This window comes from Lupinus angustifolius, chromosome LG10 (genome assembly GCF_001865875.1).
Source record: "Lupinus angustifolius cultivar Tanjil chromosome LG10, LupAngTanjil_v1.0, whole genome shotgun sequence".
NCBI classification, from domain to species: Eukaryota; Viridiplantae; Streptophyta; class Magnoliopsida; order Fabales; family Fabaceae; genus Lupinus; species Lupinus angustifolius.
The window spans coordinates 8910396-8967248 of record NC_032018.1 but is presented as its reverse complement, the minus strand read 5'-3'; the positions used below and the strand labels follow the sequence as shown (position 1 = coordinate 8967248).

The window sequence follows — 56853 nt, the reverse complement described above, 5'->3', positions numbered from 1 at the left end:
AAAATGATTTAATGTTTTATGCATATGAGACATGTATTGAGTTTACCTAAGCCTTAGACTCAACCTAAACTAATTACTAGTCTAAGTCTAATACCAATCTTGAGACTTAAGCACGTTGATTTGTTGATGATCTTCAAGCTCTTATGAAACACAAGTTGTCATCATCAAAACCAAAACACATAGTGAGAAAGCTTTCCAAAGTGCTCCTCTTGACATGCGCACTTTCACTAAATATAATATCAGGGCGGCTTGCCGTCAAATATAATAAAGAGCCAATTATCCCTCGATAATTTGTTACCTCAATCGCATTTCCCTTTTTCGTCGTTGTCTAGATAGCAAGCGGACGCCATAGGTGTAGAAGCTTCTTCACATTTTTCCATGTCGAACTTTTTGATTAACTCCTTGCAATACTTTGATTGATGAATGAAGATGCCACTTTCCATTTGTTTAATTTGTAGCCTAAGAAGAAAGTCAGCTCACCCATCGTCGACATCTCAAATTCTCCCTACATCATCTCAGAAAATTCTTTACAAAGAATGTTATTAGTAGATCCGAAAATTATATCATCAACATATATTTTAACTAATAATACATGATCATCTAATTTATGGATAAAGAGGATAGTATCAACCATACCCCTCACGAACCCTTTTTCCAAGAGGAAAGAGCTCAATCTGTCATACCAAGCTCTTGGAGCTTGTTTCAGGCCATAGAGAGACTTCTTGAGCTTATATACATGGTTCAGATATTTAAAATTTTCAAAGCCGAGAGGTTGATCAACACATACCTCCTCTTGAATGTACTCATTCAGAAAGGCGCTCTTGATATCCATTTGAAAGAGCTTAAAGTTCATGATCGATGAAAAGGATAAAAACATCCTAATGGTCTCTAATCTGGCTACAAGAGTTTAGGTCTCATCATAATCGATGTCTTCCTCCTGGTTGTAGCCTTTGGCCACTAAGTGTGCCTTATTTCTAATGATCAAGCCAGATTCATCTAGTTTATTTCGGAACACCCATCTAGTACCAATCACTAGATGTTCTTTTGGCTTAGGGACCAAGTCCCATACATTATTGCGCTCGAACTGGTTGAGCTCTTCTTGCATAACTATACTCCAGTGCACATCCTCAATGGCCTCATCGATGGTCTTAGGCTCGATTTGAGATACGAAAGCAACGAAGTTAAAAAAATTACGTAAAGAACTATAGATTACCCCCTATAGAGATATCACCTATAACTTTGTCAAGTAAATGATCTTTCTTAGTCATCCACTTGATTGGCATGTCCTGATGCTCATCTTGATCAATTTGCTCTGCTTATTCTTCTTTGTCCTGGTCCATGTCCTTAGAGTATGTTTCTTCTAAAGCACTTGCAACATCATCAGAAAATACCTTTGTCTTCTCTTTTGGAGAAGATTCATCAAAATGAACATGTAAAAACTCTTCTACTTGCATGGAATATTTATTAAACACTCGATAAGCTTTACTATGCAATGAACACCCTAGAAATTTACTCTCATCAACTTTTGAATCAAATTTTCGTAGCACTCTTTTTACATTATTTAAAATAAAGCATTTACATCCAAAAGCATGAAAATGAGAAATATTAGGTTTTCAGCCTTTCAAAAGTTCATAAGGAGTTTTGAAACAAGTAGGCCTTAAGAGTATATGATTTATCACATAGCAAGCAGTATGCACTGCATCAGCCCAAAAATACTTAGGAACCTTGCTCTCGTTTAGCATGGTTCTAGCAAGATCCTGTAGAACTCGATTCTTCCTCTCAACAACTCAATTTTGCTGAGGGGTACGAGGAGCCGAGAACTGATGCATGATACCATGTTTATTACAAAATTCATCAAATTGATGGTTTTCAAAATCGCCACCATGATCAGATCGAATGAACACAATTTTAAGATTAAACTAATTTTGAATTTGTTTAGCAAGGTTTTTGAATGATTTAAATGAATTACTCTTAGAAGATAAAAATAATGTCCATGTGAATCTAGAGAAATCATCAACAATTACCAAAGCATAGAAACTACCATCGAAACTCATTATTTGAGAAGGTCCAAACAAGTCCATATGGAGAAGCTCCAGAGGTCTTGTTCTGGATATTACATTCTTTATACTAAAAGAGTTTTCAACTTGTTTACATTTCTGACAAGTTTCATGAGTTTTGAAATCAAGTTTTCATAGACCCCTCAACCAAATTATTTTTAGATAGTTTATCTAGATGTTTTACATGAATATGAGCAACGCGCCTATGCCAAAGCCAAATATCATTTTCTTTAGACGCAAAACATTTTGAAAATAACGTCATGACATCTTCTAGGTTAACCATATACATGTTGTTAATACGATGTTCAACATATTTGACCTTATTAGATAAATTGTCACGGATTATGCAACAATCAGAGTCAAAAGATACACGATTACCTTTGTCGCAGAGTTGGCCGATATTCAATAGGTTATGCTCCAGGCCTTCAACATATGGTACATTATCGGTCACTGTCTGGGTTGAGTTGCCAATTGTCCCGGTACCAAGTATCTTTCCTTTGTTGTTGTCTCCATACGTGACAAACCCTTTTTCTTTCAAGGATAGATATAAGAATTTTGATATATCTCCTTTATCTATCTCCTGTCATATGCCTCAGGCATCCATTATCAAGATACCAATGTTATCCATATGCTTGTAGGCATACCTACAAAATAGATCACTTACCTTTTTCAGGTACCCAATTTATATTGGGTCCTTTTCTGTTAGTAATCAGGGAGTCATCTCCCTTTTTCATCCAGACATATACACCACTATGTATACCATATTTTCTAATATAACAAGAGTAGGAGGTGTGGCCATGTGTGCCACAATAAAAGCATGTAGGAACCTTCTTATTAGGCCGAGTTACAGGTCTCCTATATGGTCTTTTCTTGCGCATAAGGGGAATATATTCTAGTCCAGTATGGTCACCAACATTTCTAGTTTGACTAAGCATAGTGTCTAATAGGTTTTGACTCTCTGTGAGCTTTGCGAGTTTTTCATTAAGCTTCAAATTTTCATTTTTCAAAGTCTCGTAAGAATCACAGACAGTTGATTGACATAACTTATAATTAGAGCAATTGCATGTATTACAAGAAAATATTAGATCTAAAGTTTCATTTTCAAGTTTTAGCTCATCTAATTCTTTTTGTAACAAAACTATTTTCTGCTCATATAGAAGGATTACCTGCTTTCTATTAGAACTAATCCTAGCTAATTTTTTTAATTCTTCATGCAATTCGACATAAGAAGTATATAAGTCCTCATAAGGAGGTGAATCATCATAAGAAGAAGATGAGGTGTCAGAGTATACCTCATTGTTTACCTCCTTTGAATCTAAGTCGCAAGCTTCATTTGTTCTGGTCATTAAGCATAGCTTGGCGGTCTCCTCTTCATTGAAGGTGAATGATGTTGTATCCTCCTCTAGTATATCCCAGACTATGTACGCTTTCTTTCACTTGAAGTCCTGAGGAGTGCTCTTTTCCGAATTAACATTCTTGAGGTAAGTAGGACATTGAAACCTCATGTGTCATGGCTTACCACATTCGTCGCAGGTGAAGCACTTTGTGTTACCTTTGCCTTTTCTAGTTGACTCACGCGCTTCTTTCTTTTGAAACCGTTTAAAGCCTTATTTCTTTAAGAATTTCCCGAATTTTCGTACGAGAAGGCTCAACGTTTCATCGTTAATGTCTGAAATAGACTCAGCATCTTCTTTCTCGTCAATAGGTTGAGACGTTGTTGCTTTAAGAGATATGATTTTCTTTTTGTGATCTGATTCCTCATGCATCATCAAGCGACTAAACTCCATCTCGTGCTCTTGAAGCTTTCCAAATAATGTTACCAAACTCCATCACCTAGCTAAGAATCCTTCATTTCATTCTCGAACAAAGCATATTGATTATCGTTATCATTGGATATAAAATGCTTTGGAGGATTGTGAGTTACAACTAGAAAAAAATCATTCAAATGACAAGTAACCCGACATGATGACCTAGACAGTTTTACTCAAGAAGCTAACAGACTGTTGCAGAGGTGCAGGACTGGTGATACCCATCAATTAATTCAGGAAGGGGGAGATTTGTTGGGAATCCTTCCTAATTAATGTGGAATCGAGACCAATGAATCTTGGTAGATGAACCATTGAGTACATTCAACGATGGCTATTCCAAGGTCTTTGAATTATTCCTTGACACTTGAGAACTTTGAAGTCTAACTTAGATAGTTTGAGTAGCACTTTTCAAGGTATCTTGAAAAGTGTGACAACAATTTAATCCTCAACTATGTTTTTATGATGAAGCCTTCATCCCATTCACTATATATAAGGGACTTGTGAGGAAGACATACAACAAGCAAGTGAGAAAGAACAACATAGAGAGAAAGTGAGAGTTCATATCCATATAGTGTGAGATTTATATTCCTACTATGATACTAGAGATAGTTTCTATTTCCATCCTTTTTGGGTGAGATTGAGTGTTATCATTTTAGTAAGAGAGAGTCAAATATTGTAATCCTACTTGTTGGTTACCAGTGAGGTAATATTACACCTAGAGGGGGGTGAATAGGTGTAGCAGATCACTAATCCCGCTTTTCTGATATTTGCGCAGAATACAAAGTTGTTGTAGTTAATCAATTATCAACAACGTTAATCGATTAAGGACAGTTCTGTTAATCGATTATGGTCAGTACCTTAATCGATTATACTGGTTGATTACTCTTTGAAAAACAGTTTTCTTGCTTTGTAAAACAGTGATGAATCTAGATCTTTACTAACTCAATATTGATTCGTGATTATCAACAAATTAACACCAATTAGCAATTAATCATAGAATGCAATTTCACAACAAAATGTAGTGAAGACAGAAATGTAAAGAGATAGGGTAAGAGAAAATGTGCTCGAGAATTTTATCCTGGTTCGTTTGTGGGTCCACTTGCAAACTACATTCAGGCCCCCCGGATGATCTAGGAGATTTGTTTTCACTATTAGAAATGTAATTCAATTACAAACACACTTCCAATAATCCTAGACAGAAACTTCCTTCTTGAAACTGTTGAGCCACCAAGCTCGATTTGACCTCTATCTACGCCTACTTGGATACCACACTATTCGCACAATTTGGCCCCAACCGAAACTCTTGCTCGAATCAAGACTCCCTGTCTTTTGATCACTACTGATTCTCAACTTGTGATGATACCACACACCATGAGAATTATCCTCAAATTTATTGAATTTTGTCGAGGTACTTTGCACACAAGATTGTGCGGATAACGACAATGAAATCAGCTCTTCTATAACCCTTGACATAATGATCTCACAAACAGCCCTAAGAACTAAGTGTAGAAATCGTGCAAGGTATTTCAACTGAATGAAAATATTTGGCACATTGAAATTACTCTCTCTTTTCACTTTTGAAAAAGTATGCAAGAAAACCTTCAAAGAATCAACCAAATAGCTTTGAAAACTTAAGCACCAAGAATCTTTGTTTTTCTTTTCTCTCAGTATATTTTCGATTATTAATGAAATGTGAAAAGCTTAGTTTAAAAATTTATTTGATTCTGTTTCAAAATAACAAAATTAGTTCATAACTGACTCAACCGATATTAATCGATTAAACTGCCAAGTTAATCGATTAATGGGTTTCTTGAAAACAGATTTTCAGTTATGACTTAATCGATTAGAAACTTTCTTAATCGATTAATAAGCAGAAATCCTAGGAGGTTAGCTTCTGTAACTTCATTTAATCGATTACGACTTTCCTTAATCCTTTAAGGATTTCACTAGGACTTGATCGATTACCAAATGGGTTAATCGATTAAAATCGTTTAAATGGCTTTTCTAATTATATGGTAAACATCCTATATGATGAATGATTGTGCAACCATGATTTTAGAAATGATAAAAACCTTAATGCAAAAAACCATGTATGCTAAATGCAAATGCATGAGTGTTACTTATCATATATATGTATGTAGATGTTATGCCTCATTTTATGTGATTTTTATTTTAGATTCTTTTTTAGACACTTCCATCTTGGGTTTATCTACCCTAAGACTCAATACAAGGCAATCATCTTAGGACTCTAGAATGTAAAAAGCAATCCTAGATTCTATGATGTTGGCCTTGAGTTCTTGCTATGTTGTTTGTTGAGATGTCCAAGTCTTCAAGCTTCCATATAAGACCTTGTCTTCATCAAAACTTTGTAGGTCAGTTATAATGGCATCCTTTGGCTATTTGCCATTCAATCTCCCCCTTTTTGATGATGACAAACACTGAGGCAATTCCTTTGTTTGATGACTTGAAGTTGGACAAGATATGTTTGCATAAGGTTGAATCAGAATATGTTGCTCCCCCTCACTTTGTTCTCCCCTCAAACCATGTAAGAGGTAATGCTCTGGTAGCAACATGATTACTTACGGAAGCTCACTTCAATCTGCACAACAGCTCAAACAACACTTTTCTCCCCCTTTTGGCATGATCAAAAATTTATGGCAGATTATGATATTAAAAGCTAAAAGTAAGGAAAGATATACACAGTTTACTGGTCTTAATCGATTAATTAATCAAGAATAATCGATTAAGCAGCCTAAAAAGTACTTGAACATGTGCACAGAGTTTAGAATTAATCGATTATTATATAGAGTTAATCGATTATTTAATAATAAAAAAGATTATGACAAAATTGATTGCGTGATAAATCTAGTCGTGTAATGTCAATATGAATTCTATAGAATGATCAATGATAATGATTAAGCAGTATTCAGAACATATCAATCATTCAACATTACATATACGCATGTAGATAAAATCAAAGGATATCACAATAATTGAAACCATAATCCAAATTAGCAACAAACTTTTACACAACATAAGAGTAAGTGCAACAAACGAGTACATAAAGTTCAATAGAAAGAACTATAAAATACAACCATAACATAAACAACCCCAAAACATAAACTCCACAGCATAACACACACACACCCTAGACACACTAGACATTCCTATCTAGGCTAATCTTGTGGAGGTGGTGGTTGGGATGAGCCATGCGTAGCACACACAATGAAAATGATGTGTTCCAGATCTTCAGATAGTCTCTGCTGCTGAGCGGCCATGGAATTCCTCGTAGTCTGAAAATGTCCATCAATACGCGCATTGAGGCGTTGTTCCATAGCTTCCAAGTGAGCAAGTCCAAACGATGGTTCTTGAGGCTCAGCAAATGCCTCGATAGGTGGTTGCTCAGGGATAGGCTACTTGGATTTGCAGCATTATCTTCATTTGGCATATCCTCATTCATTCTAGCAGTATGATCTTCTTGATATTTCCATTCATTACCGTATTTGTAAATGCCCATTTTGTGAATCAGATTATCACCAACAAGATGCTCTTGAGAGTTTGTCATGAAAGTGTCCACATGTGTGGTGTCAATCTCATAATAGTCAACGATACGAGAGATGAATATTTCATATGTGAGCAGTCTCGATGAAGACGAAGCTATGCCCTACATAACTTTCAGAATCTCCGAAGGCTAGTTCACCACAATGCCTTCTTGTATGGCGAACATAAGCTTCAGATCATTGATGGTGGGTTGAGCGTGGTTGGTATTCCTTTGAATTAATATATATATGCAATTAAATAGTGTAAGAGTCGGTTTTGTATAGACAATGACCCTGCTTTGGTCAATTCCCCTTGCACAAATAGGTGATGTCCTCTTAAACAAGACTTGTATATTTCAATAGCATCAAATGAGTCTCATGACTCATTGTTACAGTCAACTAGCCACGGTCCATCATAGTCAAGACCTCCAACATCCGAAAATAACTCTTCATCCATAATAATCATCTTCTATACACCTCATCTTTATACCTAAAATTGTTGTAGAATTCTCTAATGAGTGAAGGATATAGCTTACCTTTCAATTCCACGAATTTGTTGACTCCTTGGGTCTCTAACCCATGTGGGAATTGGAATCATTGAGCAACTAGCCATCCTACATCCGTATACCGGAAGTAAGTTTGCTTATGGCCTTGAAACTTAGCCAATCTAGCTTCTTGAAGAATGGGAGAGTAGTAAGGGTCTCCATGGTTCTTTCGTCCTCCTTGAGCCGATGAATAACCTTTTTCTCTGCCTCTCGCATGCTTGGCGGTGTGTTTCACTCTCATGCTCATTGGTTCACTCATCTTGGCAGGTATAATAATGATTTAATCGATTTGATAATCGAATTTGGGGTTTAGGGTTTCTAAAGAGGGAAAGATGGTGAAGATACGGATTGGTAGAGATTTAGGGTTGTAGAGAGATGGAACTATGAGATAGGAATCGAAATTGCCATTGATTTCTATAGGAACACTCAATTTAGGGAAAGGATTCATAAGGGGGAAGCAAAGAGGATTCAGATTCTAAGTGAAGAATGACCCAAAAACGTCACTTGAATCTGATATAGCACTTTCATTAATCGATTATCTGGAGTATTTTAATTGATTAACCAACTTAATTTTTTTCAAAATTTGAAATTTTGGAGCCCAGGTAATCGATTGAATTTGACGATAATCAATTAATAAGAATATAATTTTTAGATTTTCAAAAATATTGAGCCTAAGTAATCGATTAAAACGAGTGTTAATCGATTAAATCGCAAGATTAAAATTTCTTTTGGCTATTGTAACTCAAATTAATCAATTAAGGCACAGAACAATTGATTATTGACAAGGTGTTATTGCTAAGATACTAACCTAAAAGGTATATGACACACTAAAGAGAGCATTAAAACATTTATGAAGTTAATCTAAACAAGGAAGCATATATTCATATCATATATCATTCATAAGCATATAATCAAGATCAAGCAAATTAACATAATTATCCTAGGCAAATTAGTTTAGATATTTTTCATCAAATATGGCAAGTTCTCTGCGTAACACAAAGAATGTATCTCGTGGAAGGGGCTTGGTGAAAATATCTACTAATTGCTTCGAGGTTTCAATAAATTCAAGTATGTAGTCACCTTTTTGTACATGATCTCTTAAAAAGTGATGTCTAATCTCTATATGTTTAGTTCTAGAATGCATAATAGGATTCTTTGATAGATTTATGGCACTAATGTTATCGTATTTTATGGGAATTTTTACTAGTTTTAAGCTAAAGTCTGATAGTTGCTGCTTCATCCATAGAATCTGAGCGCAACACACGCCTGCAGCAATATATTATGTTTCAGCAGTAGACAAAACAACACAAACTTGCTTCTTACTATGCCATGATACTAGGGAGCTTCCCAAAAGGTGGCAAGTCCCGCTAGTACTCTTCCGGTCTAATTTGCATCCCGCAAAGTCAGAATCGAAATATCCTATTAGAGATAACGAAGCATCCCTAGGATACCATAAACCCATAGATATTGTTCCTTTAATATATTTCATAACATGTTTTACATCCCTAAAATGAGATTCCATAGGTGAGGCTTCATATCTTGCACACATACATACACTAAACATTATATTGGGGCGACTAGCAGTTAGATACAATAAAGAATCAATTATGCCACGATATTTTGTTACTTTAAGTGCTTTACCTTTTTCATCTTTGTCGAGAAAGCATGATGATGACATGGGTGTTGTCGCTTCTTTACATTTATCCATCTCGAATCTTTGCAATAGTTCCTTGCAATATTTTGTTTGGTGAATGGATATCCTGCCGCTCATTTGTTTTATTTGTAGTCCTGGAAAGAATGTCAGCTCGCCAATCATCGACATTTCAAACTCCCCTTTCATAAGATCAGAAAATTCCTTACAAAGCAAATCGTTAGTAGCACCAAATATTATATCATTTACATAAATCTGTACTAGTAACACATTATTTTCTAACTTTTGTATAAAGAGAGTTGTATCTACTTTGTCCCTATCAAATCCATTTTCTAATAGGAAATTACTCAATCTATCATACCAAGCTCTAGGAGCTTACTTTACACCATATAAAGCCTTTTTGAGTTTATAAACATGATTAGGGAATTTATGATTTTCAAAACCGGACGGTTGATTTACATACACTTCTTCTTGAAAATATTCATTCAAGAAGGCACTCTTTACATCCATTTGAATAGCCTCCAACCTAGCAATAGGGGCATAGGTTTCATCATAGTCGATGCCTTCTTCTTGATTATACCATTTGGCAACTAGACGTGTCTTATTCCATATAATCAACCTAGATTCATCTAATTTTTTTAAAGACCCATTTTGTGCCTATAACATGATGATCTTTCGGTTTAGGGACCAAGTCCCACACGTTATTACACTCAAACTGGTTTAGCTCTTCTTGCATAGTTATTCCTTAGTGTTCATCCTCTATGGCTTCGTCTATAGTCTTAGGCTCTACTTGAGACACAAATGCTACAAAATTATAAAAGTTTCACAGAGAGTTTTGGGATACCACTCCCATTAAGATATCACCTATAACCTTGTCAAGCGGATGATCTTTCTTTGTCTTCTACACTATAGGCATTTCTTGATGATCTGTGTTTATCTCCTGATCATCCTGAACCTCGTTTTCAATATCCATGTTCTTTGTGTATGCATTTTCCAGCACACCTAAAACATCATCACACACAGCCTTCCTCTTCTCTTTTGGAGAAGATTCATCAAATTTTATATGGATAGACTCTTCAACATGCATAGTATATTTATTAAAGACTAGATATGTTTTACTATGAATAGAGTACCCCAAAATTATTCCCTCGTCAGCTTTCGAATCAAATTTTCCTAGTAATCTTTTACCATCATTCAATATGAAGCATTTACATCCAAAAGCATGCAAGTGCGAAATATTTGGTTTTCGGCCTTTTAGCAATTCATATGGCGTTTTTAAGAGTATAGGCCTAAGTAGTACTTGATTAATTATATAGCAAACAGTATGCATCGCATCGGCCCAAAAATACCTAGGGGCCTTACTTTCATTTAGCATTGTCCTAGCTAGCTCCGCTAATACTCGATTTTCCTCTCAACAACTCCATTTTTTTAGGGGTTCGAGGAGCCGAATACTGATGTAGGATCCCATGCTTTTCGCAAAACTTGTCAAATAGGTGGTTTTCAAATTCTCCACCATCATCGCTGCGAATATACACTATCTTATGATCAAATTGGTTTTGAATTTGTTTGGCCACATTTTTAAAAGATTTGAAAGCATCGCTTTTTAGAGCAAGAAACAAAGTTCATGTATATCTAGAGAACTCATCAACAATTACCAACGCATAGTAGTTACCACCAAAGCTCATAATTTGTGATGGTCCAAACAAGTCCATATGGAGTAATTCCAAAGGCTTTGTTGTGGATATCACGTTCATAGTTGAAAAAGAACTCTTCACTTGTTTACACTTTTGACAAGTGTCACAAGAGTCTTTTGATTTGAAATCAAGCTTTGGTAATCCTACTACTAAATCATGTGATGATAACTTAGCTAGATGTTTTAAATAGACATGTGCTACTCGTCTATGCCACAACCAAATGTCACTCTCTTTAGTGATAAAACAATTAGAAAATAGAGTGGTGACATCATCCAAATTGATCATATAAATCTTATTTATTCATTGTCATATGAACTTAACATTATTATTTACCCTGTCACAAATGATGCAACAGTTTGAGTCAAAAAATACCTCATTACCTTTGTCACATAGTTGGCTAATGCTTAGTAGGTTGTGCTCTAGTCCTTTGATATATATCACGTTTTCTGTTACGCCTTGTGAAACATTTCCAATTCTTCCAACGCCTAGTATCTTTCCTCTATTGTTATCTCCATAAGTGACATAACCTTTACCGTTTAGTGAGAGATCTAGGAACTTTGATCTATCACTTGTCGTATGCCTCGAACATCCAATGTCCAAGTACCAATGTTGCCCCTGAGTCCAAAGGCATACCTGCAAAATAATTTTACTTGCATTGTTTATGTACCCAAGTTATATTGGGTCATTTCTTGTTAGTAATCAAAGATTTGTGCCCTTTTTGCATCCATACATATTTACCACTAGGTACTCCATATTTCCTAATATAGCATGATATAGATGTATGACCATCTTTACCACAATAAAAACAAGTAGGCTTTTTATGATTAGTCTTACTATGCATGTAATCTACTTGCCTCCTATATGGTCTTCTATTTTTCTTTGGTTTATAGCCAAGCCCTTCATGATTACCTACATTTCTAGATGTAGCAAGTAGGTTGTTCAAGTTATAACTACTATATGTAAACTTTGCCAATTTATCCTTTAAATCAGAAATTTCAGCATTTAATATATCAAATTGATCACATATAGGGGGTTCAATTAATTTAGTGGCACAACTACATGAGGCGGAAGAGTAAATAAGATCTAGAGTCTCATTTTTTATTTTCAATTCATTTAATTCCTCTTGCATTTTAATTATCTTACTTTCATGCAACATGATGACTCGTTTTCTATCTACATTTACTTTCGTTAGTTTCTTAAGATCCTCATGCAACTCAACAAATGCACTATACAATTCATCGTAAGTAGGAGGCTCATCGGAACACGAAGAAGAGTCAGAAAAGTGTACCTCACTCGTGTCATCCAGATCGCTTGTACTGCCAATTTCTTTAGTGTTTGCCATTAAGCACAATTTGGCGGTCTCCTCTTCATCGGATGTGCTACTTGTTGTCTCGTCTTCCGGAACATCCCATACTATGTAGGCCTTCTTGGATTTAAAGTCCCAGGGGTTGCTTTTATCATGTTCAACCTTCTTGAGGTGACTCGGGCATTGGAATTTCATATGGCTCAGCTTGCCACACTCATGGCAAATGAGGCGATCTTTGGGAGCTTTTCCTCGTCTGGTTGAATCAGTTGCCTCTTTCTTTTGAAAGCTCTTAAACCCTCATTTATTATTGAGAAACTTGCCAAACTTTCTAACCAATAAAGTTAAGGTTTCATCATCTAGTTCAGACCTTGAATCATCATTATCTCTCACATATTGTGGTTGTGAAGATGTAGCTTTCAAAGAGATCCCCTTTTTTCTTTCGGTCTAAATCTTCATGCATTGTTAAGTGTCCTAACTCCATTTCATGTTCCTAGAGTTTTCCAAAGAGAGTTGCTAGAGGCATTGTGTATAAGTCTTTCGACTCCATAATTGTTGTTACCTTGGGCTGCCATTTCCTATCAAAACAATGCAACACTTTGTTAGTAAGCTCACCAATAGTAAAACTCTTATATAATGCAATTAAATGATTAACAATATGAGTGAATCTTTTCTGCATTTCATTAATCGATTTATTTGGAAACATACGAAACAACTCATATTCATGTGTTAATGCATTTAATCTTGCGCGCTTAACCTCACTTGTGCCTTCATAGGTTACTTGCAAAGTATCCCACATTTCCTTTTCATTTAGGCATTGTGACACCCGAAAGAATTCATCGTAAGATAGGCAGAGGTTATTATGTTCTTTGCCTTGAGATTGTGCTGGACTTTACATCTTTCTTCGTCAGTCCACAATCTCTTTGGTTTTTCTTTGGGTTCACCATCCACTAAGTGAAGTGGAGTAAAAGGCCCTATTGATAACAGAGTCCTAAATCTCTGTATCTATTGCTTCTATAAAGATTTGCATGTGAACCTTCCAGTAGGCGTACCCCTCGCCACTGAAGATTGGAGGGTGGTTGATGGATGTGTCATCACCACCGAAAGGTTTAGTGGTACCCATAGTGATTAATAGGGTTAATCGATTAAGGACACTTCTGCAGTTAATCGATTATCAATAGGGTTAATCGATTAAGGACAATTCTTTTAATCAATTATGGTCAGTATGTTAATCAATTATACTGGCTCTTTGAAAATCATTTTTCTTGCTTTGTAAAACAATGATGAATCTAAATCTTTACTAACTCAATATTGATTCGTGATTATCAACAAATTAACACCAATTAGGAATTAATCACAGAATTCAATTTCACAACAGAATGCAGTAAAGACAGAAATGTAAAGAGATAGGGAAAGAGAAAATGTGCTCGAGAATTTTATCTTGGTTTGTTTGTGGGTCCACTTGCAAACTACTTCCAGGTCTCTCGGTTGATCTAGGAGATTTTTTTTCACTATTAGAAATGTAATTCAATTACAAACACACTTCCAATAATCCTAGACAGAAACTTCCTTCTTGAAATTGTTGAGCCACCAAGCTCGGTTTGACCTCTATCTACGCCTACTTGGATACCACACTATTCGCACAATCTGGCCCCAACCGAAACTCTTGCTCGAATCAAGACTCCCTGTCTTTTGATGACTACTGATTCTCAACTTGTGAAGATACCACACACCACAAGAATTATCCTCAAATTTATTGAATTTTGTTGAGGTACTCTGCACACAAGATTGTGCGGATAACAACAATGAAATCAACTCTTCTATAACCCTTGACATAATGATCTCACAAACAGCCCTAAGAACTAAGTGTAGAAATCATGCAAGGTATTTCAACTGAATGAAAAATGTTGGCACATTAAAACCACTCTCTCTCTTTTCACTCTTGAAAAAGTATGCAAGAAAAACTTCAAAGAATCAACCATATAACTTTGAAAACTTAAGCACCATGAATCTTTGTTTTTCTTTTCTCTCAGTATATTAATGAAAGTGTGAAAAGCTTAGTTTAAAAACTGATTTGATTCTATTTCAAAATAACAGAATTAGTTCATAACTAATTCAACTGATATTAATCGAATAAATTGTCAAGTTAATCGATTAGCGGGTTTCTTGAAAACAGATTTTCAGTTATGGCTTAATCGATTAAAAACTTTATTAATCGATTAATAAGCAAAAATCCTAGGAGGTTAGCTTTTGTAACTCCATTTAATCAATTACGACTTTCCTTAATCGATTAAGGATTTCACTAGGACTTAATCAATTACAAAATGGGTTAATCAATTACAAAATGGGTTAATCAATTAAAATCGTTTAAAAGGGTTTTTCTAATTATATGGTAAACATCCTATATGATGAATGATCATGCAATCATGATTTTAGAAATGATTAAAACCATTATGCACAAAATCATGTATGCTAAATACAAATGCATGAGTGTTACTTATCATATATATGTATGTAGATGTTATGCCTCATTCTATGTGATTTTTATTTTAGACTCTTTGTGAGACACTTCCATCTTGGGTTTACCTATCCTAAGACTCAATACTAGGCAATCATCTTAGGACTCTAGATTGTAAAAAGCAATCCTAGATTCTATGACGTTTACCTTGAGTTCTTGGTATGTTATTTGTTGAGATGCCCAAGTCTTCAAGCTTCCATATAAGACATTGTCTTCATCGAAACTTCGTAGGTCGGTTACAATGGCATCCTTTGACTAATTTCCATTTCATTACTTTCTATAGTGGAGATATTTTCTGGATTAGGTCCCATGGTTGTTTCCTTCTCACATTGAGGAGGATTTTCCATGTTAAAATTATTGTTGTTATTCTTCTAGTTTTCTCTGTTTTCTTTATCCACATACCGCTTCCGCAAGTATCTATTTTGCATCTCACAGAGGAGGGAAATTGGTTATGAATTTCCGAACAGAGAAGTCATCCAAGATTTTTCCATAATATTAGAATAACCCTTTTGGTTAATCAAAACAACTTCAAATCGAAAGGCGTTCAACCTATTGACTAAGGTAAGTTGACATAGTGAAAAAGAATAGAGTTATGATATGAATGCAATGTACATCAGTTTTCCCAAATTGCGTTAGGCAAAGCCAATCACCAAGTGCTATGAGGAATTCCTTTATTCAATTTTTATTATAAAAAATATTTGTTTCTGCAAAAAATTATAAAACTCATTTAAACTTTTTTCTTTTACAAGTAAATGTTATAAATTATTATTTCTTCATAATTACTCCTTAAATGTTTTATTGTTGGTGAAATTGATTCTTGCATAAAGATAATGTTAAATTACTAATAATGAAAAAAAAAATTCATATATTTTTCTCAATTTCAGTTATCATATCATTATAACTTAATTTTAATTTTTTATATACAAATATTATTCTATTATCCTTTTAACTCTGAAATTTTATTATCATAGTCAAATTATATTTTGACACCGGTTTCTTCCGACCACCGACCTTAGCTAACATGCATTGTTGCCCTCGTGTGCCTATTGTTACTGTTATGAGTTTGATGGTGGTGATTTACTTTTGGCCTATTATTTATTTAATATCATCTTTGTGTAAAGATCAATTTTACCATCAAATAAAGTTTAATGGGTAATTATAAAAAAAATATTTCATGATGCACATTTGCAAATCACATAATGTTTAGAGTAAATTACATGGACGTCCTCTGAGTTTTAATGAAACTACACATATTACCCCTCATCTTTTTATAGTAACATGTATCTCCCTTCAATTTATCATTGTTAACTAAAAGTTAAAATGAAAGTCTAAAATACTAAACTACCCTTTATTTCAAAAAACACAACTCTTCTTTTCTTTTAACACAACAAATCCTCTTTCTCAAATTAGGGTTCAAATAAATCAGATGAAATTTGGGAATTGATTATCTTGTGGCTAAGAAGTGAGTAGAAAACCATTTGTATACTTTCTTTGGTGGTTCCTGATCTAATTTCTTAGCTTTTTCTTTGGTGTGTCATTTTCTTGTGTGAATACCAAACATGTTAAATAGCAATGAGTGGAGTAACACTTCAATTCTTTGAATATATATTGTCATATGGCTTGTCTATACTATTGTCTATTTATCTCACGGTAAAAGTTGTTAAAACACATTTTTCCTCTAATTAATATTGACTATAATTAATTTATATATATATATATCTTTGTGTGAATTAATATTGACTATAATTCTTTCAAGCATTTTATCAAACAAGTTGTGAGCAATATATTGAAACATGTACTATATATAATATGAAAAGGCTATTTTGGTCATAATATTTCATTAAATGACATGTAATATACACATGACACTATTATTTAACGGTCAACTAAAGGTAGAGGTAGTCAATGTAATGTGCATATATAAATAAGGGAATATTTGTGTAAGTGCAAAAAAGGGAGTAGTAGTTCATGTAATTTCATTGAAACCTAGGGAAAGTCTATGTAATTTACTCTAAAATTTATGGAGGTTCTATACACTTTTTCTCTTGTTTCCTTAACATTTCTTATTTATTTCTCTTTTCTTTATCTTTCTATCATCCTAATATTGCCTTAACCTTCTTTCATTTTCTTCTCTTCAACCCATGCTTGCTTAACTCTTCTAGAAAATTAGGAGAAAATGACATTCATTATTGGAGAGTAAAGTTTTGCATAAAAAATAGCAAAAATAATATGATGTGTCACATTTATTCTTTTATTTATCATAATATGATAACTTTACCATTAAAGCAAACTTAGAAACAAGAGTTTACTTCTCTAGTACTAGAGAGTAATTGTTCGTATTATGTAAGTATAGTACAACTCCACGTAAAATTATCTCAACAAATCGCAATTATTGCAAATAATATGGAAACCCTCCTATTCCACTTTATGTAAACTAGTATGTATGTCTATCAACCTACATTCTCATTGTTTGTGATTGATTGTACCGGTGTTATAAACTTTGGCTCTAACCAGCCGATCTGACGATTCAACTGTGAATCGGGCATCTGACCAGTCATAACCTCTCTTCTAAACGGTTTGATATAATAATGGATTGATTCGGTTCGACTCGGTCAATTTAAGCCTAAAACCGGTGAATTAGATGGTCGAATCGGTTGGACCGAGTCAATTAAAAAAAATTAAAAAGTAATCAAAGCGATGTCATTTTTAGATTAAAAAAATAAGATGTTTTTAACTTATCTGTAGTTATGTTTGTCGTCTATTAACTTATATAGAAAAAAGTTTGTTGTTTAATTAAATTTTAAACTTAGTGTTCGTCTTTTTGCAATTAAAGCATGATGCATATGTTTTTTGATGATGCTTTCAACTTATTTATCACATTTCGTAGTAATGAAATCTTCTTTATTAGTTATTTAATTATGTATAATAATGTTTTTAAATTTGGAATATAAAGTTATTAAATAATGTTAGCTAATATTATGAATTTCTTAGGATTTTTAAGTCAATGTATCCGATCATTGACCCACTAGTCTAACTAATAACTCATTGGTCCAATGTTCACACTAAATCATTGATTGATCTGAGTTTAATAACGCTAGGTTGTACAATTTTTATATACTATAAATGTTAAATATAATAATTTATAGTTGAATATATATTATTTCTGTTGAAGGATTTAATTAAAGAAATGATTAAATCTCTTGAAAAGAAGAAAAATAAAAGAAAGAGTGAATAAGGTAGTCGTTTGTAAGAGAATGAATGTCTAGAATCTAGACCTCAAAATTGTCCATCATTAAGTATTCCCTATATAATTCACACCAACGTTAATTCACACTCAGAATAATATATATTCTCATATCAGGAGATAATTTATCTCCCCTAGCCAGTAAAAATGTGATATGTGTTATTTTGTTTATTTTAAAAATATTTTTATAGAAAATGATGAAACATGACACGTGTATGATTTCACTGACAGGAGGAGATAACTTATCTTCTTATACCAGAAGATACTCCATTCTCAATAAAAAAAACTAGAAAAAAAAGTATAATTACTATAATAGTGGTACAAAAAAATTAGATTAAGACATCACACATATTATCCCATATTTAGTATTTGTTGACTATCATGGCTGCACATGTATGTATGGTGCCCTATATATAACTTAGAATAGCAAAGAATAAAATCTTTTTTGGGTCCAAAAAACCTACTTAAGGCATGTTAATAAAAACTAACAAATAATATAATATGTAATCATCACCCAAATTAATAGAAATTTTTAATAACGTTTATAACTCATCGATTTCCAAGAACATGTGGATAGGTTTAACAAATAAAACTATTTCAATATAAAACTGGACGTTTTTTTATAAGAATATATCGATATTAACTTATTCTATTTTGACAAAATATAGATATAAAAATATTTGTGACTTATTCTCATAATGAAATACAAATGAAGGATTAATTTGGTAGTAAGAGTTAGGTATATATATATTGAGGAGTGCTAATTCAATTCACACTAAAGCTTCAAAATATATTTGTTGAATAAGCCAAAAGAGTGACAATCATATGAATTGCAACAATGAAAAACAATTGTGTAGCAGTATTGAAATTATAATGTTTCATTGCAATTTTGGAACCACCAACGTGTATTTATATAGAAAAAAGGTAGAGCTTGGATATATAAATTATATTTATTCAATTAGGTATTTGTCACTTATTCATGTTTTGTCTTTCTATAGTATATCTATATCTATACTTCTATATCTATCTATACTATATACAAAGCCAAAATATATTATAATTACCTACATGACATAATTTTCACTTATATATTTTGCCCTTATAATTAATAATTATTACAATATTTTTCCATACAATAAAAGATATAAATGGAGATTACAGGAAGTTATATCCACTAAATATATCAAATTATCAATGCATTTTTTTAATAACGTACAATTCATTTTTATATTTTTTATAAAAAAATTATAATATTGGGTACAAAAAAGTGATATAATTCTCTAAAATGAAGTATATAAAAATTAAATATTTAATACTAAAAAGTAAAAATGCGGTTTAGTCTTCAATTTTTTCATTGTGGAACCACAGTAGTCATTTTGTTCCTTATCGGTTGTTAACGCTAATAAGCTTGCCTACATATATCGTTAAATAGTGATGTGGTCACATGTAACAATTTCGTGTTGCCAAGTTTTGTTAACTCAATGAAAAAATGTTATTTCGATTTTTTTTTAAATAAGACACAAAATTGTTGTCATTTTGGATCATCTTTTTCCTTCTCATAGCTCCAAAAAAACATTTATTTTTCCTTCTCATAGCTCCAAAAAAAACATTTATTTTTCCTTCTCATAGCTCCAAAAATAACATTTATTTTAATCCCTCTAAATTTTTGTAAGTACCATATTACTCTAAAAACAATTAACCCTAAATCATATTTTTTCACCTAAGATCTTCACCCCAAAAAATTAAAAATTTTCACAAAACTGGAGACAAATACTGTGAAAGATTTTAAAGTAGTGGATTGTGTTAAAACTGGTTCTGTTACTGTTCCTTCACTATCTCTTTTATATTCCAAAAATCAAATTTAATAGATTGTGAGAAGCAGAAACAACTTTTTGGGTGTTAGTGTGTAAAGCCAATAGTTGTCAAAAACTCATTTATTTGGTACTTCCTTAATAACTGATGAATAACTTGTGTATTTGTTTTATTGATTGTAGATCGACCTGAGGAGGGCTATTAATACTGAAATTATGCTCACTAAAGTTAATATGCCAGTTCCTGTCATGATGCTAAACTCATTCTTTGATATTAGCAATTTTTTGAAATTTAGAAGATGGGTTTTTTTAAAGCTAAAGCATCTTATAATGAAAACTCCTCTTTTGCAAAAAATATGGCAGTGAAAATTGTTATTTTTATTTGCATTGAGGATGGTTGTTGAAATAATGTTATTATTCTGTAGTTAATATTGAATTTGTAAGACATTGGAGGATGATGAAGAATGAATTATCTGAATCTCTTTGAATGAATTGCAAAGGTACAAAGGCAGTAACTAATATACAAAGCCAAGAAGCTAACTAATCTGTAACTAAAACTAACTAACATCTTACTATTTAAAGTAATTGGGCTAGATAACATGGGCCTACTCATTTCACTCATTATATTACCCCCCTAGCTGGAGCATGTATATTTACAACTCCAAGTTTGGACAACAAATGCATGAAAGTTGCAGGTTCTACGGCTTTGCTCAAAAGATCAGCCACTTTGTCATGAGTAGAGATATGAAGTAGATGAAAAAGCATATTTTGTAGCCTCTCACGAACAACATGGCAATCGATTTCGATATGCTTTGTTCATTCATGAAACACTACATTGACAGCTATATATCAAACCGAATCTCTTAAGAACATACAATAACTAGATATGGATTTCCTTGTGTCTGGTGGCCCAATCGGAGTCACTAAACCCCTTATTTATAGGTAGGGCTTATAAAAATTTCGGGGATTAAAATATGTATTTTTTCTTAGGATGAAGGGGAAGAAGATTGTGTCTTATTTATTTAAATGAAAAATTAAAAAACTGAAATAATGTTGTTTGCCTAAGTTGGCAAAATATGCTAATGTGGAATTGTCATGTGTGGTCACGTGACCACTTAATGACACGATACAGGTAGGCAAGATTGTTAACATTAATAGACGGGAAGGGAATGAAGGAATAATGTGATTCCATATTGAAAACATTGATAACTAAAATGATAATTTAAAATTAGTGTGGACTAAGTTAGTAAAGTGAAAAACATGAGAGACTGAAATTAAGACAATTGTAACAAATTTATCTCTTTTCATTCCTTATGAGGAAAACTTGTGTGAAGACGTATCTAACATTTTATATTTAAAGACAGATGTATTTTATATTTTTTGATATTATCATTTAGGACTAAATTTTATTAGAATTTAATTTTTAATATTTTGTCAAGATTTTATTGATTATCTTTATATAAAAATGTCTCAACACAAATCTTCATCTTCCCTGTAAATAAGTAAGGGGATCCACTTGGATTAGGCGTCCAATAATAGAGCCCATGGCTAATGAGAAATTTATATCACATTATGACTTCCTCCTAGTCAATGATGTAAAAATTGTACTGTACCAGCCAGTTCAACCGAAAAACCAGTGAATCTACGGTATAGATGTTGAACAGACCAAGTATCAAAACCGGTTAAAAACGGTCAAAATCGGTGAATCGGCTGATATTTCACTAAACCGGACGGTTTATACACATTTTTTTTTTGAAAAAAAACTTAAAAACCCATTACAAGGTGACCCATCTTTCCAACCCTTCAAGGCGGGTACACATCTGCTGTCCCACACTTTGTGCCACTCCATGTGCCATGAATTGTGATTTGTCAGAAAAAATATATTTAAGTTAAAATTTAATTATTAAGTATTTTTCTGACCAATCACAAGCGCATGCAACATGGAGTGGCACAAAGTGTGGGACAGCAGATGTGCTTCCCTTCAAGGCACATGCTTCCAAGACATACTTAGATTACATCTTTTGGTTACTAAAATTTGTGTGTAATGTCAGTGACATTTGTCTAATCTTGGAATATTGTTTGAAGATAGGATTTAGTGCAAAAATATAATATCGATATGAGACAACTTTGACTCCTTGGTGTTAAATGTTAAAACTCCAAATTTATTTGTTTTGTAGAGTGAGTTGTGAACTTGTGTCATTTATTTATATTTTGCGGTTGTTAAGTGATTTTTTTGGATTGATATATGTTTTATAATTTAGACTTTGAATTTGTTAAAGACTTAAAGTTGTTTGTTTATCTGAATTTTGAATGGATTATGAATATGGATTATAAATTTGAGTATCTACCTATTTGGAATTTTTTTGTTATAAGTTTATATATATAAATATAAGTAGGTATGTCCGGTTTAACCGGCATGCGATTTAATTACTGAACCACAGATTGAACTACTGTATCACTATACCAGTATCCTGACCGATTTGATAACTGGTACGGTTTTAACAATACTGCTCCTAGTCAACTTTTTAATCAAATTTGACAATAAGAAACCATTATTGATATCCATGATATCAAAATCATCACTCAAAAGTCTACCAGACTCATTTATAAAAAAAAGTTTAATATATGCATTATTTGTATTTACACACAATAATATATTATCTATCATTAAAAACCATTAAAATGGAGTTGAAAGGCCTTCTATATTATTTCATATTATATTGAGTTGTATAAAAGAATAATATGATATGAAGTGACAGAATAAATGAAATGATCATTATCAACTCAAAGAATAACAACAGGCAAAAATTAAATCAGCAAAGATAATGATGTTATAGCATAAGGGATAGTTACACTCTTGGACAAAAGAAAAGCTGATGCATTTGAATAAAAAATGTAATATTTTCTATTATTATTAGTGTAAAAATTTATATATATTCAATATATCATCTATTATTCTTTTATAATATTATTTTTGAATAGCCAATAATGATAAAATATGAATGATTAATGATACATTTATTGGTGGTGCATAAAGTTTTTCAAATAAAATATCTAAAAAAATATTATTCTTCCGAAAATGTTCACTATGCTATCATCCTAAAGACATGAGCAGAGTACTTTTGGCGGTTTTCAAGCAGAAAAAATGCTGGTGCTTTTATTGTGAGGACTTTCTCTCTTTCTTCTACTTTCCTTCTTCCTTTTCCATTCGTAGTCTAAATATCCATTAAAATTGTAATTAGTTATTGAGTTTAATAATTATGCACTCTAATTATAATTTTTTACACAATCAATTTTATTAATTATATTATATGTATTACTTTTACGGTGAATGGTGAGTTAACAAACAAACATTATAAAAATAAACTCTTATATTATTGATGTATTCGGTAAGTACTTAGGATTGTTTATATTTATATTGTTTAATTTATATAAAAAATTGATACATATTCGAAACATTATAATTCACTAACTACTAACTAGTGATTGGTTTAAACTTAAATTTTTTCCTTAACAAAAGAGCTAACCCGTTATACTTCCTCCCTCAAACAAATTAGGGCAACGAGGAATTAGATAAGAGATTTTGAAATGTACTATTGGAAGGGACTCATAATAGGATATTTAGACCCACAATTCATTCCAAAATTCCAAAAGTATATATGTAGCAACCTAACTATAATATCATGTTAATTCAAGAAAGTGATATTATATTGTTAATTTATAACTGTAATATCTATACTATATATAAAGTCAAAACTTTAAATAACTTCTCTCATGGTGTAATTTTCATTTCCTATTTTGCCCTTCACATTATTTAATTTTTACAAAAAAAAACTATATAATCCTAAGCAATCACCGCCAATACATTAATTAACCACATATCTCACATTAAATTAAACATTATCATAAACATAAAAAAATATATATAAAGTACACCGAACATAACAAATACATTCTAATTCAAAAAATGAACTATATAAAAATTGAATATGTACTATCACACAATATTCCACCACAGGCACGAAGTGCCTGTACACACTAGTTATTATAATTTACAAATGTAATATTATGTTGTTAAGGAGTGTTGTTCTGTAGTTTAGTCATAATTATGATGTAAACGTTATGTTGATTAAATAATAACTACTAAATAAAATTTTCATTATATTATTGAAGTAGTGATTTAGTTTTATATATTTATGTGAGTAAAATGAGGTATGTTTAATATATATAGTAACATATGTGTAATATTACACTTATTATATCTATGTTGCTAATGCGTAACATTAACATCATTATAATCCTTAAAATATGATATTATGTTGTTAAATTATAATTATGACTAGTGTGTATAGACATTTTGTATCTGCCGAATAATATTGCATGAGAGATGTGGTTAATTAATACGTTAGTGATGATTAATTAGGATTATGAGTTTTTTTTGTAAAAATTAAATAATATGAAAGACAAAATAGGAAGTAAAAATTACACCATGGTGGAAGTTACACCATGTTTTGCCTTTATATATAGTATAGATATAGAAGTATAAATATAGATATAAATATATAGTATAGATAGATAAATGTAATGTTATAATTGATTAAACAATAACAATTGAATAAGTTTTTCATCATAATGTTAAAGTTGATGTTTTTTTATATTTGTTTGAGTATAATAAGTTGTTTTAATAAACAATTTAAATTATGTTTAAATTATATTTTATAATTTATATTTCTTTTCTAATTTTGATGGTTTAAATAATGTATAAGATTTGCACAAATTAATTACTATTATTTTCAAAATTTTCCAAATTTCTTGACACCTACAAATGTATTCAAGAACCCACAGATAATAGATATCCACGCTGATCCAGGATTGACCAGAGTCCAAAAAGACACTCATTGCCTTCCCGATGTATCATGTGTGTTTGTTAGAAAAAAACATTAAAATACTAAAAGCTGGAGTCGGTTGAAAATTCTCACGCATCAATCTACAATAATAAATTAATTTAATATGTATACATTCATACTCTAACTGTTTTTGGAGAGTCACATCATCTATCATTTACTATTATATTAATTATTATTGACTTTTAAATAAAATAATATAAATTAATGGTAAATAAAATATTATAAGCATAAAAAATTTACATTGACAATATATACATATTATACTCATAATAAATTGCTAGAAAAATCACATTTTTGTAATACCAAGAATTAAGGGTATTATCAATTTTTTGGTAAGAAACTAATCTCTTTTATAATTTACAATTGTTCGTCAACATGTATTGTTCACAGAAATTAAATTTACATTACTAGATTTTGTTGTAAAAAAAACACATTAAAATACTAAAAGATGAAGTCCCTTGGGAAAAATCCCCCACGTCAACCTACAATAAATCAATAATTATAAAGAATATAAATACTTACATTTTCGCCAGCTTCCACCATTTTTTCTTTCTCTTCTGTTCTCTCCTCTTCGTTCTATCATCCAAACACTGCCTTAACCCTCTTCCATTTTCTTCCCTTCAACCCATGCTCGCGTAACTCTTCTAGAACATTAGGAGAAACATGACCTCCATTACTTCCGTCGAACTCAACTTTCTCGTTTATCGCTATCTTCAAGAATCAGGTTTCTTCTTCTCTCACTTCCCTTTTTTAATCTTTACCTCGTTCCTGCTTCAATTTCTATTGTTATATAAGCTTTTCGTTTTTGATCGTTTTTTAATCTTTTTGTGTGTGTCCACGACATGTTAGGGTTGTAGAATTTGGCAAGAGTTTTCGAGTTTTTTAATTACTTTGCGGTTTCTCGAGCTGGTTTCAGCGCTTCAATGTAGCTACCGAGGTTTTAAATCTAGGTCCGCCACCTCTACAAATACCGGTATGTCAAGGTTTTGGGAGTCACCGAAACTGTATTACCACCACTGCCATTGTGGTCTCGACGTTTCTAATATCTACTAAAACTGTTATTTAAAACCTAGGTTGTTATACACGAATTGGGACAGTTTTCGAAGTTTCTGAAACTGCTACTAAAACTGTTATTTAAAACCTAGGTGGCTACACATGAATTGGGACAGTTTTTGAAGTTTCTGAGACCGCTACTGAAACTGTTATTTAAAACCTAGGTCGCTACACAGGATTTGGGGTTTTGTTGCAGTGTATATAAGAAAAGAACTCTGTTTCTATTCTCTGATTGAACATGGAAGGGAGCCATAAAATTTTAGATATGTTTCTAATGAATGGATTTGCCATTGAGACTTGATTTTTGAAGTTATGGAATTGTATGTCTATTTTTGTAGTTATGGTGTGTGAAGTGTTTTTTTTAAAGGTAACTTCTTAAAGTTGATTTTAGAGTGTGTAATTGATTTAGAAAACACTACTACATGTTTCTTTCTGTTTCATATGAAGCTTTTTGTATCTAACAAATGGCGATATAGCATGCAACTGAACTGATTTAATGCCTACTTATGTTACTTTGCCACCGCAGGTTTCACGCATTCTGCTTTTGCTTTTGGATATGAGGCTGGTCTTAACAAAAGCCCCATTGATGGAAATTCGGTGCCGCCCGGTGCTCTTGTTACGTTTGTTCAGAAGGGGTTGCAGTACTTTGAGATGGAAGCTAACTTGAGTAACGTTCACATTCTCTGTTTTCTGTGTTCTTAATTCACTATCAAAATAACATTCATCCATGCGAGTATACTTTTTTTAACCTTTAACTTACATTTCATGTTGATCAATGTTTCTTTTAAGCCTGCCAGAGTGATGCAGACCTGGAAGAAGATTTTTCGTTCTTAAAACCTATGGATCTTATCACTAAAGATGTGAATCAACTTACGCAAATGATAAATGAAAGAAGGAAAAAACGACAGAAGGATAAAAATAAGGGGCTTGAAAAGGAGCATGGACGTGAACGTGGACGGGTAAGAGAAAAGGAAAGACGTGAAAGGGAGAAAGATGTTGTAAAGGATAGGAAGAATGTAAATAATGATAATGATAAAGAGCAAAACCAGATGCATGTAGATCGGACTGGTAGAGATATTGTGACTGATAAAGAAGATATGGTTGTAAAGCTTGAAAAAAGTGGAGCATTTGGAGGTAATTAGCTTCCAAAGGAATCGGTTCAGAACTTCGCATCGTCTTATTTAAAATTTGTTTTGTTCTCTTTTGCAACTTGCATGTTTGGCATGTCATTTCGTGTGGAATTGGTACATTATTTTTATTAATAATTTTCCCTAAATGCCATTTGGAATTTAGTTTTAACACATGAATTCGATGCTTGTTTTCCTATTTTTATTGTTTATTATGTAAAAATCACTTTTATTTAAGTGGATATAATACTATACTAATTTTTTTTAAAGTTCTTATTTCCTTGCATCCCAAAGGATGATATGCTAAGTAAAAACAATAGGAACAGAATGAAATTACTAATCATCGTTGCAGGTTTTTACACCACAAGATCTCCCCCTCCCCAATGCTCTTTAGTTTTGGGACTATTTCATTGTGTGTGGCACATAAATACAAACTAGTATTATGTTTCAGTTAATGTTCTTCCTTTAAATAGGGATGAAATTTTTTCATTCTCTTTAATAGGACCGGAACCAATGGACATCTCTACAACATTAACATCTCAGCCATGTGAAATTCCTAGTTCAGATGTGACAGTTTTGGAAGGGCACACTTCAGAGGTTAATTATACTATCAAAAAGTTTTGTTTGTAAACTTCTTTTTTTTTCCATCTGCTCTGCTGTTTCCTTTGTGAAACTCTTAATACGTCTGTTTACCATCAAGTTTCTAATATCTACTAAAACTGTTATTTAAAACCTAGGTTGTTATACACGAATTGGGACAGTTTTCGAAGTTTCTGAAACTGCTACTAAAACTGTTATTTAAAACCTAGGTGGCTACACATGAATTGGGACAGTTTTTGAAGTTTCTGAGACCGCTACTGAAACTGTTATTTAAAACCTAGGTCGCTACACAGGATTTGGGGTTTTGTTGCAGTGTATATAAGAAAAGAACTCTGTTTCTATTCTCTGATTGAACATGGAAGGGAGCCATAAAATTTTAGATATGTTTCTAATGAATGGATTTGCCATTGAGACTTGATTTTTGAAGTTATGGAATTGTATGTCTATTTTTGTAGTTATGGTGTGTGAAGTGTTTTTTTTAAAGGTAACTTCTTAAAGTTGATTTTAGAGTGTGTAATTGATTTAGAAAACACTACTACATGTTTCTTTCTGTTTCATATGAAGCTTTTTGTATCTAACAAATGGCGATATAGCATGCAACTGAACTGATTTAATGCCTACTTATGTTACTTTGCCACCGCAGGTTTCACGCATTCTGCTTTTGCTTTTGGATATGAGGCTGGTCTTAACAAAAGCCCCATTGATGGAAATTCGGTGCCGCCCGGTGCTCTTGTTACGTTTGTTCAGAAGGGGTTGCAGTACTTTGAGATGGAAGCTAACTTGAGTAACGTTCACATTCTCTGTTTTCTGTGTTCTTAATTCACTATCAAAATAACATTCATCCATGCGAGTATACTTTTTTTAACCTTTAACTTACATTTCATGTTGATCAATGTTTCTTTTAAGCCTGCCAGAGTGATGCAGACCTGGAAGAAGATTTTTCGTTCTTAAAACCTATGGATCTTATCACTAAAGATGTGAATCAACTTACGCAAATGATAAATGAAAGAAGGAAAAAACGACAGAAGGATAAAAATAAGGGGCTTGAAAAGGAGCATGGACGTGAACGTGGACGGGTAAGAGAAAAGGAAAGACGTGAAAGGGAGAAAGATGTTGTAAAGGATAGGAAGAATGTAAATAATGATAATGATAAAGAGCAAAACCAGATGCATGTAGATCGGACTGGTAGAGATATTGTGACTGATAAAGAAGATATGGTTGTAAAGCTTGAAAAAAGTGGAGCATTTGGAGGTAATTAGCTTCCAAAGGAATCGGTTCAGAACTTCGCATCGTCTTATTTAAAATTTGTTTTGTTCTCTTTTGCAACTTGCATGTTTGGCATGTCATTTCGTGTGGAATTGGTACATTATTTTTATTAATAATTTTCCCTAAATGCCATTTGGAATTTAGTTTTAACACATGAATTCGATGCTTGTTTTCCTATTTTTATTGTTTATTATGTAAAAATCACTTTTATTTAAGTGGATATAATACTATACTAATTTTTTTTAAAGTTCTTATTTCCTTGCATCCCAAAGGATGATATGCTAAGTAAAAACAATAGGAACAGAATGAAATTACTAATCATCGTTGCAGGTTTTTACACCACAAGATCTCCCCCTCCCCAATGCTCTTTAGTTTTGGGACTATTTCATTGTGTGTGGCACATAAATACAAACTAGTATTATGTTTCAGTTAATGTTCTTCCTTTAAATAGGGATGAAATTTTTTCATTCTCTTTAATAGGACCGGAACCAATGGACATCTCTACAACATTAACATCTCAGCCATGTGAAATTCCTAGTTCAGATGTGACAGTTTTGGAAGGGCACACTTCAGAGGTTAATTATACTATCAAAAAGTTTTGTTTGTAAACTTCTTTTTTTTTCCATCTGCTCTGCTGTTTCCTTTGTGAAACTCTTAATACGTCTGTTTACCATCAATTTAGGTGTGCGCTTGTGCATGGAGTCCTACAGGATCTCTTCTTGCGTCAGGGTGGGTGTCTCCATGAATGATTAGTTTTTTCATTAAAATATGTGTTAACATGCATATATGTGTACGGTCAATGTACATATATTGTGCTTGTTGGATTTCTATTTGTTATACTTCCTATCTTGTTTGACTTCTGTTTTTTTGTAAACATGTTTTTTTGTATTTCGTTTCTAAAAACTCTAAGCAAATTTTGTATTATAAAACAGAAAATTAAATCAACTGTGCAATGTTTTCTGACGCTGTTATTTCTGGAACAACTGCTTTCAAAATGAGCTATGATAATTATAAATAGCAATTTAGTAGATAATGGCTGATGCATAATCCTTTTCCTTTGTTGGTGGATTTTAGAGAGATTTAATGGTATCCAATTACTCATTTTATTTTAACAATTTTCACTGGCATCCTATTAGAAGTGAGAGAAATTAGAGAAAGAGAAGGGAGGAGTGTCTGAATTAGTTATTCGAGTTGGTTGTACAACAAGTGACTGGTTTCTATTTATAGAAGTCCAGGAACATTACTGGTGGTGACAACTATGACCATCTAAACTGAGTATCAGCTTAACTCTAATATTAACTACCCTAATATATCCAAACACTCATGCTTCATGGGTGTTGAAATAAATATCCACAAGGATCTCTCTCCTGTTTCGAAATTTCCTTAATTTTAGCTTGTCTCTTTCTGAGCCATTAGCCGTTTCTTTTAAAATATGTAGATACAAAAGCAAGAAGTTTGAATTTTCTGCCTCTGAAACATAATGCACATATTGGTCACTTGTGGTTTATAATCTACATGTTAAAGAAGTTGTTTAAACTGTCACACATAGGTGAGTATCAAGAGTAATATGAATTATGCAATTTATTCATTATGTGAAACTTACAATAGGTGGAGGGAGTAGCATACATGTGTTTTCATCTGAATGGTTTGCCGTTCAATATTTTTAAGGTTGTGCATTTCTTTTTCCAATTAAATTTTATATTTTTAAAAATCTTCCAAAAATAATTTATTTTCTGAACTTTTTTTGGTTTCCTAATATTTTCTCTGGGAGTGTATAGTATTTTACGGAGACAAATTAATTAGAACATGATCAAATGGCCTCAAAATTTTATAACATTATACTTCTGAAGTTGCATGTTGATGTTAGGAGGCGTAACAGTTCATCTCAAGGACAATGAATTCTGAGCCCACATGTCCTATTTTATAAGTTACATAGAAGCTTTGTTGGATGCAATCACATGCAGTGGCCATACTCATATTTGGGTGATTCTAAAATATACTTGTAAAGAAACTGGAAGAGATAAAGAAATTTTTGGGAAATAACTTTATTTTGACTAACTTTTATTTTTATAAAATAATGTGAATTGTTATGTACAATTGTAATATTAGCTCTTTTCCTTTTGGGTTCTAAAACACTTCTGAAGATGTCTTATAATATTCCCGTGCTTTACTATCACTGTCCCATATGTTAGGTCTGGAGATTCAACAGCTCGTATTTGGACAATATCAGAAGGGAGATGTAAAACTGGTTCACAGAAGCCTTTGGATGTAGTGGTATTGAAGCATGTCAGGGGTAGAACAAATGAAAAGAATAAAGATGTCACTACACTTGATTGGAATGTGAGTTCAATTGCAAATTCTGATTTAATTCCAACATAGCTACTGATGTTATGTGTTTGAATCCAGCACTATTGTTTGGTTCACCATTATAAATGTTTCAAAGTTCCTTCACCCCTTCCCAAAAATATAGCAACTAAAAGAGGGTATACTTATTCTACCATAATTTATTTACTAAGTAATAGAATTTATTTACAATTGAAGAGTAGTAGATTCTTGCAGTGTTACTTTAATCAGCTGTTATGTATACCTTATTCGCCTTTTGCTTCTTTATGCTGTTTTTGTACACATTTAAATGATTACCTGAGAACATTATTTCTTCAATTTTTGTAGTAGCAAGCAACCTGCCTTCTTTCATTTCATGCTTTCCATATGGAGCATGATTGAAGTTTTTCTGTGCTCTGAAAACTTATTGACACATAAACCTGATATTATTAATCAGTTCTTGAGACATTCTGCTGTGAAGTCATGGAGAGCATGCTTTAATCTTTTATCTTAAGTCTCTTGCTTTCCTTCCATTTTTATTTGAACTACCAAAGTTATCATTTGTAATATTTTGTTTTATGCCATACTGAAAATTCACTTTGGTGGCTTTGGTACAGGGGGAGGGGACACTTCTTGCAACTGGTTCTTATGATGGGCAAGCAAGAATTTGGACCACTAATGGTAGGGTACTTTTCTCCGTACGTAGATTCCGCAATAGACTTCAAATTTTTTTATGTTGTGGTATAAAAGGTCTCTAAGATGTTCATAAGTGTTGGTATGATATCTCTGTTCTCTATTATTTTGTTGGGTTGGGTGAGAATTTGTAGCTATCTTTGGAAGCTTTGGGAAGTTCGTGTGACCTGAGGAGATAAACACCGTCTTTTGCTTCTTTTTCAAGTGTGCATTTACTCCCACAATGACCATAGAACTGCATCTAATTTATATTTAGGGTAAACTTTCAGTGACCATTGATATAAAATTTCTTCCATGTTTTAGGCTGTAGTGTCCATAAAAAGTGTGACTGTTTCAAACTAATGTCACATAGCTGATCCAAGCATCTAAGAACCCCTTGCTCCCCTTTTTCTTTGGGTTAGGTGCTTTGTAAAAGTTAAAGTAGGAAGGAGATAAGTATTCATTTGCATTCAAATGTCTCTTCAATTTTAAGAGTATTGGAAGAACATTTAGATTTTTTCATTTTCACTCTCGTGTTGGTTAATATCTTCATCTTCATTCTTGACTCTTGTATGTGTTGTTATTTTCCATGGTACATTTTATTTGTCAGTTTTTTATTTTTTTCCCGTCCTTGTTTATGTTTTGGATTTATTATTGTCTAGTGGTTCACTGTATGGTTGATGGAGAAGTAACTGGGATGAGAAGGGAGTAGATGGTGGAAAGCCATTCCATTTACATTCATCTTTGTATTTTTTTTGAGGTGAATGTAAATGTTGGAAAGCCATTCCCCTGAATCCCCTTCAAATTGTATAGGAGGCAGAGTGCAAATTTCCTTTTATGATAAATAGGCAAAGAAATATTGATCCTTACCTTGTGCATGAAAACCTACTTCAGTGATCTGTACACCTCACAAGAGATTAGTATTTGGTTGTCGGCTAGGGCCTAGGGATAACCTTGGTACACCAGATAACATAGAGGCAATAACAAAAAAGGTAAAATTTTCGATTATTTATGATGTTGTTATACATAAATATCTTCCCTTCTCATTCTCCTTTAAGCAACCAATTCTAGCATCATCAGTTTGTGATTGATATTACTATGCATGCTTGTATCTGCTATGCTGTGTAGCCAGCTTGTTTAATTAGACTGGTACGATAGCTCGTGATGTATATTTGAATTCGAAAGGTTGCGATGCATCTTTTATGCATGTATTGATGTGAGATAAGAGTTATTAGTTTGCACCTGTTTAATAATATGAGCAATGATAATCTCAACCATTTTGTTTATAAATATCACTATTGTTTGTGGTTGTTGACCTTGCAAAAAGTTAACCATATAATTGCTTGCTGACACAATTTTGATTTTCTGTAGCCAAAATGGTTGAGTCAGCATGACTTTACTAATAATTTTGTAATCAGAAAATTTATTTAATGAACTTTAAATTATTTGAGTGATAAAGATATTGCACTTTTGGCTTAACAGTTTGTAGTTTATGCTTGTCTGCATATGGACCTTTTATTATGTGTGTATCTATCTGTCATGTGAGAGTACCTTCAATGGGTATATTAGTGTCTGGTATTTGCAGTTGCATTCATTGTATTTGTGAGAATTGTAGGTTTCTTTGTGCGGGCTTTTAGAATATTTGAATTTGATTTTAGATTCATACAAAATCTGTTTTGATTATGTGGTGACCAATCTTTGACCAGGTGAACTGAGGAGTACATTAAACAAACACAAGGGACCCATATTCTCTCTGAAGTGGAATAAGAAAGGCGATTATCTTCTTACTGGAAGTTTTGATAGAACTGCAATTGTGTGGGATGTGAAGACAGAGGAATGGAAACAACAATTTGAATTTCATTCAGGTGCAAATTTCAATACATAATTTAATCAAGGAATTTTTTTTTATTCTATATAAAGAACTTCGGCTGGAATATTCTTAACCATGTTGAGGAATGATTGTTTACTATGGGCTTCTTATGTTTTTTAGGTCCAACACTTGATGTTGACTGGCGCAACAACGTGTCCTTTGCCACAAGTTCCTCTGACCATATGATTTATGTTTGCAAGATTGGTGACAACCATCCTATAAAAACTTTTAGTGGACACCAGGTTTGTACATTAGACCTTATTTTTTTAGCATTGAGCTATAACACTGATACTTAACACTGAAATCATTACCTATTGGGAGGAAGAGGAGTTCATCTCGACTTTCTTGGTAATAAGTTAAATGACTGGCAAGTATTATATGGTGCAAAGCCTGAGGCTGCTGCTTTAAGAATGAGTCTTGACTTCCTGAGTTGGCCTAATATTTAGGTATATTTTATATGACAGTTAGGAATTAATTATTGGCTAGAAAATCCATGTAGCCAACTCCATCCAATGGGAAAAGACTGTTACTTTGTTTTGTTTTTTGTTGTAATAGTTGTAATCTGCTTTGGTAGTAAAGTCCCACTTGACTAGTTTAAAAGCTCTGCACGTTTGCATTGTATATCATAGTTGGCTGAGGTTGAAGGTTCAAATATCTGAAATTGTTGCTCACTGAGGGTGTACATAAGGGTGGAAACAGGTCAGGCCAGGCTTTGCCTTAAACAGGCCCAGCCTATATAGTATGTAGGAGCCTGGGCCTGGCCTGGCCTGTTAGCCTGTTTAAAAAAAATTTCAAAGCCTAGGCCTGGCCTGTTTAAAAGCCTGGCCTGACCTGTTAGCCTGTTTAAAAGCCTGTTTTACTATATCATCTTGAAATAGGTCATCATATCTACATTTAGATAGGTTAATATTCCTACTTTTAATTAGACTCTTCTAACCCTAACAATTAAATTATATTTTTTATATTAATATTACATATGTATAATAATATTACTTATATTAAAATTGTATAATATGAACATATTACATAATATAATTAAATAGGTCGGCCTGTTAGGCTTAATAGGCCTTTTGGATGGCCTACAGCCTGGCCTATTTAACTAAATAGGCTTTTCAAAAAGCCTGTGTCTGGCCTGTTTACGAAGAAAGCCTGGCCTGGCCTGGCCTGTTTACGAAGAAAGTCTGGCCTGGCCTGGCCTGTTATAGGCCAGGTAATAGGCCCCTGGTAGGCGGCCTGGCCTGTTTCCACCCTTAGGTGTACAGAAAGCTACATGTTAGATATTTCATTGAAATGCAATATAGTCATTGGATAAGTCTTTTTTGTATGCTTATGAGCTTACTGCAATTTCAGGGTGAAGTTAATTGTGTCAAATGGGATCCAACAGGTTCATTGCTGGCCTCCTGTTCTGATGATAACACTGCAAAGGTCTGATATTTGTCCACTTAGTAACTGATCTTATCTATGCTATCATTCCATAATGCAATTTTTTTGCTGGTAGATTGGTAATATTGACTTTTGCTAAGAGTTTATTTTATATTTATTCTTTTATCAGAGAAACATGAAGTAATTTGTGAAATTATTCTGTATACGTTTTGATATTTACTGTTCTGAGTTACATGATTGTTTTGCAGATATGGAATATGAAGCATGATAAGTATCTTCATGATTTAAAGGAGCATTCCAAGGTATCCTGAGTTTTGAGTGTTTTCCTGTGTCAGCTCTTGATTTTGTGTTCGCATTTGAATTTCTTAGACATTCTGCATGCTGTTGGGAAAACTAAACAATTGCTTTGTAGGAGATATATATTATCAGATGGAGCCCCACTGGTCCTGGCACAAGTAACCCTAATAAAAAGTTGGTTTTAGCTAGGTAAGTTAATTCCTTGGTGAACCAGGTTTATTATTCTTGATTTATGTACATGCATTTATTTTTTTACTACTGTTTGTTGTTTACTAATTTACTCTATTGCTTCGCACCTTAAACTTGGCGATAGGCCACAACTGCATTTTTTTACTACTGAAATTGGTTATAAGTTCTGAGTGGCCTTGCAGTGTTAACTGAAGTATGTAGAAGTAGAATGAAGTGCTACCTGTGGGATATTACTGATTCCCGTTGATTATTAATTACCTGGGCATATTTTTATGCTCTTTGACTCTTTGATTGACTGCTCTTCCATGTTAATTGTTTGACTTAAATGAGTACTAATACTGTATATTGTAAGTTCTAGTGCAGTGGAGTTTCTTACAGTTAAGTTTTCAACTTCTGTAAAATATTGCCATCTTATGTTTGATTATGATGGCTATGTACCAATGCATACATGCTCTTTTTGTGTTTTGTCCTATAGTATTGAAAAATATGTTTTCGTGTTAAAAACCATGTACTCATCTTTTCATGCAGTGCGTCATTTGACTCAACTGTAAAGGTATGGGATGCGGAACTCGGGAAATCTTTATACACCTTGAATGGACACAGGTACTATTTATATAGCTTTGGTCCAATTATGTGAGGGTCTGTCTTTTATAGCTTTGATTTATTTGTAAATGAGGGTAGTATGAGATTTCCCCATATCCTGTCTGTTTTGGAGGTCTATGGCCAATGAGGCAGATCAACATGAAGTTCTAAGCTTCAATCTGTATTTTCAAAATGATGTAGACCTTTATGCACCTATGTTAAGTTCCAATCTTTTAACTTAGCTAGAAAGTTTGGATTTCTTGTGGAAAAAACATAAGACATAGTAAAAGGAGGTTGGTAGGTTCTGTTTCTTTGAATGTAATTAATTCCTCCATTTCTGAAATGTTTATTTCGTCCGGCAGGGAACCCGTATATTCTGTTGCATTCAGTCCAAATGGTGAATATATAGCCAGTGGGTCTCCCGACAAATCTGTGCTCATATGGTCATTGAAGGATGGCAAGATCATGAGAACATACACTGGCAATGGGGGCACTTTTGAGGTCTGCTGGAATAAGGAGGGTGACAAGCTGGCCGCTTGTTTTGCTGATAATACAGTTTGCCTCTTGGATTTCAGAATGTAAGATCCTGAAAGAGACGCCATGTTCTTCTGGCTAGTAAATTGACTTCAGATAAGATCTGTGGAAGTATACTTTGGATGGATAGGTTTTCTATTTTAAGCATATTTATATAGGCATTACTTAATTGCTCTTGAATTCTGTGGTAGTTTATTTGTATAAATCTTTAGTATATTGTAATTTGTAGGTGTACATTCTTAATAAACAAGAATGTATAGATTTGCTGGACAATATCATGTATAATTATCGCTTGACCTCCTTAGTATGCATCTAGTTGTCTTTTCTTTTCTCTCCCTATACATTTGGATAAATTCTTAGGTGCTATGGCTTCTTAATTTTTTTTACCTTATATATCATTTAATGTGCATCACTTTTAGTAATGTGGGTGTCCTTCAATAGTAGAGCTTTTTCTTGTTTAGGAAATACTCAAATTCATTGATGGTAATACTTAAAGTGGTCATCTTGCTCCTTTTCTCTTTATTTCTCTCAAGCCGCGTAACCGAAAATTGCGGCACCAACTGCTGCGCCTTGATTTTTGGCTACACGACCCTCTCCCATTAGGGTGTTAGATGATGAGGAGGGACAGTTTTTTTAGAAAATTGTCCTGAAGGGATGGGAATAATGGTAGATTTTGTATGGTCTTATAATACCAGATCATATTTGTCAAGTTTTTATGTGGTTTTGAGGATTTTAAACATGAAAAAAGTGAGCTATCTTCTATCTCCATTTATTTGTTTTTTCCCCATGGTTTTACACACGAAAAGGATGATAAAGGAACTAATTTTTTTTGCAACCTGAGCAATACTGTTTTACCCTTGAATATAATAAGTGGAGGCTTGGTGTGTGAGAGTGAAGATTGTGACTTTGGATTTGGGGTTGTGGGTTTGGTTGAAGAGTGCGATGGAGTAGTGGAGTTGCGGAAGTGGTTGAAGGTGTACGATCGTTGGAGCTTGATGTTGAGGATAGGGTGCTGGTTCAGGTCATGATGACGGATTTGGAGGTGGTTAATTGATTTGAAGTTGTCTATCAGGAGGGTGACCTTGTCTACCATAGGAATATTAGTGAGGGTGGGCGTGGCAGTGGTGGAATGGGTTTGACGGTGGTGAGCGGTTGGTTGATGAGTGTGTCAGTGTTGTAGCTAAAGTAGTGGCACTCATTAGTTGAGTTAAGCTAGGTAATGTTTATCCCTTACCAATACTTAAATATTGATCAAAATAATTTTGGACTCGTATATGCTTCTTGACTCGAAGACATACCTGTATATGTAGTTTGATATTAAATTATATAACAAAATATTTTGTGAAATATTTGAATGTGTTTATGATAAAAAATTAAAAAATGATATTAAAATGTTAGTATCCTGTTATTAGGAAAAGTTATTAAAAACTTGAGAGAAATATATATACCTTAATAGTGTATGAATTTTATACATTGTCAGTAGGGATGATAATAAAAATTGAACCCGTAGGTACTCGAACTGAACTCGAATTTAATGGGGAAAACCCGATGTAATTGAGTTCGGGTTTGGGTAATACTCAGGTTTAAATTTCGAGTTTGGTATAACAAAGACCCTAATCCGAACCCGTCACGATGTAAGGTAATTCAATTTAAAATTGAAATTTCTATCATTTGCCAATTGTTTTATTTTTTAATTTTACTTTACATACTATTGGATTTTCAAACATAAAAGAAATGAAATAATGCAAGAGAAAATAGAAATGCTAGAGAAAAATTACACGAAAATAATATCATATTTTCCTTAATACTTTATGATTTTCGGTTTTTTTTCCGGGGATGATATTTTTATTTTTAACCCCATTGAGTTCGGGTTCAGGTTTTGAATTTTGAGTTCAAGTTTGGGTATGTACAAACTCGACCCCGACCTGCCCCGTTGTCATTCCTAATTGTCAGTGTATTATTCATTTGAATCATTACTGGCTTTTCAAAAAAATAATACAAATAGATGATGAATAATGTATTTTGCATAGATATTTACACTTATAATACATAAATATTATTCTCTAAAAACTTATGTTAAAAATCATATTATAATAATAGATATATTCTTGAAATCAAATACACTATCTATTTCAAGTAAAAAAAATATCATCATATCTGAGAATTAAACAGACACATATAAACATAAGCTCAGTAAATAAAAGTTGAATTGAGGCGAGAGTGAAACAAACAGTTATTCAACGCTAAATATTAATCAGGTATACTTTTAAGGCTTAAACTTGATCCTACACCTGATAAAAGTTAATCACTCTAGTTAAAAGAGTAGTTCGGGGCATCCTTGTTAAGTTGTTATAGTCGTTTTGTAATTTATACGTATAAAAAATGAGAACTACATGACAAATTAATCCTATCCTAAGTTTTTCTTACATAATTACTTGTGATTGATCAAAAAAATAATTAATTATTAAAACCTTAACTAAATATATTTTTTCAACTAAATACAAATGAGTAATACATAGAGTGATACATTTTTGAGACAAAAAATGTTTTCCCAAACTTAAAAGCTGTGGTATTTGGAAATTCTATAATGTGAAGAGAATTATTTCTGGCTTTGCTCATCTTAATGGGAATGGACTATCTCATTCGTGTCTCTATTCGATAAAAAAATGCTACTTATAGAAATAAAAATCAATATTGTATAACTCGAGTTAGATATTAAATCAGAAGATGTCTCGTATTAGGTTTAAATGGTTAAACCGTCTGATTGAACTGAGTAATTTCGTATATAATTAATATTTTTCTATAAATATATAATCATATTAAAGTAACATCTCTATCATTTTTTAGATTGGGGTAAAAACAAGTGTTTCATTTTTTTAAATTTTAAGTGAATTATCTGGTTTATTTTATGGTTTATTCTGGTTTAATTGAGTTTAACATAATTAGTGAAATTTCTTTAGTTTAAAGCAATCTAACCCTTATTCAGTTAAAACTACAAACCAAATCCGTTTTCAAGTCCAATCAACAGTCATACAACATTGATATTTTTATATTATTCACTAAAATTTTATTAGGTAGAGAGAGGACATGAGATCCCTATTCTTCTTCATCTAAAGTTTTACATGTAACCATCAGTTAAGAGGTAATTGAGGTTTTTTAACAATTTTTTTGGTTTCCATATTTTATGCAACAATGTTTATAACAAATATTTTATGCATAGAAAATTTTCAGAGGTTGAGATGTCAAATATTTTATGCATACACAGTTTTAGAATCGGCACATTAAATTTAGACGAAAGATATATTTTGGATCTTTAAAATTTTCACGTGTATTAATCTTGTCCCTAAAAATTTGAAAAAGAATGTACCTAAAATGACTTGAAATATTAAATGTGAGTTAAATTAGTTATTTTTAGTATTATTTATAATATTTTATAGAATTTTTTGACTCATATTCATGATCTTTTAGTATTTTTTGGTTTTTATTTTTATTTTTTCAAGTATCAAATTGGTATACACAAAATTTACAAGGACCAAAGTGAATATTCACTCTAAAATTTGTAACGAGTTACGTAATTTGGTTCTCAAAACATCATTTGCTATGAATTAGTCTCAAAACATTTGTCACTATGTTAATCCTTAAAGATTATATTGTTAGGTATCAGTGGTCTAGACACACCTAGAGGAGGTGAATATGTGTAGCGGTTATCAATTACTGCTTCTCGCACCAAAACCCAGTTGTGGAAAACAGTCCAGGTAATCGATTAACCAATGAGCCTAATCGATTAACACGTAACAAAAACAGAATTACCAGATTGGCTAATTGCACAGTTATTTATCAACAAACAAGTAGAGATACAACAAATATTTTTATGCACAATTAACAAGGATATAAAAAGTAGCAGTATGCAAAATATTAGCTTCAAACATGAATTAAAACAGTTTGAAATATAAAAGAGATTGAGACAGAACAACTTGCACAAATGAATTTTTATCATGGTTCGTTTGCGGGTCCCTTTTGATCTTGAGAGGTTTCTCTTCACTGTATTGAAAACTTTGTATTGTCACATACACCAATTCAATTACAAGACTCTAGACGCTTCTTTCTTGAATTTCAAGAACCTCTAACCTTGGTTTGACTATCCCTATCACCCAAGAAAACCTTTCTCGCGATCCAGCCCCAACCAAGATTCTCGCTCTAAATTCAAGACCTCCAAGCCTTGGTGAAGATTCAATCAATCTCAATGGTGGTAAGACACTAAGAGACAAAACCCAAAGTACAAAACAGTAAACAAAAATAGAGTTTTACTAAGCACTAAAATGCTCAAATTACAACAATGAAAACTCAAAGATTAACTCACACTCAAGTAACACAAGCCATCATGAATGTATGCGAATTAATACAAAACATATAACGCATAATCTTTCTCTAAAATCTCTAATCAGAATGCACGAACATGCAAGAAAGAATGAATGAGATTAAAAAACTACATGCAATACATCATGAACAATATCAACTAAGCATGTTAATCTCTCTTTCTCACACATGCATCTCTCTTCTGCTTATAATGTAGTAAATCACGAAAATATGCTCTCTAATAGTTTCTAAACAATAATATGCAATGCTACACGTTTCTGCAATTTGCCAGAACTTATACAAAACAAATTTGACTCTACAAACTGTTATTTTCAGTTACGCAGTTAAAACAGAAAACGGTTAAAACAGAAAACAGCCACGTTAATCAATTAAGACACCATGTTAATCGATTAACCAACATATATCAATACGTGATTAAATGGTAAACTACTTATATGTTATGCTTGACTCCTATACATGGTTTAGCAGTTATGTTATGTACATATAACATGTATGATTAATGCATGAACATATAATAAACTAGATAATATGCCTCATGAATATGATATGTCAATATTTATGGCTTGTGAGACTTGCATATAGGTTTACCTAACCTATACTCATTAACTAAGACACACATCCCATACTACTTAGAAATATAACTCTATTGATATTACCTAATCTAGATATGACCATGAAGTTCTAGGCATGTTGATTGTTGAGTCATCTTCAAGTTTTTACTAACTTCTTGTCTTCATCAAAACATAGACAAAACATTGCTAGTGCAATCCTTGACACTTTGCACTTCCATATATTTGTCACCAATTTAATCATTCAAAGATATTTGTCATCATATTAGTCCGTTAAAGATTAAATTTGTTATTAACTCAATCCTCTAATGAAATTTATAAGCATATTAGCCTCTCAAACATAAAATTGTCATCAAGTTAGTCTATTTATTAAGATGCCTTTAATGAAGGGGCAAATGGTAGGACATTTAATTTTGAGAGACAAATTTGATGAATTTTTTTTATGACTATGTTGATGACTATGAAAACAAAGTTTTAAATAACAAACCCAAATTCCATAGTACACAATAACTTAAACAATTATTTTAATATGTAACATATTATTTACATATTAAAATCCAATGCCTATTTATTATGTGAGAAAATTATATATATATATATATATATATTATTTCTCACTATACCCTAAGTATTAGCTTTTAATATAAAATATGGATTTATGAGCTTTACCATATATTTGTAATTGTAATACGGGCTATGCAAAAATCGCGTTCTATTCTATGCTCACTCATTAATCATTTAAAGAAATGTTAATTCAGAGTCTTAATATCAAAGACTAAACATGTATACATTATTGTCACTATATTTGATACTACCAACTTACACTACAAGAAAAGCTTACGTAACATCCTAAAATTAAACAATAATCTCCCCTATTAATGAAAAGACAAATACATATTTTTTTATTTATTTTTAATGACAAAAATGTAATTAAAAAAAATGAATTATACATGTACCATCAAAAATTGTATTTGACTTAAAAACGCAAAAAGTCTAAATTGTAAATTTTAATATTTTACTAACTGTTATTTAATGCTCGCCTAATTTAAATTAATTAGCATCGACTTCATTGACATTATTACAGTTAATAAAGGTCGAGCTATAGCGAATAAAAGATCAACTTTGACCCATCACTTCCTCTTTCATTTCATTATTGCACCAAAATATTGAGACCCTACTCGAAGGTTGTGAAGCGATGAAGATGACAAAGCTGCAATGTCGACGATAATGACTCAGAGAAGTGAAGGGGCTTGTTGAATCTAAAACCTATGAGCAGGGTATGTAAATATCTCAAAAATTAAAATAATAAATATCATTATATATTAAAAGATCAAAACATAAATGTTAAAATCACAAAATTTAAATATAGCTAATAAAATGAATTACATATTTCATAATTGATTTTTATGTGACTTCATAACTTGAAGTTGTTCAATGATCAATTCATTATCAATATTGTTGAACACATCTCACTCAATATAAGTCACTAAACACTCAATTATCCACGCATCTCTCATTCGATTACACAACCTATTTTTTACAATCTTCATAGATAAAAACGCTCTTTCTATGATTGTTGTGACAACATATAAAATCATTGATAACTTCAAAAGAATATAAACTAATAAGTAAACAATGTTAAAATGGTAGGAGACATGAAAAATGATTCTTAATGAATCAAGAAGTATGAGAGAAAATCATGAATGAGAAAATGAAAACTTTCTATATAGAATTGAGTTACAATGAATAAGGGAATCACCTTTATATATTACAATTCCTAACTAATAAATAACTAGTTAATCGATTAATTAAACTCTTAATCAATTAACAAAACAATATTACAACTAACAAACTGAAATCAACTAACAACTTTAACATCCCCCTCAAGTTGGAATGTGTCAAACATTTCAAGCTTGAAATAATTGTGATGAACACCACATATACTGTAATATCTCATCTTGCTGGTGAGTGAATCTTCGTCTTCTAGTCATAAAATCTGAACATGAAGCAATACTGATGCTTAACCACCATTTGACAGAAGCAATTTCATCCAGTTCTTAACCATTTTTTGATAGAAGTAAACCAACCATAACGGATAAAAGAGAGAAATGAGATGAACCTTAATCTTGATCCTTATATGTTGCTTCAATGAGGAAAAATTACAAACTATAATATTGTGTGTTTAATGAAAGAGAAATGGGTAAAGAAACTAGAGCAATAAAGAAATGAGAAATAATTGGGTGTAATAGATGAAGAATAAGAAAATAATGTGGAGATTCTTGTTGTCATTGAGAAGAAAAGATTGGTTCCAAGCTACTACACTGAGCTTGAAACCTGAAACAACCAATTCCAAACACCACAAAGCATTGCAAGATAACATTCATAAAACATGTGTTACCAAGCTCCCACACGAGAGGGTGAATCTTCATTCTTTAAAGATGCTATATATATTTTTCTTGGCTTAGCTCTTCTTTATCGATACCATAAGCAAAGAGCAAGAGGGTATGTTTTAGAATCTAATACCATAGAATGGACAATGAGAATCTCTTTTTCCATTGCATGGAAAAAACCAATTGCTATAGTTTCTTTGAAATCTCGTGAGTCATAACTTCCAATCTAAATTGTGATGAGATCCACATCATCACACTATCCACCACAAACACATTGTCATCATTTCTCATCACAAACCATCTCACATCTTCCATTCCAAGTTTGATGTATTCCAATAGAGGATTCATGCAAGATTTGGTGGCTAGTAGAGAGTATAGAAAATAAAACATCATACACATAGAAATAACTCTTAGGAGACCAAATAAAGAAAATTTTGAATCTTGTAAATAAAGAAAATAAGAATGAGGGTGATGTTGATGAACATGATCAAAGAAATTTCCAAGAACATGGAACATCCTACCATCAAGTCTTGAAAGATCAAGCTTTTGCTCAACATTGAAGAGAAACAACTGATGTTGCATCATTTATCACTCCTTCCCGGAAGACTAGGATGTATAATAAAGGAGTTTCATCTTGATGGAGAACATGCAGTGTACAAACTGAAATCCAAAATCGAATATTATTTGAGGAATGAGATATATGAAGAATACTTCTTCATCATTCCAGCAATGCATCCCACATCTTCTTGCAAAGAATACATCCTCCAGAAGCATGAGTTTTGCAATACATCCCATGGCGGAAAAGAAAAAGAACATGAGCGGAAGCTATCAAAAAGAATAATTATGCTTTGATACCATGTTAAAATAGTAGGAGACATGAAAAAGGCTTCTTGATGAATCAAGAAGTATGAGAGAAAATCATGAATGAGAAAATGAAAACTTTCTGTATTGCATTTAGTTACAAGGAATAAGAGAATCACCATTTATATACTAAAATGCCTAACTAATAACTAACTAGTTAACCGATTAATTAAACTTAATTAAACTCTTAATGGATTAACGAAAACAATATTACAACTAACAAACATAAATCAACTTACAACTTTAACAAACAATGTATCTTCCAATTTCAACTAACTTCTCTAAAAAATTATTGATTTTTTCCAAAGATTATATCAATGATATAAGTCATAAGTTAATTATCAAGCATCATTAAATCAGTTGAACAAAAATCACATATCTTCAACACATCTTGTAAAAACTGTTGGTGTATAAACTTGTGATTTAATATCTACATTGAATGATTAATAGATACATACTTAGTTAATGATTAATGAAAGCAATGCTAAATATATCATAGAAACACTGGAATGAAAATAATAAAACAAATATATAGTAATATGCAACCTTTTTAAAAAAAAGAAAACCAGGGTGAGGTCACTAGTTCTCGAGTCTTTGGTTTAGTAGAGATTGTTTAATAATGGTTCTGAAATAGTTTTCATTTAACATTGGAATAATTGTTATTTATATAGATGTTTGCTTATAATCTATATGCCCAACACCTAAGTTTGTCCTCTTTCTGGAATCGCATGAATATTTTGTTTCTCACATAGATTAGAATCAAGAGTTACTAGTATACATTTAAGAAATCGAATATAATGGAAAATAGAGGCACACAAAACTTAGATTACACGCATCTACCATTATTAACCAGAAAATAGTAGCTGCAGCCTATACAGGATAATGAATTCTGATTTTTTTTATTATGATTCTTCTTTGCTTTCTCTTTTGTTAATTGTTGTCTGACTTTATTTCTGACGACAATCTACTTGTAATATTGGTACCTGGACTTATTTAGTAATAATTGGTGCCTGACTTATTTATACATCTTCATATTCAAAATCATAATTTTAATGAAGATTTAGTAAAATTATATAAATTAATTTTTATACCTATATAAATACCCTTATTTATATATATTACACTAACTGTTCATATATAAGAAATAAGTATGATCTTTTATATAAAAAAGAGAGTAATGAAGGTAATGCATGAAGGTAATGCATGACTTCTTGAGCCAAAATGATATTGTCCGAAGTTCCTCTCCCAGAAAGGGACCAACTAACTCATCCAAGAAAGACCTCAATCTATTAACCAGAAATTTGGTAATGATCTTATACACCACATCACAAAGACTTATATGCCTGAAATCCATCAATGTAGTGGGGCTACTCACCTTAGGAATAAGGACTATAAGGGTCTCAATAATGTGGGCATCAGAAAAGCCAAATTCAAAAGCATCCGAGATAAGCTGCCATATCCCATCTCCCACCAACGACCAATACTTCTTGAAGAAAATAGACTGAACCCCACCTAGACTAGGAGCTTTAAAGGACTTCATACCCATGACGACATAAGTTACTTCTTCCTTAGTGACTGGGACGGTTAAAGTGGGAACCCCAATGCTATACAAAACAAGAGTGGTCATAGGGCACTAATTAGTGAAGACCTGAGTAGTTTAAAAACAAAACCCTAGAAGTACCTTTAAGCTTCATTTTGCATCAAATCAGGACCCGTGCACCATGTCTCATCCTTTTAAACGGAGACCATGAATCTTATTCCTCTTTCTTCTGATAGTAGATTGGGTATGGAAGTATTTAATGTTCCTACCCGTAAACTTGACCCATTGTTCTCTGGATTTCTAGTACAACAAAAACTCTTCTTGTTTCAGAATATTATTATAATCTCTCATCAACTGGACCTCAAATATCCAGATCATAATCCTCTGTATCTTCTAATATCCTTTGAACACCTCAAATTCTCGACTTAACTCTTCTGTTTCTCTGAAAGATGTTACCAAATATCAAGTTGTTGAAAGTAAGTGAATCTTCACGAATTCTGTCCAACCCCTCAACAACACCCATATTACCATGTTGCCAAGCCTTTTGGATAACATGCTTAAAATATTTAGGAGTAGTCTAAGCAACTTGGAATATGAAAGGTCTATTGCCAGCAAATTCAACCTAACCACTACATCGAACCAGTAAAGGGCTATGATCCGAATGCAACTTTGTGAGATTCTCAACGGAACCTTCCGGAAGAGCAGTATGCCAAGAGCTATAAAAAAGACCCATGTCTAACATCTTAGAGATATTGCGACCATTCTGTTCTCTTATGAACCAGGTAAAATGACTACCAACAATACCAATATCGATAAAACCACAAGCCTCCAAAACATAGACAAACCTGTTAGCTAGGGAATAGTTGAAGCGACCCCCCCCCAAGACTCAGACGATAAAAGTGTTTCATTGAAATCCCCTAAGAGAAACCATGGCAAAAATCACCCTACTATGAAAGGACACAAGATGATCTGACAACAACTGTCTATCCCTATAAGAAGGACTAGCATACACAATAGTACAAATCCATTCCTTTGAACCACAACAAAGCTTTAAGGAAATGGTTAAAAGTGCAAAGATTCAAGACTTTCATATTTGAAGTTGACCTTGGTTTTGATGAAGACAATGGACATTCAAGTAAGCTTAAGATCTTACAACAAAAAACAAGCCGAAGACTCAAGGGTGATATCTATAGGCTTAGGAATTTATAATTTTACGTCACTAGAAGTCTTAAGATGATTGCCTTAGATCGGGTGTAGGTTAGGTAAACCTAGGTGGGAGTCTCACAAGAACTTTAAAATGAATAAGACTAAAATTGAGACATACCATCTAGATATTATATGACAAGTAAGCTCATGCATCTACATGCATGGTTTTGTGTATTAAAGGTATAACATATTTGAAAAATATGTATTGCATGATCGCATGTCATAAGGTAGTTTACCTTTCATCAAGAAAATAAAGTTTATACATCATAATCAATTATGTGTTGTATATAATCGATTATTAAAATTATAGTGGCTAACCAATCTGAAACTTATGGTATGTTAATCAATCATGTCATTGATTAATCGATTAAGACATAACAGAAAATCAATTTTTAACACCATATTAATTGATCAAGACACAATATAATCGATTAATGACAGCTTCAATATGTTTGCTATAAAGGCTGTAATTCTAGCCCATGTGGCATAACTTGCATTACTAGAAAATAAGTTTTATCATATATTTTCATACATTGTATTAAGAGAGCTTGGAGAGTGAAAACATACTGAATAGGGTTTAGAAATTCAAATCATTGCATTTATCTCTAGGTTTCAATGCATTGCATTCTTGCATAGTTTTTTTGATTTCTTTAAGCGTGAAGTGAGAAAAATCTTTTTCTGAAAAGTGTGCAAATCAATTTTACAAAAACCTTATGCATTAAATCTCATTTAGATTAGGTTCTTGTGGAGTTTTCTTCTTAGAGTTTAGATTGAGTTTAATTGTTGTATACGAGTATTAAGTACTAAAGACAACTCATCAAAAACAATAACGAACAAGAAAGTTGATCTCTTGGTGAGTAGTTTCACCTCAAGAGAGATCATGATAATCTTCATAGAGATAAGGAGGTCTTGGTTCGAGCGATACTGAGGCTGTGGGCGAATCGCGAAAGGATAGGAGAGCCAAGTAGACGAGTTAGATAGGTCAAACCAAGGATGTTAAGCTCATAGGTGCTAAGAAAGAAGCGGCTTAGTTTTTATTGTAATTGGAAGTGTGCGTGTAAACAAACACAATTTTAACAATGAAGAAAAATCTCTCAAGATCAGAAGGGGAGGCCTGGATGTAGTTTGCAGTGGACCACAAATGAACTAGGATAAAAATTCCTTGAGCATAATTTTATATCCCTTATCTCATTTACTTTTTTTTCTATACATTCTTCTTAATTGATTTAATTTGAGTTGCCTGTTAGAATCTCTTTAGCTATCCTTCTATAACTTCAGTAAGCAATTGGTTGTGTAAAAATTGGTAATCGGTAACTTTCTGTGAAAGAAAACATAAAATCAAGAAGTGCAAGATTCAGGATAATTGATTATCCCCAAGCATAATCGATTAAGTCCAAGCACTTGTTAATCGATTAAAACCAAGCTTAATCGATTAAGTGCAACAATTTTCAGTTCTGCGATATAAATCGAAAAAGCGGAATAAGTAACCGCTACACCCATTCAACCCCCTTCTAACCTGCTTGTACCCAATAAGTGGTATCATAGCTAGTACGAAAGTGCTAGCTTGACCGCATATTCGTTTGATCCTAGGGGATAACACCATGGGTTCTACTAACCCTTTTAGCAGTGATGGCACATCCATGAATCACCCTCCAATATTCAGTGGCGAGGGGTACGCCTACTGGAAGATGCACATGAAGATATTAATTGAGGCAATTGGCACATACATTTGGGAATCCGCGGTCAATGGTCCTGTCGCTCCACTCCACTTGGTGGACGATGAACCTAAAGAAAAGCCGAAAAAGCTATGGACCGATGTTGAATGTAGAAAGGTTCAACATAAGCTTTGAGCTCAAAACATTATCACATCGACCATATCATATGATGAGTTCATTAGGGTATCACAGTGCCAAAATGTGAAAGAAATGTGGGACACTTTACAAGTGATCCATGAAGGCATGAGCAAGGTTATTTCGCATGTCATAAAACGAACCTGTTAGTGAAATGCAAAAGCGATTTACTCATATAGTTTACCATTTAATTTCCCTTGATAAATCATTTGCTAAAGGTGAACTAACGAATAAAGTTTTATGTTGTCTTTATAGGAAATGCAAATCGAAGGTAACTGTAATAATAGAGTCGAAAGATGTGGATTCCATGCCTCTAGTAACATTATTTGGCGAACTCCAAGAGCACGAGATGGAGTTAGGGCGCTTGACGCTGCACGAGGATTCATATAGGAAGAAGAAAGACATCTCTCTCAAGGCTACCACTTCACAAGATCAAGAAGATAAAGAGGATGACTATTCTGGCTTCGATCTAGACGATGAAACTTTGTATCTCCTAGTACAAAAATGCGGAAAATTCTTGAAGAACAGAGGAGGATTCAAAAGGTTCCAAAATAATGAAGCGCAGGAATCAACCAAGAAAGACAAGAACCCAATGGAGCGCTTCACTTGCCACAAGTGTGGGAAAGCTGGACATATGAGGTTCCAATGTCCGACCTACCTCAAGAAGGTTGAATCTGAGAAGAGAACTCCTTGAGACTTCAAATCAAGGAAGGCTTATATTGTATGGGATGTTCCTCAGGAGGAATCAACATCAAGCACATCCGACGAGGAGGAGTCTGTGAAAATATGCTTAATGTTAAAAACTCAAGAAGCTTGCCACTCGAGTGGTCAGGATGATACGAATGAGGTATATTCTGTCACTTCATCTTCTTCTGATGATTCCCCTCCAAATGATGACTTTTTTAATGCTTATCTTGAATCACACAAGGAATTGAAAAAGCTTGCTAGGATTAACGTAGATGGAACACATGTAATCTTATCGCAAATTATTAAGATGCAAAAAGAGTTAGATGAACTAAAATTAGAAAATGAAACTCTTGATTTAATATACTCTTGATTTAATATACTCTTGCAACTTATGTGATTACTTTAAAAATAACTCATGTCAACCTATTGTATGTGATACTTGCGAGACTTTGTAAACTGAAAATTCCAATTAAAATAAAAACTCACAAAACTCACATGTAGTAGATTTAACCTAGACACATTACTAGCTGAATCAAGAAATGCTGGTAACAATACAGGAATATGATATAAACCCCTGACTAATAAGAAAAGGCCATATAGGATACCTATAGTCCATACTCATAAAAAGTTACATATTCACATACGTACATGTTTCTACTGCGACACTCATGGTTATACCTCCATTGTATGTTAGGATATGTGGTGTGCCTAATGGTACTTACTAACAAAAAGGGACCAAATATTACTTGGGTATCTAAACAAGACAAGTAATATGTTTTGCAGGTATACCTTCGAACACTGATATTTGGATAGCGGCTATTTGAGGCATATGACCGGTGATAGATCTAAATTCCTTGATCTTTCACTTAAAGACAAAGGGTATGTCACCTATGGCGACAACAACCAAGGGAGAATACTTGGCATTGGGAAAATTGGCAATACCTCTCATGCAATGATCAAGAACGTGCTCTACATGGAAGGTTTGGAACACAACCTATTGAGTATCAGCCAATTAAGTGACAGAGGTAACCAAGTATCCTTCGATTCTGATTGTTGTATTATCCGTGACAATATATCTAATAATGTTAAGTTTGTGAAATTTCAAAGAGTTAAGACTTGCATATTTTATGTTGACCTTGGTTTTGATGAAGACAATGGACATACAAGAAAGCTTGAAGATATTACAACAAACAACAAGCTGAAGACTCAAGGATCATCTATAGACTTAGGGCTTTGTAAGTTTTATTTTATTATAAGTCTTAAGATAACTGCCTTAGATTGAGTTTAGGTTAGGTAAACCTAGGTAGAAGTCTCACAAAAGCTTTAACACAAAAAAGATTAAAATTGAGACATAACATCTAGATATCATATGATAAGTATGCTCATGCATCTACATATATGGTTTTATGCATTAAAGGTAACATATTTGAAAAACTATGTATTGCATGATCACATGTCATATTTGTATTTAACCATAATTCAAGAAACTATTTTTCATACAACATAATCCATTATGTGTAGTAGATAATCGATTATCAGAATTACAGTAGCTAACCAACCTGATGTTGTTGGTGCGTTAATCAATTAAATAATGGGATAATCGATTAAGACGTAACAGAAAACCAAATTTTGACATCCTGTTAATGGATTAAGTCTATGTATAATCGATTAATAGTAGTATAAGTATGTTTGGTATAAATTCTGGAATTCTAGCCGATGTGGCATATCATGCATTATCTTGTATAATTTTGCATAACTAGAAGATCTTTGAATATACATTTTCATACATTGCATTAGGATAGTTTAGAGAGTGAGAACATGTTGAATAGGGCTTAGATATTCACATTATTGCGTGCATCTCTAGGTCTTTCCATGCATTATATTCTTGCATATGTTTCTTGATTTGTTTTTAGAGTGAAAGTGAGAAAAATGTGTTTTCTAGAAATTTTGAAAACAATTTTGTGAAAACCCTTTGCATAATTTCTAATTTAGATTAAGTTCTTGTGAGTATTCTACTTAGTGTTTTAGAATTGAGTTTACATTGTTTTATCCGAGTATTAAGAACTCAAGAAAACTCAAAATCTGTATCGAAACAAGAAGTTGATATCTTGGTGAATATTTTCACTTCAGGAAGAGATCTTGTTATTCTTCACAGAAACTAGGAGGTCTTGGTTTGAGCGATACATGGCTGGGGCCTAATCGTGAAAAGATAGGAGATCTTAGTAGACGAGTTAGAGAGGTCAAACTCAGGTTGTCAAGCTCGTAGAGTCCAAGAAAGTAGCATCTTAGTTTTGTGTGTATTGGTAGTTTGTGTGTATTCAAACAATTTCAATAGTGAAGAAAAATATCCCAAGATCAGAAAGGGAAGCTTGGATGTAGCTTGCAGTGAACCGCAAATGAACCAGAACAAAAATTCCTTGTGAACAATTTTCTAACCCTTATCTCCTTTATTTTTGTTCTTTATATTCTTGTTAATTGATTTATTCTGTGTTACCTGCTATAATCTGTATTAGTATCATTTTGTAACCTCTGTAATCAATTAAATGTATAAAGATTGGTAATGACTTGCTTGGCAAGAAACCATAAAATCAAGAACTGCAAGACTCATGATAATCGATTATCCACAAGCATAATCAGTTAAGTCCAGCACTTGTTAATTGATGAAAACCAAATTAATCGATTAAGTGCAGCATATTTCTATTTTGCGCAAAATATAGGAAAAGCGGAGTAAGTGATTCGCGACACCAATTCAACCCCCCTTCTAGGTGAATTTTGACCTGCTGGTACCCAACAAGTGGTATCAGAGCTAGTACGAAAGTACTAGCTTAACCGCGTATTCGTTCGATCCTAGAGGATAATACGATGAGTTCCACAAACCCTTTTGGTGGAGATGGCACATCCATCAAATGCCCTCTGATTTTCAGTGGCGATGGGTACGCTTACTGGAAGGTGTGCATGAAGATTTTCATTGGGACAATTGACATGGACATTTGGGAATCCATGGTCAATGGTCCTTTCTTTCCACTCCACTTGGTGGACGATGAACCTAAAGAAAAGCCTAAAAGTCTATGAACTGATGATGAACGTAGAAAGGTTCAACATAACCTTCAAGCTAAAAACATTATCACATCGGCTCTATCATATGATGAATTCTTTAGGTTCTCGTTGTGCCAAAATGTAGGACACTTTACATGTGACTCATGAAGGCACGAGTGAGGTTAAGCATGTTTGGATGAATGCGCTAACACATGAGTACGAGTTATTTCGCATGTTACCAAATGAATCTATTAGTGAAATGCGAAAGAAATTTACTCATATTTTTAACCATTTAGTTTCCCTTGATAAATCTTTTTCTAAAGGGGAATTAACTAACAAAGTTTTGCATTGTCTTGACAGAAAATGACAACCAAAAGTATTCACAATTATGGAGTCAAAAGATTTAGATTCCATTCCTTTAGCTACGTTATTTGGCAAACTCCAAGAACATGAGATGGAGTTAGGGCGCTTAAAGATGAATGGGGATTCAGATAGGAAAACGAAAAACATCTCTCTCAAGGAAACCACTTCACAAGATCAAGAAGAGAAACAGGATGACGATTCTGACTCCGATCAGGATGAGGAAACTTTGAATCTACTAGTACAAAAATTTGGAAAATTCTTGAAGAAAAGAAGAGGTTCAAGAGGTTCCAAAAGAAGGAAGCGCGAGACTCAACCAAGAAAGGCAAGAATCCAAAGGAACGCTTCACTTGCCACGAATGCGAGAAGGCTGGATATATGAGGCTACAATGTCCAACCTACCTCATAAAGGTTGAATCTGAGAAGAGCACTCCTCGAGACCTCAAATCAAGGAAAGTATACATCGTATGTGATGCTCCCGAGAAGGAATCAACATCGAGCACATCTAACGAGGAGGAGTCTACAAAACTTTGTTTAATGGTAAAAATGCAAGATGCTTGCAGCTCGAGTGGTCTGGATGATGCAAATTAAGGTATATTCTGACACTTCATCTTTTTCCGATGACTCTCCTACATATGATGAATTGTATAATGCCTATGTTGAACTGCATGAGAAATTGAAAAAGCTTGCTAGGATTAGTGTAGATAGAAAACGAGTAATCGTATTTCATGAACAACAAATTATTAAAATGGAAAAAGAGTTAGATGAACTAAAATGGGAAATCGAAACTCTTGGTTTAATCTACTCTTGTAGCTCATGTGATTGCTCTAAAAATAATTTATGTCAACCTGGTGTATGCGATACTTGCGAGACTTTGCAAAATGAGAATTCGAATTTAAAATAAAAACCCGCAACTAATAAGAAAATGCCATATAGGAGACCTGTAGTCAATACTCATAAAAAGTCAAATTCTCACGTGGCTACATGTTTATATTGCAGCACTCATGGCCATACCTCCATTGCATGTTATATTAGAAAGTATGGTGTGCCTAATGGTACTTATGTTTGGGTGAAAAAGGGACAATGTCCTTTGGTTACTAACAAAAATGGACCCAATATAGTTTGGGTACCTGAAAAAACAAGTAATCTGTTTTGCAGATATGCCTTCGAACGCATGGTGAACACTTGTATCTAGATAGCGATTGTTCAAAGCATATGACCGATGACAGATCAAAATTCCTAGATCTTTCACTTAAAGACAAAGGGTACATCACCTATAGCGACAATAACCAAGGGAAAATACTTGGCGTTTGCACAATTGGCAATACTTCTCAGGCTGTGGTCGAGAACATGCTCTATGTGGAAGGCTTGGAGCACAACTTATTGAGTATCAACCAATTATGCGATAAAGGTAACCGAGTATCCTTCGATTCTGATTCTTGAATTATTCGTGATAGTATATCTAATAATGTTAATTTTGGTGGTGATCGTATAAACAATAAGTATATAGTTAATTTGGAAGATGTCATTACATTGTTTGCAAAATGTTTTATCTCAAGAGATAAGGACATCTGGTTTTGGCATAGGCGCATTGTGCACATTCATATTAAACACATAGATAAATTGTCATTTCATGATTTAGTTGTTGGTCTACCTAAACTCAATTTCAAATCTAAAGAATCTTGCGACACTTGCCAAAAGTATAAGCAAGTCAAGAACTCATTTGCGTCGAAAAATGTAATCTCCACAACAAGGGATTTGGAGCTTCTCCATATGGACTTGTTTGGACCATCGCAAATCATGAGTTTTGGAGGTAGTTATTATGCTTTGGTAATCGTAGATGATTTCTTTAGGTTTACATAGACCTTGTTCCTTTCTGCAAAAAGCGACACTTTCAAATCCTTTAAAAGTCTTACAAAGCAAATCCAAAACCAAATTAACCTGCAAAATTGTATATATACTTAGTGACCATGGTGGTGAGTTTGAGAACCACATGTTAGACAAGTTTTGTAATATACACGAGATCCTGCACCAAAACTCGACTCCTCGAACTCCTCAACAAAATGGAGTTGTTGAGAAAAAAAATCATGTATTAGAGGAGTTGGCTAGGACGATGCTTAATGAAAGCAAAGTGCCTTAATACTTTTGGGCCGATGTTGTACATACGACCTGCTATATCATAAATCAAGTACTTTTATAGACTCCTTATGAGCTTTTGAAAGGCCGACAACCTAATATATCTCATCTTCACGCTTTTGGATGCAAATGTTTTATTTTAAACAATGGAAAACATGCTTTAGAAAAATTGTATTCAAAGGTTGACGAGAGTATATATCTAGGGTATTCGATGCATAGTAAGGCATTTAGAGTTTTTAATAAATATAAAATGATTGTAGAAGAATCGATCCATGTTCACTTTGATGAATCTTCTTCGAAATAGAAGAGAAAGGTTGTTCACTATGGCTTCAATAAAAATTTGCATGCGGACTTTCCAGTAGGCATACCCTTCACCACTGAATATTGGTGGTCGATTAATGGATGAACCATCACCACCAAACGGGTTTGAAGAACCCATTCCTTTTCCCTTTAGGATCACGAATACGCGGTTGAGCTAGCACTTCGTACTAGCTCTGATACCACTTGTTAGGTATCAATGGTTACAATACACCTAGAAGGGGGGGTTGAATAGGTGTCGCGGTTAGAATTACCGCTTTTCGCAAATCAACACTTAATGCTGAATCAACCCTACTTAATCGATTAAGGAAAGGAAGATAATCGATTATATGCACAATCTTAATCAATTAACACAGCAATATTAATCGATTAAAAGAACCAGTAAGCAGTTACAGAAACGATTAAATGCAGAACAGATAACCGATAACAGAACGAATACAGAGCTTACAAATTTGTATATCAGAATAGCTTGCAATACAACAAAAGAACAGAATGTATTAGTTGAATCAAATATACAAATTAAATCGATTGAAAACAGTAAAGAGAGAGAG

The 56853-nt window shown here is 32.9% G+C and overlaps 1 protein-coding gene and 1 long non-coding RNA gene across 8 annotated transcripts; one reads left to right on the top strand and one right to left on the bottom strand.

Moving 5' to 3' along the window:
• On the bottom strand, positions 25641-26766 carry LOC109358593. The gene is made up of 2 exons (XR_002108985.1): positions 26664-26766; positions 25641-25808 (listed from the first exon to the last, which is right to left on the bottom strand). It is a non-coding gene; the product is annotated as an uncharacterized LOC109358593 (long non-coding RNA).
• Positions 25692-37283, top strand: LOC109358592 (F-box-like/WD repeat-containing protein TBL1XR1). 7 transcript variants are annotated; one of them, XM_019602910.1, is made up of 15 exons: positions 25692-25801; positions 26657-26797; positions 26920-27264; positions 27760-27854; positions 29806-29852; positions 31316-31463; positions 32063-32126; positions 33824-33982; positions 34108-34229; positions 35338-35412; positions 35619-35672; positions 35783-35856; positions 36385-36459; positions 36801-37048; positions 37090-37283. In XM_019602910.1, exons 1-14 carry the CDS (start codon positions 25741-25743, stop codon positions 37018-37020), a joined length of 1680 nt encoding a protein of 559 aa, XP_019458455.1. In that variant the 5' UTR covers positions 25692-25740; the 3' UTR covers positions 37021-37048; positions 37090-37283. The 7 variants fall into 7 exon arrangements, with proteins under 7 accessions (XP_019458455.1, XP_019458454.1, XP_019458456.1 ...); XM_019602909.1 differs by having other exon boundaries at positions 36801-37283; XM_019602911.1 differs by having other exon boundaries at positions 26657-26802; positions 26928-27264; positions 36801-37283.

Excerpts from the sequence above, each read along its gene's own strand:
- LOC109358592 (XM_019602910.1), top strand. The coding sequence starts at position 25,741 with ATGACCTCCATTACTTCCGTCGAACTCAACTTTCTCGTTTATCGCTAT. Across the intron at positions 26,798-26,919 it reads TGAGATGGAAGCTAACTTGA|CCTGCCAGAGTGATGCAGAC; the intron begins GTAACGTTCACA and ends GTTTCTTTTAAG. Across the intron at positions 27,265-27,759 it reads AAAAAGTGGAGCATTTGGAG|GACCGGAACCAATGGACATC; the intron begins GTAATTAGCTTC and ends TCTCTTTAATAG.